At 39.5% G+C, this 60,948-nt stretch overlaps 1 protein-coding gene across 6 annotated transcripts; it reads right to left on the reverse strand.

Annotated features, from left to right (window-relative positions):
- Positions 1-33,627: 33,627 nt before the first annotated feature.
- On the reverse strand, positions 33,628-60,312 carry HSF2BP (heat shock transcription factor 2 binding protein). 6 transcript variants are annotated; one of them, XM_081951351.1, is made up of 8 exons: positions 60,022-60,312; positions 58,830-58,980; positions 56,621-56,724; positions 54,191-54,340; positions 51,863-52,001; positions 50,160-50,277; positions 40,451-40,554; positions 33,628-36,208 (listed from the first exon to the last, which is right to left on the reverse strand). In XM_081951351.1, the coding sequence occupies exons 2-8, from the start codon at positions 58,909-58,911 to the stop codon at positions 36,000-36,002; spliced, it is 906 nt and encodes a 301-aa protein (XP_081807477.1). In that variant the 5' UTR covers positions 58,912-58,980; positions 60,022-60,312; the 3' UTR covers positions 33,628-35,999. The 6 variants fall into 6 exon arrangements, with proteins under 6 accessions (XP_081807477.1, XP_081807473.1, XP_081807472.1 ...); XM_081951347.1 differs by having other exon boundaries at positions 56,621-56,718; positions 59,936-60,057; XM_081951346.1 differs by having other exon boundaries at positions 59,936-60,057.
- Positions 60,313-60,948: the final 636 nt, after the last annotated feature.

Genomic DNA, 60,948 nt, shown 5'->3' on the forward strand with positions numbered 1-60,948 from the left:
GCCAATTCGCTCTCACAGGGAGGGGCTTCTCCTGGTGCCGTCCACTAGGCAATGCCAACGGGCGACACCGAGGAGTAGGGCCTTCTCTGTGATGGGTCATTCCAACCCTCTGGAATGACCTCCCCCCGACATTAGAACCACTACTGACCTCCGCTCCTTCCGACAGAAATTGAAGACAGACCTGTTCCGACTGGCTGGTCTGGCATAATTTATAACGTCTACCTCCTGGCATACACATTTTTTACTGGTTTTTAGAGGGATAGTTTCTTTTAAATTTAATCTTACATGATATTGGGATTTTAAACTTTGTATATTCTGATTTATTTACTTAGCTGTACAGTTTTGCATATTTTTTATCCTCCTCTCATATACGTATTTATGTATCTATTTATTATGTTTTAATTTGTTGTTTTTTGATATGGACTGTACACCGCCCCGAGTCCCTTTCGGGAGAGGGGGCGGTCTATAAGCGCTAATAAATAATAAATAATAATAATAACCATAAAAATACCCCAAGATTATTTATCCTTATATTTATCCTTGCAGATGCTAAGGCTTTAACTAAACTGTGAAAGCTATGCAGTTGTTTTTCCTCTCTTTTTGGGGAGTGGTTGCTAGTACTAGACATGGAAACAGGCTGATTGTCCTGATCACTGGACAACATAAGCCCAAGGTATTCCACTGCTTGTATTTGCATGTTATTGATAGTATAAGGGGGGGAGGGGATTTTTTTTGCAAAGTAATTTCTTGTGTTTTGTGTCTAAATTATATAACCCACTGAACTATTACTCAGATATAAAAGAGGTAATCCTGGTATATAGAAGGAAATTCTAATTGTACATTGAAGGACATATGACTTAGAAAAGTAAATTTGCTTTAGATCTGTTTGGACACATTTCTGTAATTTCTTCAAAATAATGGTAATTTCTATCCTCTTTTACACAGACGCAAACACACACACACACACACACACACACACAGAGGCATGTAGCATTGGTTCTACCACCAAAAAGGCATCTTGAGGATTCAAAGGAGTTAGAAGCTTATTCTCAACTAGAAACTGCATCAAAGAGGAGTCATCCTCCACCATGGCCTGCCATTCATGTACTCTTCTTTAATTCTAGTACAGCTGAGCAGGCTACCATATGTTGAATCAAATAATTTGTTGAAGTCTTTTTCAGAGTAACAGACAGGGCACCCATGAAAAAAACAACTGTGAAATTCAAAAGCCGTGGGAGTTCCATTTATGACAGCAAAACCATCCAAAAAACAATGCAAAAAACTTGCTTTTCACCACCCTTCAGAGCATGCTGAACGTTGAGATTTTCAGTGTGCTCTATATTCAACAACCATTAAATTGCTGGAGTTGAATACCTTTTCTATGTCTTGTGACAACTGTCCAAAGGATCTAAAGCAATGGTATTGCTTTTCAAATACATGAACAGGTACTGTGCCATGCAGACAGATGCCAATATGATATATTGGAAGGAGTCAATGCATCGAATCTCCTCAACAATATCCCCGGACTCCACTGTGGCACTCACGCTCAGTCATTTTCATCACCTGATCCCTAAATCAAATGCAGGCCTCTCTTAATATATCTACATCCTGTCTGAAATAGTAAGACAGAGCTTTCTTTAGTTTAAACACAGTACGTCTATTAGCAGTGTGCCATTTCAGGAATTCTTCTCTCTCCCCGGGCATCATGGTTTCCGGGCTGTAATACTTGGTTTCAGGGAGTGGTCCCACATAGTCTTGATTGGCCATTGTATTGAACAAGTGGGGGAAATATCCTTTGCAGCCTTGAAACCCCATAGCTTTGGGTAATTTGCTTAATTTAAAGGGTAAAAATGAGAGGCTATCAATAAACCGAATCTTATAATCTAGAAGGGTAATACACATAAATCCCCCCCCCCCGACTTATAAGTTGAACCCTAACCTTTTCATGGATCAGCTGTCTCAGTACTAGGTACTCATCATAACCTTTGGCATTGTGAGTGATAAAAGTACCTCCTTTAAACTTATGATTTATACATTTCTTTACAAATTGCTCCAGGCATCTAATACCATAACAATCCCACCTCACAACATCATTATCATCCCCATCCTTCAACATATCCCTGGTGCATATATAATTAGGTATATGGGTCCCTGTCTCTTGGCAGCATTCAAAATCATAAATGATGTATCTTTCGCCAATTCACAGTCGGTCCAACAATTTTAGAAAGCATAAATGCCCTTTCAAGCTTTCAACCTTCTCAGAGCATTGCCCACACTTGACTTCCTTGCACTTTTTGTGGGGGGTAAAGACATAAACCCCCACACGTTTCACAATATTCTTTATTCTTACAGTCAACTTTTCCCTCCATAGCGAGTTGTGTGTGTGTGTTTCAACACATTCCTTAGACTGACAAGACACTTTGCACCTACAGCAGCGTGTCTTCTCCACCTCAACCTGCTGACATTATTGCTTGAGGCAGGCTCTGCAAATATATTGACAGCCACGACTAAATTTGTGGTGGTAGGGTGTGTGGCAGAATTTATAGAAATAGTGTTCACCCAGGAAGCCCTTGATATTTTTGATGCCACAGTAATGCTTGTCGCGTAACAATATAAACACTATTTTTTCTTGCTGTGGGTGACCTGGGACAAAAAAACGCCACCCATCTTGCATATAAAACAATATGTTTATAGTAAACATCCACACCAATCAGACAGAGCAAAAAGCTAGCAAAACGAAGAAATTCACCTTCCACATTGAAATCTACTAGGTGTTGCTTTTTTTCTCCAGTACTCTGGTGAGCAGCACAGTGTTTAAGTTACTAAGCCCTCCCCCCTCCTTGTTCTTCACAATGGTAAGCACTAATTGTAAATTACCCCTCCACAATATCTCTGCCTTACTTTGAAGCAGATTTTCAACACTGGTCAAAAAATTATCAGCATTTAAATCATTCACATGCTTCCTAAGAGAAAAGAGAGGGTGTTTAAAACCCTCTGCATCCAACCGGGGTTGAACAAAATCATTTGGGCCTATGTTCATAGCAATATTATTCAAAGGAATCTGTAACACATTATGAATAGCCTCTATAGCAACTACAAAAGACGGGATTCGGTCAAGATTAACAAATTTATATCGATGATAATATCCCACAGCTCTGAAATTTTGGATAGGCTTCTCCCACGCCTGCACCATATCCAGATAAACATCGTTCATATTCTGAGAGTTTGCAGAGCTAGGGGTTTGTAGCTGGGGCATAGAATGACATATATCTTCTTCTGGTTGAGATACAATCATAGAATCACAACTAACACTATCTGCTGGGGATGCAGGAAGTCCATCACCATGCATTTTTGCTTTTTTACAGGCCGGCTCTGGTTAAACAAACAAACAAACAAAAAGTTATCACCAACATTCCTAATAAAGTAATACCAACACACACACACACACACACACACACACACACACACACACCTTTAGTTTCTAAAAAATAATACTAATAGTTTTGTAGTTGGATAAAATGCTAGATATTATACCTCCTAACATCATTCGTGTTGTGTGGCTTGTGGAAGGCTGAAGGGTCATGTCATGCTGGACCCCTGGTGCTCTGTGGGAATAGTGAGATCCACAAATGGCTGATCTTCCTCCCATTCTGAAGGAAAAGAAAAAACCCCAATGCTCAGAATTGTTGCAGAAATGTTTATAAGAATCTAAATGTATGAAAGTATGAAAAACAAATATCTTCATATGCCCTCAAACAGTCTGAATCTGTCAATTCATTCTAGTGAAAAAAACAGACAGTCAAACAAACAAGCAAGCAAGCAAGAATGTTATAAACACATTTTACAGCTAAGAGGGGTCAGTGTTTCAAAAATTAGCCATAAAACTACTTACAATTGTAGCTCCCCTCAAACATTCTGAGTCTGTCAATTCATTCTAGTGAAAGGAAAAAAATCGATCAAGCAAACAAGCAAGCACGCAGACAAGAATGCTATAAAAACCATTTTGCATCTAAGTGTTTCAAAATTAGGCATAAAATTTACAATAGTAGCTTCCATTCTGAATAGGAGTATTCTTAGCAGATCAAATGGCTCCGGAGGTATGGATATGCCAGAAACCAGCAAACATGCCTGCACAAGTATGGTCCCTACTTTTTTACATGCTGGTGATGTTACAAATTAATCACATCAGAAAAGGGGAGTTCTTCACACCATTTGCAAACAGTGGCCAGGCCCCCCACCAGCATCAGGAAATCCCAAATGAATAATATCACATGAGCTTTGATTAAACTGCATCTCTGTGTTTAGCATTTGACAAGGTTAAACAGGAGGGGCAGCAAAAGAAAAAAAACATAATACATCTTTCATGTGATTTGTAAAGCAACATTTTATTATAAATTTCATACCTTTAACAGTTTCTTGTAATTAATTTCTTTTACATTCTGGCATATGAACCTCTTCAGAGACAATGGCAATTCATCTTCAATCTTTGACATTAATAACAGTGGTTTACTGCTCTTATCGATACACTGTATACATGTCTGGAGCTCACAAGGGAATCCCCGGTGAAATATAATTTATTCACTTTGTCAGAAATACTGATGATGATCCAGAGAACATGAGGCATAGAAAGTCTAATACATAAGCTGTTAATAAGCTCTGTTTCACTGTTATTATCCACATTATCTTCTGATTTTAAACAGCCCATTAAACAATGGTGTATTATTTTAATAACACACACTTTCAGAACCTGAGGCATGCTAACATTTTGAGGCTCCACCGCTTCTAAACAGGAAATAAAGTAGAATTAGATGGGCTGTTACAACTAAGCAAAATACTGTTTTCTTAATTTTTATATTTACTTACCATTTGATATTTTGCAGAACCTGCAATAACAAGGCTTTATAAGTTCATTCTCTTCAATGAAGGCATGTAGCTCAGGCCTTTTTCTAATTCTATGCCCACATTTGGGAGGTTTGGGGTCAAATTTACATCAAACAAATCTCCATCAGAGGTTGCCATTTTCAAGAGACTGCTGGAATTAAGGACTACCTGTACAAACTACCCAGCTCTTGTAATGACAAGTCCTTGAGCCTTGCGCATGCCCAGACTCATGGGGGATATGACATGCCCAGGCATGTCCCTGGCATGCCTCTTGCGCATGCCCAGAACCACAGGGGGTGGGTTGTTGGGTATGACATGCCTGATCTGGTGGCCTAATCAGCACATGGGTTTGTTTATTTGATGATGTCACTGATCAAAAGTACTAATAATTTTCATTTAAAAAGGTATACACTATATCTATCAGCTGAAAGCATACTGGTATACACCACATTTTGCACCAGTTGCAGCTCCCAAATGTTCTTGAAGGACAGCCCCTTGTAGTACACATTACAATATTTCAGTCTGCAGGTCACTATATATGAGGGACAATGGAATGGACAAATGGGAATGGGCAAACCTACAATCCCCATCAGAATGAAAGATGGCAAGTCCCTGTAACCAGGTGATCCCAAACCCCAAAGTCAATTAGTCTTGCTAGATTTCAGCTGAAGCTTGGTGTGTCCCATCCAAGACCTCTATCAAACCTTAAGGTAGACTAAACTAGGAAAGCAATGTAATATGTCAATGCTTTATTGAAAAGCTATAGTAACAGAATCTTGCAAGTCTGAATGGCAGCTCTATTGAGTAGTTTCTATGTACTGTATATACTATTGTACAAATATAGAGTTCTTCCAAGTCTATACTGGGACAATTAAAGCCCCTTCATATATGGAAGAATCTGTTATATATCTATGTCAGTCTATTGGTTTACCCAGCCACTGAATGTTACTTTCATAGGAATCATAGGAAGAATTCAGTTCTGCAATTGCTCCTTATCAATGCATGAATAAGGTTTTGTAAACCTCCAACTATGTATAAAATCAACCCATGCCCATGTGTATTTCTATGTATAAAAGTAAATCCTGAATGTTGAATTGAATCAAATATAATTTATACTTTTGCTTTAGAAGCTTTGGTAAAACATAATGCATAAAGAAAATAGACGTTACACTGATTGTCTATTTAATTCCTACAATTTCAATAGTTCATCAATACATAAGAGACAGTCTTTTTAAAAAATGAAAAAAAGTTGCTAAATTATGCTTGGTCATTCTGATTCAGGTCTCCATAGGATTTGGAGCATGGTGACATTTTATGCTTTGCTTCCACTGTTTTCCCCATGCAAATCATTGCAAACATGAGATAAACAAATGACCCCTGATCTAGACACTCTCACTGTTTTGGAATAAATGGTGGAAGAGTGCTTAGTTTTGTCTTACGGGATTGTACAGAAATATGCAATTCCCTCTTTCTGTTGATTAAATTACAGTTGGAAGAACAAATGAAACAGGATTCTTTATTCTCTGGCTATTGCCTATTATTTTGTCTTCACCATCAACTTTACCCCAGAATTTATGTTTTCATTGTATCTCTGATTTTTTTTTAAATCTGCAAATTCATTAGATAATTCTCAGCCAACCCTTCATTATAGATTAAGCAACGTAAGACGTATAAATCAGCAAAGATGCTTGCTTTCAGGGGTGATTCAGTAGCCCTTCTCAACTCCTTGATTCTTTAAATATAAGTACTAATAAACTGTAAGTCAACAGAAGAATGAAAGATTAGAATAATGAAAGTAATCACCTTGTTCTACTGTTGCATATGAATATAACCATGGATGCAAACAGCAGCAATTTAATAAGAGCAAGAATACACTTCTAAGAATCCATAACCACGCTTTTTTGTATACTGTATTCTCCAGCCTGATTACTTGGTACTGGAGGCAAGGGCAGATTGAAGATAACTCTTTGATACAATGTGATTTATGGCAATAATTAAATGTGCTGAGTATCTCTCTCTGATTTGTGTATCTTTCTAATGCCCTCTCTGTGAGATCCAGTTCTCTACCATTGAAAGTAACATATCAGCACTACACAGCCTATGCTGTAAATGTCATTCTGCAATTTGAATAGTGAGATCAGCACATTCTCTACTAGGACTACTTGAGCTCATAAAAAAGTGAAAAATGCCTCACTTAAATCCAAGGGAAACAATTTATCCACAGTTTTGAACACTTCTTTGTTCTCTGTGTATTCCCAGCAGAAAAATCTGGTCATAACACTTTGTGTTTCATTTGAAGTCCTTAATCACACTCCAAATGCTAAAGTTAAAGGCAACTACAACGCCACTCACAGGGTGGCCAGTGATATGAAAAAGAAACCCTGTGAACATTGGTGCATTTAGTCTGGAGACGACTACAAGCAGGGCCCATGATTTTATTTAACATGTTTCTTGTAAATTTAATAAGTTGCTTATCCATTCATTATTAGAGGAGAGCAAAGATATGCTCTTGTGAATTAGACCAAAAAATTAATGGGTTGGAAACTATTTGTGCTTGTTTTTATCATAACACATACAGGTGAAACTCAAAAAATTAGAATATCATGCAAAAGTTCATTTATTTCAGTAATGCAACTTAAAAGGTGAAACTAATATATGAGATAAGACTCATTACATGCAAAGCAAGATAGTTCAAGCCGTGATTTGTCATAATTGTGATGATTATGGCGTACAGCTCATGAAAACCCCAAATCCACCATCTCAGAAAATTAGAATATTACATGCAATCAATAAAACAAGGATTGTACATAGAACAATATCGGGCCTCTGAAAAGTATCAGCATGCATATGTATTCAGTACTTGGCTTGGGCCCCTTTTGCAGCAATTACTGTCTCAATGAGGCGCGGCATGGAAGCTATCAGCCTGTGGCACTGCTGAGGTGTTATGGAAGACCAGGATGCTTCAATAGCGGCCTTCATCTCTTCTGCATTGTTTGATCTCATGTCTCTCATCTTTCTCTTGGCAATGCCCCATAGATTCTCTATGGGGTTCAGGTCAGGCGAGTTTGGTGGCCAATCAGGCGCTGTAATCCCACGGTCATTGAATCAGGTTTTGGTGCTTTTGGCAGTGTGGGCAGCTGGAAAATGAAGTCAGCATCCCCATAAAGCTCACTTTTGGAAGGAAGCATGAAGTGCTCCAAAATCTCCTGGTAGACGGCTGTGGTCCAAAGTCCTCTTTTCTGATGAGAGCAACTTTTGCCAAAAAGTTCCTACCTTTTCTTGTAGCCGTGGCTAGGTGGGGGGGGGATGTGACGGAGTGGACATGGGCATGAGTGATGTCACATTAGCCATGCCAACTCAGTCACATGTCTGTCACCTAGCCACGCCCACAGAACCGGTAGCAAAGATTTTTGAATCCCACCACTGGCCTGTCTGATATATTTACCAGAACTATATTCAGTGCACAGATTAATGTATGTTGTTTTGTGTACCTGTATTCATTTTCCAACTTGTAGATTCAAGCCTTACTTGAATGCCTGGGGAATTCTGGAAGTTGAAGTCTGCATATATTTCAGGTGGATACGGCTGAGAAACACTGCTCTAGATAGCATCTATGGGATATGCCTAAATTTGAATTCTTGCACTTAGCAGAGAATTGTATTATATGGCCTCAAAGGCCACTTCCAGTGATCACATGATAGCAAAAACAAAATCTAAGACACTGTAATTTTGAAATGAAATTATAAAATTTAAAATATAGTTCCTTTGGTTTGCTTTTGCTTTGCTTTTCTTCTCCCCCTTCCCCCGCTACCACTTTTTCTTTTAGTTTGGCAGGAAACAAAAACCTTTGACTTCCTGTAAACTGCAAATGCCTTATTTTTTGTATTCCCCAAATAGGAAATATTGAAATCTTTCCACCATGTATATGGAAATATGTTTTTATTTTGTGCAGCATTAATGAATAGGAAATTATGCTATTGCTTCCAAATTGCTACTCAGACTCTTTTTAATTAACAATGTTGTTGAAGTTTTTAATAACCATAGATACTAATGTAAACTAAACTAGAAGAAAAAAGAAAGATAAAAGTTGAGAAATCCCAAAAAAGATCAAGACTAAAAAAGAAAAGAAAAGAAAAAAGAAAAGAAAAAGGCAACAATGACATTAATAAAAGAAATGGTTTTGGTCTTCATCATATTGAACATAAGCTAATATACTTATACTAACCAACTTTTAAAGTTACACATAAAAAAGCTCTTCTCCACAGTCTATCTTTTATCCATATGCAGTCCAGAAATCATAATCTTTTTAATCCTAATTCAATGAAAAGTTCATTAGGAATTCCCAGAAATATCGAACAGTCCAACATTATATTCTTTTTGCTTGGCTTGGCCTTTGAATCATTCTTACGGCATCACAGGATTTGATCTTTTATCATTCTCTGGCATTTAAAAGGAGTTTTCAAAGCTTTCACCAACCTACTTTGTAAATCCTATAAAGGATTTCATTCAGAATTTCTTGTTGCAGCTGTTCTATGTCCATTTTTCTAATCTGAATTTTATTGCCTTCAAACCAGTGGTGGGTTTCAAAAATTTTTAGAACCTCTTCTGTAGGTGTGGCCTGCTTTGTGGGAGTGGCTTGCTGGCCACGTGACCGGGTAGGAGTGGCTTGCCAGCCATGTGACTGGGTGGGTGTGGCCAACTTGTAAAATCTGGTGAAACTCACTTAACAACGCTCTTGCTTAGCAACCAAAATGTTGGCTCAGAAACTCTGGCATTTGAAGCCCGCAAGTCTTAAAGCTGTCAAGTTACAAGACCCTTGCACCCTTAACCCTTTAGGGAAAAAAAAACCAGGGGTGTTCAAACTTGACAGCTTTAAGACTTGTGGACTTCAACTCCCAGAATTCCTCCTCTCGCTCTTCATCTTGATGATGTGCGGACGGGTGGGGGGAGGGAGCTGGAACCGGTTCTATACAGCACTGTAGATTTGTGGAACCTCTTCTATAGAAGAGATTAGAACTGGCAGGAACCCACCCCTGCTTCAAACTCTATGTCTATGTCAGTTAAAATATTTTTAAAGTTTTTCACATCATCCTCTAACTGTTTATCAATTTAAATTTGTATTCTTTCTGAATCATTAGTCATTAATATTTCAGTCCATGTTTAGGTTCAAAAAGCTCCTTAAAATAGGAAAGCATAGCTTAGCCATTTAACTCTTTTCTGTCTGGTCCTTTAGTTCCCTCTAGTGTCCATTTGGAACCTTCCTCAAGTCTGAGTTGCTAATAGGGGTTTAATTCCGCTGCAGTCCTTTCCTATGAGTATATTCTTTGATTATATATTTGTTTTAAAATCTTTAGCAAAATTAACCAATATTCCAAATCTCTCTGGTCTCCCAATCTATTTAACACTCTCTTAAATCAAAAGCCCCCTTTTAATGCTTTTTGCCAATTATTTAAAATTAAGTCTGTTTACAATTTTTTTAACTCTGAAAAGCTAAAATTCACCAGTTGTCACACTGAGCTCACCATTTTGAAAATCTCTAACATCTATAAAGTGGAACATTTCCAAATGTGGTTAGAAAGTGAGTTTGACTGACTTGGTGTCCTTATGAATGATTCTGCCACTGCTGAGAGCAAAGATGTGATTTCCCTCACCTCTTTATGCTCAAATTCATCTTACATCACTGTATTGTGATCTTCTTGTGAACTGCTGCCATTCAGAGTACTGATGGGCGATCTCCCAATTGCCTCTCCTGTGGGAGGAATTGCCAGGCTGGAGCTCATCAGTCTGTTCTTCACAGCTGTTGTGATCTCTGCTTGTTCAAGGAAACATCTTCAATCAACCATGACTCAAGCTGGAAACTCTAAAATTCTGCTGACACTTATAACTGCTGCAAACACCAAGGAAGCTTTTTATTAACATATCTGCACCGCAGTCTCGTTTAACTTTCAGCTCCCTGTTGTTTTCTCTTTCTTCTCTTCTAGTTGTTTGGTCCTCACTTCACATACAGGAGTTTCTTCTTTGAAACAACAGCTAATAAACACAATCTAGGACACTAAACAGACCTGTAAGGATACTGATGAACAGATAGCAAATACTCTCAAAAGCATCATTTTATAGTCCCCAGAGAAACCACATGGAAATTGTTAGGTAAAATGTATGAAGAGCTGAATGACAGGAGGTGCACAGCTTCCCCATTTTTGTTTTCATGGTTTTTTCCAACATACCTTGTTCTCTCCCATGTTACACCATAGGACTGATTATATATATTCTAATTATACTAGAACACTTTTTTGTTTACCAGACCAGTGACCTATTTGATTCTGAAGCTTATACTTTACTGCTATTGAATATAATTCAATATACAAGACATGCATTTCCACTTTGTTAACTACTCATTTAGAAAGGATTGACTATTGATAAGCTGCTTCTTCTCATTGTCAGCTAATCATAAATTAGTTTTCTGTTCAGCTATTATTGAGCCACACTCCACTGAGAATAGGAATTGTGGAATCAGCACATATATCCAATTCACACCATTCATAAATATCTTTAAAAACTCAAGATTTTTACTTCTATTTCCATTAGCCATAACTAACAAACATATCTTATTTTATTAGGACCTGAGTTCATTAAATTAAATATTTTCAATAATATTTAGAATTGTGGACAATTATTGAATGAAGGGCCTGTGGCTTTGATTTCTTTGGTTTGAGGCTTAGTGATCAAAATATATTTGACAAACTATGGTTACTATGACTCATTGAAAGATAATCAAACAGTAGTTTCTGCTTCTGGAATGTTGTATAAAACAGCTTCCAGAACAGATAGAACAACAAACTATGTTGGGGCATGGACAGCAATCTGGGATAGACTAGGAACTAAGACAGAATGTTTGACTGAAAAGCAAGTAAGATTGAAGAAAAATGATGGGGTATAAATACCCAATGCCTTATCAAATTTTTATAACTGGGAGAAACATAAAGTTCAGTGGTGGGTTGTAGGCGGTACGCCCAGGTACAGATGTACCGGAGCCTGCCCGGAGCACCGGGTACCGTTCCAGTATAGTGCTCCGGGGGACCCAGTGCCTGCCCGAGCTCCTTCCCTTCCTTTAAGCCTTTGGCACTTCCGTGCACGCATATGGCGCATATGGTGCCTGCACGATGCTCTGCCGAGCAGCTGTCGCATCGCAGAGGCTTGCAAAGTGTCGCAGGCAAGTACGATGCATGCGCGCACCACGCATATGTGTGCGCGTGCCACGCACGTCCATGTGGGTGATGCCGGGGCCGTTCCAACCATACCGGTTGGAACGGAATCCGGAACCCACCACTGATAAAGTTCTATATGCTTCTTCCAGTTCAGGAAGTTCCAGTGGACAGTCTGCATGGGCAGAATAAATCCAGATAGTTCTTGCTGAGAAAGTTATCACTTGCAATTCTGTGTATTATTACATAGGACAACCACACAGATATGAATCAACCTATCGTTAGCTGAATTATCAAGCTGATATTTCCTGGAAGCCACAAGCAGAAGACTGGAAGACTGTGAACAAAATATATATATAGATGATATGCAGGACATTGATAAGAGTCGGTAAGAACCACAGGATTATTATGCCAAATACCCCCTACTCAAAAGGTATTGGTGGATGCTATTGTACAGCTGCAATTGGGTACTGGAATATTGGGGCTGAATCATCCTGATGACTTGCTTGGAAAAAAATACAGGAAATGCAATTCTATTGATTCTGCTTAATATCTAAGTAGTAATAATGTAGACAGTGATATTCTCCTGAACTGTTTCTGTCAGTTGGGATTTGGAAACATTGTGCTTGAGTTGTTCCACCACTTTGTAGGAAAAGTTTCATTAAGTACACTTGGGTGAGTGGCCTCTGCTCCTTGGTATTAATGTTATGGGTTGCCACAAACCATTATTTATTGTAATCCTCTGTATTAATTATCACCTACATGAAGATACTTGTGATGCTCAACTCTATTTCTCAATAATTTTAAGACTTAAAGGAGACTTTACAGAGTCCGGATGTAGCAATGGTGTGAAAAAGGACCAATAAATTGAGATTGAATCACATCCCTTATGGATAAGTGTTTTCTGAATGTGGAAATTGGATAGTCTCTCTGTTCTAAATGAAACTGTTGTCTCTCAGAAATAACAAATATATAGTCAGGGAATGCTCTGAGTATTATCACTAGCATTGAAACCTAAACAGCCTCTCTGCTTAGGATAGTTTGTTGCAGTGGTGGGATTCAAATAATTTAACAACCGGTTCTCTGCCCTAATGACCAGCTGGATAGGCAATGGTGGTGGTCATGTGACTGGGTGGATGTGGCCAACTCAATGTCACTCACGCTTCACTTTAGCTGTTACAATGTAATCAGGGTTAACCGGAGAGGCAGTTTCTGTAAGCAGGGCAATAAAGATGAGGCTAGAAACAACCCCAGAATGTTTCCTTCCTGCCTTCCTTACAGGATTACCCTGTAAAGTGGAAAAAAAACAAAAGGAGATTTCTTCCAACAGCTGGTTCTCTGAACTGCTTAGAAAGTTAACAACCGGTTCTCCCGAATAGGTGCAAACTGGCTGAATCCCACCACGGGTTTGTTGCCAGAAGAGTTGTCACATTAATGACAAGGTCAATCTAGCTATTGTGGTTCCCCATAGATTACAACTATTGCAATGTTCTTTATGTGAAATTAATCTTGCATTTGGTCTGGAAGCCGTAACTAGTGCAAGTAAGTGAGCAGCTTGCTAAAGGAGGCACATAACCATGTCACATACTAGCAGTTCACTCTTGGCTGCCAATTTATTGTCAAGATTGTTTTTTGTTTGTTTGTCTATTTTTGACATACACCCTTCCTATTATAGACCTGACTGATCACTAAGGTATCAGAGATTCTATTGCATTTGCCTTACAACCATATAATTTTGCGATTCCTCACATTTAAGTCTTCCCAGCTGTCTAGAATTCTCCATGAAATATCTCGGGTGTCCATGAATACATCTTATTAATATCTGAGAAGGGACACTCTCTTCATTCCCATTTTCCCTGTATAAGTGTTCTGGATGAGTTGCTTTACTTTATTTTTTTCATTTCTCACCCCACCATTTAAATTCCTCTATTTTATATTGTTTTGTCCTATTTTATTAAAGCAATATTCATTTTTACTACCCTGTTTCCCTGAAAATAATACCTCCCTGGATAATAAGCCCAATCGGGCTTTTGAGCGCACCGCTAAAATATTGCAACACAGCAGCAGTCATGAGGTGACCACGCTCACTGCCTCCTGTACCTCAAAAATGATAAGACCTCCCCAAAATAAGGCCAAGTGCTTATTTCGGGAATCAAAAGAAAATAAGACAGGGAAACACGGTAGTTTCACTGTAAACTGCCTCAAGATGCAAATGCATTGAAAGTGATATGCAAAGATCTTAAAGATTTAAATGCATGAGTGATCCTCATTCAAATCCTCTACAGTATTGGGGAAAGTATATCTGTAGAGCCAATTTCAATTGTGAAAGAGGCAAAAAGTTAAAGAATAAAGCTTTTTTCCTCAAGACCACAGACTCAATCTGGATTAGATCTCCTTACAGTGACGTACTATCAAACCACATCTGGACACAATATCAAATGTAGCATCTAGCTCTGCTGTTAGCTGTTGCAAATTAATATATTTCATAAGCATATTATGAAAAGTTTTCAATGTGCAAATAGTACTTTCCAATATGATTGTGTTTTGTTTTCAAATCATGTTGTGTAAGCATAATCTACAACAAATATTTCCATATTGTTGCCCTCTAGATATGTTGAATGTGCTTTTATCACCTCTCATCAAATGCTTTTAAAAAGCTGAGAAAGAAGAAAAATTAGCAAAAGAAAGTTACAGAAAGTTATAATCAGCAATGATAGCACACATTATTTTTAGCATATATTCCACTCCCATGTTCATAGAAGGCAAAACAAAATAATTAATTCAACAATGCCATTCTAACATGAAACAAATTAAAGCAGTATCAAAATCACAATTAAAACTAGAGATCATGTTGCAGCTTCTCTCTTTAAACAGTATGAAGCAATTGCAGTGCGATAGAAATTTAAAAACTCTCATGCTGTTCTTTAGCACATTGATTGATCTATGACTGAAGCCACAATAAGTGTCATCTGTCAGAAATGGCATAAGGTCTCCTACTGGAGGGGGGTTGAACTAGATGACCTACAAGGTCCCTTCCAACTCTGTTAATCTGTTAAAGTCATGTGGGAACTCTACATAGCAATTTAGCTCTCAACAGTATTCACAGTTCCTTACTCCGTCATGCCTTTTACACTTAATCCTCACATGACCATAATGGAACCAGGAATTTCTATCATTAAGTCATAGGTCAAGGCACTAATGTGACTGACCTGGTTTTACATATTTTTTTGGGTGGTTGCTATACCAATACTGTGGCCGTTAAGTGAACAAGGCATCATTAAACAAATATAGTGATCATTAAACAAATCCTTGTATTCCTATAGCTGCATTTTGCCAGAAACTAGCCCAAAAGGCTGGAAATTGGCAAAAAAGAGCCGTAAACTGGCAAACAGAAGTTGTAAATCATAGTGATATCAATGCAGAATGCTGCAACCAGCCTAAAGGTGATTTGTTTGCCAAGCACTCAAAATGCGGTCATGTGATTGGTTGAGGGGGGTGGTTATAGTCATCAGAACTCCGGAACTAGGTAATAAGTATCATTTGGGGAGTCTGTCGGGAGTTCTAACGTAACAAATGACTGGTCATTAAGCAAAGACTACCTGTAACATAAAGAAAAGTGATTCTAATATATTTGCTATAAACAAACAATAGAAGAATCATGTGCTAATACTATTAGTTAGACCTAAGGAAGTCAATTTAATCTTGATCTGAAATTATGCCAAACATCCTCATAGGATGTGCATATTTTTTAAAAAAATGAACTGGGAATTCAAATTGTCCAAACAGGACAATAAACTCTTTTGTGTTTAAAGTCATCTACTGCAACCTTCTCAACCTCAGCAAATTAAGGTGTGAGGACTTCTAATTCCCAGGAATCTCCAGCCAACATGGAAACACTGTTTCATTGGTGGGATGACCACTTACCTCTATTTTATCCTTTTTGAAGAGCTATATCTTCTATCTAAAGGGTTGTTCATTTTGACTGAAAGACCAAAAATCAAATAAAATAAAGAGAAGTTTAAAGCCATTTATCAACAGAGAAGGGACTAAGCAGCTTAAAGCAGATGCATGATTCATTTGTTCACAACTTTTCCCATTATAGTGACATCTAATTAAATAATACTAATTAGTTCCAAATTTGCCACTATTTGTGCATATAAACATGTCAACTTTATGCAAATCAGTATGTTATTTAGTCCTATTTTTGTGAAAATGCATACTAATGTTTTCATCAACCTAATTTGGTTTGATCCAGTTCATTTTCATTAACAATTCTTAATCTGAAAATTAATCATTCAAGTAATCTTAATCTCCAAACCATCCTCTTTTCAGCAAAAGTATTTTAAATTCAAACTTTACTTTTTTTTTCTTCAAGACTCAGTTTATTCAAAGATGCCAATTCATATGGATTCCAAATGGAAGTGGGCAACAAAAGCGATCCTAGCATCAAGATCTCAATAAAGATAATTTGGTAAAACCCTTCCCAAACTAGGTTTTATTTTTACATGCAATGCGCATCTTGAAAAAGAATTAAAAGAAATGAATTTGAGAAATATCTGCGTTTACAGTTCATGTAAAAAAAATGAACATTAATATATGGCTTTGAGGATGAACTCTCCTAATGGACAGCAACATTTGCAGAAAAAGACAAAAGTCTAAAAATAAATGTGCACTGCTCTTGTATACCCAGAAGTACCAAGGGGCAAAATTCCACTTTGCATATTTTGAAATAATGCGTTCACCCTTCCTTTCCCCCTTCCACATATTTAGCAGAATGATTCATTGTGATGGCTACTGGGTTACCAGCTGGCCTGGAAAGAAGGAGTTGAATAATGATGTAAAGGCCCAGAGATTTAGAAAGCACCAACTATATGGAGACTTATTACAAGCAGTATCAGTCAGTTCTCCCCTTAAATCCTTCAATGGCTTGGCAGGTAGCAGGGAAGATGTAGAAACCTGCTTTTTCTAGAACTGCACGGTTTGGAAAGTGGGGCAAAGCCAATGCAACTGCTTGCTTTTTTATTTATTTGGAATATTGCATATGATTAGCCCCTCCCCCCACAGCCTTTTACCTGTCTACAAATGAATTTATATTGAGGAGACTAATGTATCATTTTAATGTATTAATGAAGTTAAGTACCTGTGTTTCCCCAACCAGGTCTTATTTTCTTTTGGGCCTCAAAATAAGCACTAGAGCTTATTTCAGGGGGGATCTTATTTTTTTCCCCCAAGTACAGGCCTTGGGCTGTGAGCCACGTGATCATCGGAAGCTTTTTCCCCATTTTTTTAAAGCATTTTTTCCCTGCCTATTCATCCGAACTGGCAGCAAAAAAAATGCTTTAAAAAACAGGGGGGGGGGGGTGTTTTCCAATGATCGCACAGATCTGCTGTGAGCCACATGATCACCAGAAGGTTTTTTTTTTCACTTTTTAAAGCATTTTTTCCTGCCTATTTCCCCGAACTGTCAGGAAAAAATTCTTTAAAAAGTGGGAAAAAAGGTTCCATGATGATCAGCTGTGCCATGCGATTATGGGAACTTTTTTCCCCCACTTTTTAAAGAATTTTTAAACTACTTATTCTCTTGAACAGGTAGTAAAAAAAATGCTTTAAAAAGGGAGGGGAAGGTTCCCACGATTGCACGGCACAGTTGAACCTTTTTTTTCACTTCTTAAAGCAATTTTTACTACAGGTTCGGGCAAATAGGTAGTAAAAATGCTTTAAAAAAAGAACATATATGCAGAGTTAGGGCACTCTCTAGACTGCTATACTTAAATTAATTACACTCAGTTTCCTAAAGTCCATTTATAACAAACACCTGCAACTTCTTTGACACAGGAGTATGTTCCTCCTACTTTAAAAAAGAGGTCCAAAATTCTTAGTATAATTGAGCCTCGTGTTAGCCAGAAACACAAAGATCACTATTTGTAGATTAAAAAATAAGTCAGTTTCTGTAGCTGTTGTGTGAATAACCTATATTTCTTGATTTTTTTTCATGGTGTTGTGGTGAATGATTAGCACCATGTTGGTGTCAAAATAAGAATACAGTGTTTTCTACTTGAGCAGCTGTACGTTTCCATCTGTTTAGGATTCCTTCATTTGGGATATCTAGGGGCCACCAGTTTCTTTCTGGCAAGCTTCCTATGCTCTTAACAGCTGCATGGACAAACAGAAATTCAAGAGGTGGAACTTTCTTCCTGCTCAAAGTTTGGAAAACCTGTCTTATTAAATGCATAAGAGCAAAAATAAGGAAAAATTGAATGCCTTAAATTTTAGCATATAGCCCAATTTTGATTTTCCTGACTTTCAGGAAAGTGAAGTTTGCCATGAAGAAGTGGTTGGGTGAGGAATCTATCTTAGAGCTTAATTTCAGCTCATTCTTCAAATTATGCATAAAGTATATTCCCAGCCACTGAAATTCTTCCTCATTCAGGTTAATTGGAATGTGTGGTTACAAAATTACAAAATTTCAGTTAAACATTCTGCAAAGCTCAGCCATGCAGAAAACATGGTGTCCGGTCAACAAGTTCACATAGTCAAAAAGTAAAAGGGGTAAGCAAAGAAATGTTGAAGATAGATTGACTTAAAAGGTTAAATTAAAATATATAAATACCAAAGGAAAAGCAAGTTAAAGAATGTAGGTGAAAATGAGCCAAGAAAGTTGGTTTATAATATTCAAATTGATCATTGGGAATGTGGTTAAAAGGTCTGAAATTCAGTGTTTTATAATTTAAAAGTAAACTTTTAAAAAATGATGTACCATTGTTATGACATCAGAAAAACTGCCTAAGATGCGTAAAGGTACTTATAATCACCGTTGAAAATATTTAAAACATGAAGGGACATTTAATTATGCATTGTGGACTTGTGAAAAAGTGAAAATATACTGGATACAAATACATATGGTGATGCAGTGTGTTATAAAAATTAATATTCAGATGAAACTGGAACTTTTCTTACTAGGACATATGGAGACTCAACTAAAAATGCTCATGATTGATTGGTTTTATATATGGTAACAGCAGCAGAGCCGTTATATGCACAAAAAGAAAAACTACAGAAACATCAATAATGGAGGAAGGGCTGAATTTGCAGAAATGGCTAAGCTGAATTGTTTGATCAAGGAACATTTTTTAAAATAAAAGACTGGAAAGACTTTATAGACACTTTATGAAAATGGATTAACATCCTGATTTTGGATTTTATTGATTAAAAGATTTGTTTATGATACACAATAAGGGAGGGTAACTGCTGATTGAAACTGCTGCAAATAAGATTGGATGTAGTTTTTTAAAATACTTTTTTTCTTGCTTTTTATTATTCTTCATTTTATTCTTTTATATTTTTCTGTTTCTTCTGTTTCTGTATTTTTTAATAGTTATAAAATCTCCTTTTAATAAAAATATTTTTAAAAAAATATTATTACCCTCTCATATTGTCCCTGAATCTTCCAATGAATATATGGAACAAACTGATTTCTTAAAATAAGAAACTCTAATACTACACAAAGACTGAACCACAGGCTTGTCAGTATATTATTATTTAAACAGCCAAGGCAGCATGCTTTAAAATGCTAGCTTGTTTTAGCTGACATTTTTTATGTTACATAGATCTTGCAGGATATCATAAGGCTGTTGCAAAACCTCACAAATCTAGGATCATATTCTGAATTTTATTTCAGACTATTAGTTTCAACGCTTATTAATTTAGACAATTTCAACCCAACAAAGATATAGATAAAAACCAAAATGAATGCAACTGCAGCCAAAGCATAGGTTCACAGATTGCATTAAGACATGATTTCGTTAACTATAATTTGTCAACTGTCATGAATGGCCCAGTGTATTATTTGCACAAACCATAAAGCATTATGTCTTTTATTATTATGGCTTAATGTGATATTTATGGATTTACAATTTTCAGCCGATAATTTATACCAACCAAAACTAAATCTGTGATGTGTGAATCCAGTCTTAATCTTTCTATTTGATTTAATCTTTCTGGAACATGAACAAATGGGGAGCCCTAGGTTTGTTCATGTAACACTTTTGTTGCGTGATTTGCACTGGCTTCCCGTTTCTTTCCACGTGCAATTCAAGATGTTGGTCATCACCTTTAAAGCCTTAAAGCATAGGGCCAGGTTGTCTGCAGGGCCACATTTCCCTAAGGACATTTAACCATTATACCAGGTCAAATAGGGTAGACATGTTCCTAGTCCTTCTTTTGTGTTCCAAGCAAGGAAGTACAAGCAGGCTGCTGGACGTTAATCTTTATTTAAAAACAAGAGTAACTAACTAAAACCACGATACGCAATCCCCGGCTGACAGCAATTTATACAAACGCCGCCAGCCGGGGAACCAATAGGGTAACCAAGGTTCTCCCGCCAGATGTATGGGCCAATGAAAGAATGGTCACGCAGCGCCACCTACTGGTGGACCGGCTCGGTACACATCTTTCCCCTGGTTCGCGCAGACGTAGTTCCGTAAATACCTGGGACGCTGGCGCACGCGCAAAGATCTTCGCAAGGAAGGAGTGGCTGTGGTCGACGTAGAAGGATGGCTCGGTCCGGAGGGCAGGCGGAGCTGTTCCAGAGGCCCCACCCTGGAAGGTACACCAACGCCACAGGACGTTGCGAATCCAAGCGTGGTGGGGGAAACGGGTTCGGAGCCAGCTGCGTTGTTGTCGTTGGGCCGGCAGGCAGCGTCGCTAGGGGCTGGTCTACTCGGAATTGGTGGTCTATCCGGAGACCCATCGTCAGTTCGCCGCCACAGCTGATCTATATGGCGCCGGCACATTCGCCCGTCGCCAAGTAGGACCCTGTAAGAGCAGGGCCCTGTTATGTCCGCAATACTTCCGGGTACCCACTTCGGATCACCCGCGAAGTTCCATGCAAAAACCCTCTCACCCACCAGAAAAGCCCTAGGAGGGGGAGAGGTAGAAAGGGGGGAAGAAGAATACAGAGGGTGTAGACGGTCCAGGGTGATCCGGATTTTTCTGCCCAAGAGGAGTTCAGCAGGACTTTTGCCTGTGAGGGGGCACGGGGTGGAATGTTGGGATCGCAGGAAGGTGGTAATCCGGGAGGATAAGGGAAGGTTAGCCATGCGGGCAAGCGATTCCTTGGCGGAACGCACGGCGCGTTCAGCCAGGCCATTCCCCGCAGGGTGAAAGGGAGCGACTGGGACATGGCGAATGCCCAAACCAGCAAGGAATTGCTGGAATTCCTGGGAAGTGAACTGAGGGCCATTGTCCGAGACAATGACGTCCGGCAACCCATGGGTGTTGAACAGTGAATTAAGGATGCGGATAGTGGCCGCGGAGGTGGTGGAAGGCATAGGAAAAAGTTCCACCCACTTAGACCAGGCGTCTATAGCAAGGAGGAAGGAGGTGCCTGCAAGGGGACCCATGAAATCTATATGGAGGTGGCTCCATGGAGCCCTAGGATGTTCCCACTCGCGAGCAGGGGCGGAGGGAGGGGCGGGACGGACCTGTTGGCAAGGGGTGCAGCGCTGCACCCAAGCCGTAATGTCCGCATCCATGGAGGGCCACCATGTCACGATGTTAAAAAGTTTGCTAGGCCTGAACTGCCTAAACTGACATTCAAGAGTTAAACTAAGAAAGCTTTATTGCGCAGGTCATAAAACAAAATCTTATCTGAAAGTGATTTATTGCGCACGCGTTACACATTCCAAAATTCCTCTCTTCTTTGTTCGGCAGCCAACTTTGGCAAACGTAGCTTTCATTATCAAAATGTAACCAATTAGTTATTTTCTGTTTCATTTACTTTTATTATTTTATTATTAAAGTTTGTTTATTAATTAGAATATTTTAAAAGACTTATTTTTCTCAATATCTCAAAAGATATGCGGAAGGGAATCAGCCACGGTCCATTGATCTCAGATTTCCCAGGGCATTGTTTTTCCCCTGACAACTTGGTATGCAGAGTTTGGCTTTTTGATGATACCAGCTGAGATGGCTACAATTTATGGCTGTATTTTCTCTTCGCGCTATCTTAAGATAACCGACTAAGCCTAATTAGCAATGTCGGAGAAAAAGAAAAAAAAGAAAAAGAAAGACGGGGCGAGCACAGATGGATCAGCTTCCTCTGACAAGGAGGCTCCCTCGGACACAGAGAAGCAAGATCAAAACGTGCTTCAGGAACAACAAATTCCTTCAGGTGCCGAGCCAAATATGGGAGAAGGAGCTACAGGACGCGACATCCACGAAACGAGGTCAGTGGTTCCTCCTTCTAAAATATCTCCAGGAGATTATGAATTTTTGGGGGCCAAGCCAAAACTTCCCACTCTGCCAGAGCCACTCCATTCCCAGACCCTCGCAGATTATCAAACGATTGATGAATGGCAACTGCCGGCACAGGAAAAATCCTCCCACGCAGAAAGCAGATTTTATGAAATTCCCCCAGATGATGAGCAAGAAATGCAAAGCTATCTTGATCAAATAAAGCTGTTTGAAAAATATGCTAGGGAGGCGAGAGCGTGTTTTGAAGAGATAAGGCGAAGTAGGAGAAGCTCCCCCACTCCCAAAATGTCTGAGGACGCCATCTTGTCTTCAAAACAACAGCCTAAGACACACCCCACAGAGTTCATTGGTCAATTAGAACAAAGAGACATGTACACGTCACCGAGGTCACGTGGTCCCTTTGAGTCAACTGAACTTCCGCATACGTATAGAAAGGAGAGGCAGCCAAAAAGTGAAGCTGCACTGCCATCTGCTGGCGGAGAAAAATTATTACAACAAAAGATGAAGCAATTGGACCAGATCTTTAGAGATCTGTCTATGAGTTTTACAGAAGCCCAAACTTTGCCCCCAAAGGTTAAGTCTTCAACACCCCCTGGCGGTGCGGAATTCTCCCTAGATGGAAAAAGGCAAAGCCAAAGGCGAATTCGAGGAAGCCAATTTGATGTTGCCACGCAAAGGCCAATGATGCAACCCCAGCATCCCCTGGTTCAACAACCAGATTTGCAACCAGAGCAACAAATTGTTCCTCAGCAGGTATTCACAGTCACCCCCTTGACTGGTGAGTCCAAATTAAAGGAGTCAGGAGAGAATTATAAAGCCTGGGTCAGTGAAATTGCGCTCTTGCTTCGAAGAGAAGGCACATATTCCATGGTTTTTAATCCTCCCCGTCAACCCTGGACACCTGCGATAAGAGACCTCGAAAACAGAGCAATCACGACTTTACTCATGTCAATGGAAATTGAGATCCAAGGTATCTTTCCACCTGATGCAACTGCCCAAGAAATATGGGCTATTTTGGAAGATTGCTACAGGCCCGTTTCAATTGAATCTTCATGTTTGCTCATGTCTGAGTTCCATGGTTCGAAGTTGAAACCTGGTGAACGAATTGGTGGACATTTGACCAAACTGAAAAGAATGAGAAGTGAATTGAGACAAAATGGCCATGTAATCGATGATATCCAAATGATTAGCATCATCATTAACTCATTGAATTATGAATGGAAAGATGCTGTTGCAAAGATTAACTACGTGCCTATTGCTCAACGCACAGTTAACCACGTTTGCAGACTTTTAGTGGAAGACGAAGCTATCAGGTTAGCTACCCCACATCTGCAACGGCCTCCAGCACCAAAGGCTCCAGCCAGACGTCCCTTCCGAGGAAGAGGCTACGCTCCAAGGATGCCAAAATGCTACACCTGCAACCGTGTGGGACATGACACCCGGGATTGTCCCCAACAAGTTCCAGCTCCCGCCACGTACCAGCCCAGAGGAACAGATTCCAGAGGCAGAGGTAGAGGCGGAAGACAAGGTCGTCGTGGTCCAAGGCGTGATTCACAAGCTCCACTTGCGACACTGGCCATAACCAACGTTCCACAACCTGATCCAAAGTTCGACAGACGTCTTTTGTGGACTTTAGATAGTGGAGCAGCTGTGCACGTTACCCACAGAAGGGAACTTTTCACAGAGATGGGCGAACCAGAGCCCGAGTATCGAGAACTGTATTCCTTCACCAACCACACTTGCAAGGTTATGGGAAAAGGAACTGTTTACATTGAAGAGCTCGATACACACATCCCTGATGTTTATTACATACCTTCAGCAACCAGTAATTTGCTTAGTCAAAGTCACTTGTCTAGAGATTTAAAGTTCCAGGTTCACCACCTCGAAAAAGCAAGTTACTTAGTTAAAGATGGTGATATTGTTGCTGAAACCATGCTGATTGGTGGTGTTTATTACTTAAAGCCAAAGCCTAAAGGGCAAGCACAGGCAAGTATGCAAACTCCAAAAAGGCACAACGCAAACCCAGAGAGAGTTGTCCCAGAGAGAGAAAGCGTTACTGTGCCAAAGGCTCCTAAAGCCAACAAACAAAGAAAACAGAAACAGGTTGCTCAGAGCAAGCCTGAGGGTCCTTATGAAACTGTTAATGTTGAGAATTCACTAACTGGTAAACCTTTGCATTCCAGGTGTATTCACAAGTGGCACAGAAGATTGGGGCATGCCAGTTTCCGTGTTCTTAGAAAGATGCCGGAGTTCGCAAAAGGTTTGGATCTAAAGGGGTGTAAGGTGTTTTTGGATTGTGCGGTTTGCAAAAAGGCTAAATCCAAGGCGGCTGCAATTCCCAAACACGCTACACGCCGGTCAACACGCATTTTTGATTTGGTACACACTGACATAGTGGGTCCTTTCCCACCAACACTTGGTGGCAGAAAGTATTTTTTAACAATTGTAGATAATCATTCTAGATATGGATTTGTATATCCTATGAGAGAGAAATCTGAGACCTTTCAGATCTTTAAAGACTTTGCAGCGTTTGTTTCTACACAATACCAAGTTCGCATTGCCAGAATCCAGAGTGACCGTGGTGCAGAATTCATGTCTCAGCGTTTCCAGGACTGGATGCGTAAGAATGGAATTCTTCATCAGACATCTGCTCCATATACACCGGCTCATAACGGAGTCGTAGAAAGAAGACAAGGGGTTCTACAAACCATGATGCGTTGTCTTCTAGAAGATGCCAATCTCAGTAACGCATACTGGGGTGAAGCAATCAAGTATGCAAATTACATTGTCAACCGTACTTGGAGCAGTGTAATCAATCAAACTCCTTTCTACATGCTGTATGGCTACAAGCCTAATCTCAAGAACCTCCATATTTTTGGTTCATATGCTATGGTGAACACTCCTATAACTCAAGGACCAAAGGGACTAAGATTTATGGGTATTGATGATAATTCAAAATGGTACAAATTCATTGATACTAAACATGTGATTGTCATTTCACAATCTGCTAATTTTGAGGAAGACATTGACTGGTCCAGGATTCATTCCAATGATCCTGAAGTTTATTTTCCTAGAGATGGTGTTCCAGATGCCACGCAACCTGATGACAATTTGCAGGCAGATGTTCCTTCTACCAGTTCTTCACAACCTGATGTTCTGTCTTCGCAACCCGCGGATGCTGATGCTAGCGACGAACGTGAGGACGAGGATGATGATGATGAAGAAGAAGAAGACTGGACTGATGTTCCTAGACGCTCCAAGAGGGCCACAAAAGGAATCCCTCCACAACGTTATTCATGGCAACTGACAAAAACACCAGTACCTTTGATTTGCAACGTTACTCTTCCTCCAGAGACATTCACACAAATCAAACAGCTTCCTGATTCAGAACAAGACAAGTGGTATGATGCAATGCAGGATGAAATGGACAGTTTAAAGAAACTTAATGTATTCACACCTGCAAAACCTCCAGCAAATAAGAAAGTCATTGGCACCCGATGGGTCTACAGAATCAAGAAGAAACCAAATGGTGAGTCTTTATACAAAGCCAGACTGGTAGCTCAGGGTTTCGCTCAACGTTATCTTGAGGACTACACAAACACTTACTCACCAACAGTCAGAACTGAAAGTGTAAAAATTGCTTTAACCACTGCAACTATTCTTGGTTTAGAAGTTTTTCAATTTGATGTGGACACAGCTTATCTACATGCAGACCTAGATGAAGAGATCTACGTGAGAAGCCCTCCAGGATTCCGAAAGCAAGAAGGGGATACCTGGTTCCTGAACAAAAGTCTTTATGGTCTGAAACAGTCAGGTTTAATGTGGTATTTATGTCTTACTGACAAACTAAATTCAATGGGCTTTATTAAGTCCGAAACTGATGAATGCGTGTTCACAAAAAGATCTAACAATGCATATGAGATAATTCTTGTTTATGTTGATGATATTGTTTATAAGAAAACAAGAAAATGAGTGAGATTTTTGCCAAAAGTTTGCAGAGATACTTCACACTAAAATCTTTAGGACACATTAGCACTTATTTAGGTGTTCAAATTGAAAAGACACAGAAGGGGTTTAGTCTTTCACAAGAGGAGAAAATTGACCACATTCTACATCATTGCAACATGAAAGATGCTAGCACAACAAAGACACCCATGCAAACAGATTTTCACAACTTAACACATGAACCAAGTCCTGAGTTCGAGGATCAAACACTTTATCGTTCAGTCATTGGTTCACTATTATACATTAGTAGTTGGACCAGACCTGACATCGCACTTAGTGTTAATCTTTTATCACGACACGTAGGTAAGGCAACACAATTTCATTGGTCATGCATTAAGAAGTTGTTGAAATACCTGAAACACACTAAGCACATGAAGTTATTGCTAGAACCAACACACACTGATCAACCAAAGTTGATTTGTTTTGTTGATTCCGACTGGGCGAGCGACAAGAAGTCACGCAAAAGCACTTCTGGTTACATGATGTTCCTAAATGGTTGTCCTGTTTACTGGCAAGTGAGAAAACAGAGTTTTGTTTCATGTTCATCTACTGAAGCTGAATATGCTTGTGTTTCAGATGCTTGTAATTCTCTAACGTGGTTTGATGCTTTGATCACAGATATCTGGACACGTCCGATTCGACCAATCACCGTGATGGAAGATAATGTATCTGTTGTCTATATTTCTGAGTCACATTTTACAGGTTCTAGGTCCAGACACATTGACATTCGTTATCAAAACACAAAGCAATTAGTTAAGCAAGGTTTTGTTAAATTGCAATATGTTTCTACACATGATCAGATTGCAGACATGCTTAACAAACCACTTGCCGCAAATCAACACGAGTATCTGCGAAAGAAGATGTGCCTTAATTGATGATTTGATGACGTCAGCCCAGACTAGCAAAAGAAGGGGTGTCACGATGTTAAAAAGTTTGCTAGGCCTGAACTGCCTAAACTGACATTCAAGAGTTAAACTAAGAAAGCTTTATTGCGCAGGTCATAAAACAAAATCTTATCTGAAAGTGATTTATTGCGCACGCGTTACACATTCCAAAATTCCTCTCTTCTTTGTTCGGCAGCCAACTTTGGCAAACGTAGCTTTCATTATCAAAATGTAACCAATTAGTTATTTTCTGTTTCATTTACTTTTATTATTTTATTATTAAAGTTTGTTTATTAATTAGAATATTTTAAAAGACTTATTTTTCTCAATATCTCAAAAGATATGCGGAAGGGAATCAGCCACGGTCCATTGATCTCAGATTTCCCAGGGCATTGTTTTTCCCCTGACACACCAGACATACCCCCTGCCCAGGGATTTCATCCGGACTATGCCTGGGTGCCCCTCATGGAGGCGGGCAAGCACAGACTGGCGCAAACAGTCAGGGATGACCACGCGATGGCCCCATAGGAGGCAACCCTGGAGCGCGGAGAGCTCTGTGTGGCGCCGGTAAAAGGGAAGAAAACGGGGTTCGACAGAGGAGGGAGGCCATCCCCTGCGAACATAGTTAAGGACAGCAGAAATGGTAGAATCAGAGAGAGAAGACAGGGCTATGTCAGAGGCGGTAATGGGCAGGTGGAGTTCGTCCAGGAGGTGGATGGACTCGATGGGAGCTGGATCGGAAAGAGGCAGGGGAAGCGGGCAGCGGCTAAGGGCGTCCGCATGGCCCATGTGACGGCCGGGCTTATAGATGAGGGAGTAATTGTAAGCGGAGAGGAATTCTGCCCAGCGCGACATGCGCGGGGAGAGGATGGGTGGAGTAGGGCGATCCCCTGCGAGGATGCCCAAAAGAGAAAACCTAAAAATTCTACGGAGGGAATGGCCAGCTGGCACTTGGAGGGCTTAAGGCGGAATCCAGCCTCCCGAAAACGCTGCAGTACAGAGCGAAGGACCTTGGCGAGTTCCGATCGATCCTGGGCAGCGATCAGGACATCGTCAAAATAGGGAGTAACGCCTGGAATGCCATGGAGCAATCGCTCCATGAGACTTTGAAATATACCAGGGGCGACACTAATACCAAACTGGAGCCTTTTGCATTTAAAAGCACCGGGGTGGGTCACAATTGTTTGCGCAAGCGCCGTGGCGTCATCAACAGGAAGCTGCTGATACGCTTGCGCAAGGTCCAATTTGGCAAAAATCTTGCCCTGGCCGAGAGTGTGCAGAACATGTTGCACAACTGGGACAGGGTAGGGATAGGCTTGGAGGGCCTTATTCACGGTTGACTTAAAGTCCGCGCAGATCCTCACGGATCCGTCGGACTTTAAAGGGACTACAATAGGAGTCTCCCAAGAGGAGAAGTCCACAGGTTGAAGCACCCCCTGGGCAAGAAGCTTATCAATTTCAGCGTCTACCTTTGCCCTTAAGACAAAGGGCAGACGTCAGGCTTTGAGACGGATAGGAGCAACAGTAGGATCAAGGTTGAGGGAAATAGGAGAGCCTGTATAGCAACCCAAGGAAGGAGCGAAAAGATCAGAAAATTCAGAAAGGAGGAAAGAAAGGTCATCCCCAGGGGAAGAAGAACACCGGGTGGAGTGAATCCCCGACACAAATAGACCCAGAGCACGAAACTAGTCCATCCCTAGTAGAGAAGCCAGGGTTTTTTTTACAATTAGTAGTGGCAGACGCCCATTGAAAGAACCGTAGGTAACAGTAGGCGTCGCAAAACCCAGCAACGGGATTGGGTTGCCCTGGTAGTCTCGAAGACGGCAGCAGGCAGGAGTTAGGTCACATATTCGGAAGTTGGGCAGAAGAGAAGAGAAGGTGCTCCAGGACATAATAGAACGGGGAGATCCAGTGTCCAGCTCCATGGAACACGGACTGCCTTCGATCTGAAGCGAGAGATGGATCTTACCACGTTCTCCCTGGGAAGAGGAGGAAGCGTCGACGACCCATTCCGGACAGGAGTCGTCGATGTCACCCAGGGAGAGGAAATTTTGACGTCTGGCAGGGAGAGGCGGCGGGGCTGGCCGGTAGGTAGAAGGCACCGCAGCTGGTCGGGAGTCAGGAACGGTAGAACGGCAAACATTTGCTAAGTGGCCCCGTTTACCGCACTTTCGGCACACAGCAGTGAGGAAACGGCAGGCTGAACGCAAATGACGGCCACCGCAGCTGAGGCAATTCCGCGCATCTTTATGGCTCGAAGATTGCAGGCGGTCAATCGCCAAATCTAAGTCCATTTGAAGAGAGTTAGAGGCGGCAAGCTGGTTGGTGGCTAAAGAAGTAGCTGGGGGAAAACGCCTCTGATCCGGGGTGGATTGACCTGCCATTTCGTAAGCGCGAGCCTCATCGACAGCATTCTTCAACGTGAGGTCCGAGCGGGAGAGAATGCGCCGGTGGAGATTAACATCCTTTAAACCATAGATGAATTGCTCGAGGAGCGCTTCGTCTAGGTCGGCGAATTCACACGTGATAGCAGCAGCTCTAAGCGCGGCTATGTACTGACTAATAGATTGTCCATCTCGTTGAACGCAGTGACGGAAATCTTGGCGCCTGGCAAAACGTGAGGGCGCTGGCTCATAGTGCGTTTTAAGTTTTGCCATGAGGAGCTCCCATGGCATAGTATGAACAGGGGTGGGGGCAGATAATGCCCTTGCCGTGGCAAACATTTCTGGGCCACAGTAATTCAAGAAAATACCCCTCTTACGTTCAAGTGAGAGATTCAGCAAGTCATGGGCTTGAAGAAAACATTCAAACCGTTCTATGAACGCCTCCCAGGATTCGGCCTCAATGCGGAATGAAGCGAAGAAAGCTGTAGTAGCCATGGCTCTTGTGGTTTAAAGTTCAGATTCGCTCACCTTCGTCGCCAGTTTTGTGTTCCAAGCAAGGAAGTACAAGCAGGCTGCTGGACGTTAATCTTTATTTAAAAACAACAGTAACTAACTAAAACCATGATACGCAATCCCCGGCTGACAGCAATTTATACAAATGCCGCCAGCCGGGGAACCAATAGGGTAACCAAGGTTCTTCCGCCGGATGTATGGGCCAATGAAAGAATGGTCACGCAGCGCCACCTACTGGTGGACCGGCTCGGTACACAACACCTTCCTCCAAATATTGCCATCTGATGGGAGCTCGGAAGTGTGCCTTTTCCATGGCAGCCCTTGCTCTATGGAAGACTCTGCCTTTTCGGCAAGCCTCTACCCTTGTAGCCTTCTGTAAAGTTTTAAAGACTTGGCTTTTCCCCAAAGTGTTGGGATAAGATTGGATGACTGCACATTAGAAGTCTGACCTGAAGCCAGGTTTTTGTTGTTTTTAATATTTTACTGTGTATAGCTTTTAGATTTTAATTTAATTTTTTGTTTGTTTTTAAATTTTAATATGGCCTTATATATTGTTTTAACTTTTGATCGGAAGCAGCCCAGACTTGATTAGAAAATGAGCACTATATAAATGTTTTAAATAAAATAAAGTACCTGTTTTCTTACACAAAAAATGGTAAACATCAGTGATGCAAGTCAGGGGAGACAGGGGAGGCAGAGCCTCACCGCTCTCATCATGAAAAGAAAAAAATATATAAAAGGGAAAAGGCGAGTGCTGAGGTGAGGCTTTAAAAAGCCTCTAAAAAAGTGCCCTCTACTAGGAGGCAGGAGAACTGGATGCTTCCCCTACCTCGGGATTTTTTAGGCTTTTAACCCTCGCTTAACCAAATCTTAACAAGCGAGGGTTAAAAGCCTAAAAAATCCCGAGGTACGGGAGGCATGCAGTTCTCCTGCCTCCTAGTAGAGGGCGCTTGTTTGGGCGGGGCTTCTTCAGAGAAGCTCTGTGTGTGTGTGTGTGTGTGTGTGTGTGTGTGTGTGTGTGTGTGTTTGAGAGTGAGTTTGTTTAAGTGAGAGAGAGAAGAGGGTAGGAGAGGCAGCGAGGGCAGCCCGCCTTACCCAGCTGGAGGGGCATCGCCTCTGGCTCCAGTCCAGCTTGCGGTGCTTATAGCCCCCACCAGCTCCTCCAGGGACTCCCAGGCTCGGCACTGGAGAGCCGCCGCGAGAGAGGCCGGCCAGGTTTGTTTGTTTGCTTGTTTGTTTTATTGGATTTATATGCCGCCCTTCTCCCAAAGGACTCGGTGGCGTACAACATTAAAAAACACATATCACGAAAGTTAAAAAGAAATTAGATACATATCCACAAAACAAACCCAATTAATAGGACAATAACATTTTAAAAATGAGATAAAATTAACAGGCCAGGCTGGCTTGCTGGAAAAGCCAACTTTTTAGGGCGCGTCGGAAGGACCGGAAGTCAGGGATTATGCGAAGCTCCGGGGGCAGCTCATTCCAGAGGGAAGGCGCTCCCACAGAGAAGGCTCTCCCCCTGGGGGTCGCCAGCCGACACTGTCTGGCCGATGGCACCCTGAGGAGGCCAACTCTGTGGGATCGTACTGGACGGTGGGAGGCTACTGGTGGCAGTAGGTGGTCTCGCAAGTACCCTGGGCCTAAGCCATGGAGCGCTTTAAAGGTCATAATTAATACCGTGAATCGCACCTGGAAAACAACCGGCAACCAGTGCAGGCCACCTAAAGGGGTGTAACATGGGAGCACCTAGGTACCCCCATGATAACCCGCGCAGCCACATTCTGGACCAGCTGAAGCCTCTGGGTGCTCTTCAAGGGCAGCCCCATGTAGAGAGTGTTGCAGTAGTCCAGGCGAGAAAGGACGAGGGCATGAGTGACTTTGCACAGAGCATCCCGATCCAGGAAGGGGCGCAACTGACATACCAGGCGAACCTGGTAAAAGGCCCTCCTGGTCACGACCGTCAGGTATTCTTCTAAACTAAGCCGCGTATCCAGGAGGACTCCCAGATTGCGGGCTTTCTATGAGGGGGCTAAAATTTCTTCCCCTATCATCAAAGATGGAACAAGATGCACAAATCGGGATGACGGAAACCACAGCCACTCAGTCTTGGAGGGATTGAGCCTGAGCCTGTTCCTCCCCATCCAGATCCGCACAGCCTCCAGGCATCGGGACATCACGTTGAGGGCATCGTTTGGGTGGTTTGGGGTAGAGATGAAAAGTTGGGTATTATCAGCATATTGATGATACCGTACCCCAAAACCACGGATGATCTCGCCCAGCGGTTTCATATATATGTTGAACAGGAGGGGTGAGAGAACTGACCCCTGGGACACCCCACAAGTGACGCGCCTGGGGGTCGATCCCTGCCCTCCAGTCAACACGAACTGCGACCGATCCGACAGGTAGGAGAACCACCGTAAAACGGTGCCCCCCACTCCCAACCCCCTGAGTCGTCGCAGTAGGATACCATGGTCGATGGTATCGAGAGCCACCGAGAGGTCTAATAGGACCAGGACAGAGGAGCAGCCCCAGTCCCGGGCCCGCCAGAGATCATCGACCAACGCGACCAATGCCATCTCCGTGCTGTACCCGGGCCTGAAACCCGACTAAAACGGATCCAGGTAGACAGCTTCATCCAGGTATTGAGGAAGCTGATGTGCTACCACACTCTCAACAACCTTTGCTACAAAGCGAAGGTTGGAGACCGGACGATAGTTGGCTAAAGAAGCTGGGTCCAGGGAAGGCTTCTTAAGGAGGGGCCTCACCACCGCCTCCTTCAAGGCGGTGGGAAAGAACCCCTCTCTCAATGAAGCGTTGGTAATCACCTGGAGCCAGCCTCGTGTCACCTCCCGGGAAGCCGAAACTAGCCAAGAGGGACACGGGTCCAGCATACAAGTGGCAGCACTGAGTCTCCCCATAATCCTGTCCATGCCTTCGGGGGTCACAGGGTCAAACTCATCCCAGATTGTCTCCACAAGATTCATCCCCGTCGGCTCGCCCGAATCTACCCAGTCAGAGTCCAAGCCTGTCCAGATCTGAGCGATTTTATCCTGCAGATACTGAACAAATTCTTCAGCCCTACCCTGCAAGGGGTCTTCCCCAGTTCCTTGGTTAAGTAAGGAGCTGGTCACCCTAAACAGGGCGGCTGGGCAACTTGTCTGTGGACACGATAAGAGCGGAAAAATGTTGTTGTTTTGCCGCTTCTATCGCCACTAAGTAGGATTTAATATGAATTCTTACTAGTGTTCGATCAGATTCGGACCGGCTGGCCCTCCAGCCACTCTCTAGGCATCTTTTCTGGCGCTTCATCTCCCGGAGCTCCTCGGTAAACCAGGGAGCCACCCGGGATCGACACCAGGTCAGAGGCCGCAAAGGCACAACGCGATCCAAGGCCCCAGCGGCCGCCCTATCCCAGGCTTCCACTAGGGCTTCGGTCGACTTGTGAGCAAGGGATTCAGGAAAAGTCCCAAGCTCCATCAATGATGTGATGCCTTTTTAATGAAATGTGTGCTCTTTTTTAGTTTTCGGCATTCAAAGTTATAATATCAACTCCTTCCTTGCTTCAAAATAAGATTAATCTCTTGTTGGAAAGTAAAACTTCTGACTATTCTAAAATTATAAACTTTTATAGATTTTAGGTTAGCACAGTGAGTATTAAAATTTGAAACCAGAGTTCAGCACAACGTTGAATGGACATAGTTCAATACATCACTGAGACATAAGGCTAGCTTAAACATAATCAAATGCAATTTTATTCATTGTATTAAATCTTTGCTTTCTAACAATTTTAAGCCAAAATGGCAATACACTGTAATGGGGGGAAGTGGAAATGTTAACATATCAGGACTAAGAATATTCAAGCACTCAAAACTATTTTTATAATAAGAAGTATGCATATTACTTCTTTCAAAAAAGACACAATAATTCAATATTATTTTCACAATGCAACTGTATCTTCACTACATTTGTATCTTTCATAATTTCTGAACTTCAAAAGCCAAAATCCATCTCAGAAGAAAATTGGAATTCATAAAAACAAACAATTAAAACCAAAGTAGAACTTTTGTAAATAAGTTAAATTCTTAGGACGTGTTTCTTCAGTTATATTTCTTATATGTAACAAGTCAACAGCTTGAAAAAATAACATAGAGCTGAAATATCAATATCCATGTTTTGCTCTTACTCATTCTGGATGTCTCCTATCCACAATACAAGTGGGCTTTTGCTTAAAAGAGAACCCAGAGAAGTGTAGAACTATTTACCCAAGTTATTTATTTTATTTCCAGCAAAATTTCCAGTTTTCAGCTTTTTAATGTTCAGCCATTATACAATATTGGCATGTTTTCAATGTCTAAATTATAAAAATAAAATAGGGCAATACTTTTACATCATTCTAATATAAATAGCTTACAACTTCAGAAGATGGTATTCTCAGTGCAAAGTCAATTATGAGGGGAAGACAAGACATGGAAACTTATGAATAAAAATGCCCCCACTTCAAATTGAAGATTTTTTTATAGAAAGTTACACTGCATTTTAGACAATTTAAAAACAACATGAAAGACTATCTTAAGGAGACAAAATAAGTGATCCTTGTTCAATTTAGCATGGTACAGTTAAAAACTCTTATATCTTAATAAGTGACCATTGAAAAATTGTTACCAATATATTTGTATGTCCATGAATTATTTATTACCATACTAACAACCAGGCCTAGCAAAATGACCATTGTCCTAGTGGTTTAAAGCCCAAAGGAAGATTCTAGTGTCTATTTTTAAATTTGCTAGCACTATACAAAATCATAAATACAGGATAAAAAGTATCTTTTCAGTTTCCCTGACTGACCCTGGAAATAGAAGGAATGTGGCACAGAAGCAATGAAGAGCAAGAAATATGATAGTACCAAATTGAGTCAGCTAGGCTAATAATCAAAGAGAATGCTTGTGCCTAGACCACTATGGGTGAGGTTCTAGGCTAGGGCAAAATGAGCTGTGACTTATTGTTGGCTGTCTCCAATTATATTCTTTCCCTGTCCCTAGAATAATGTAAGAGGCAATTTGCAGGAGTCACCCACTATGCTGGTAGGTTCAAATTTGGAAAGCACAGAATGAAATGAAAGTCTACAGTCAGCAATGGAAAAAAGCTTTACAACTTATGTTACTCCATAGCTACTCCTTCTAAAAACCTTAGAACTCAGGAGAGTACCAGGAAAGGAGAAGGCAGCTTTTCTAATGGTAATGTTCTTTTTGTCCCTCTCCAATGCAGCAAGCTTATATAGTGTGAGGAAACCAGGGGGAAACAGACAGAGCCTTCTGCCCAGCAACCTTTCACCCAGACAATTCTGCTGTTAATATAACTTCCATAGTTTTGATATAAATATTTACAAAAAATGAAGTCACTTCACCCTTTACTAGATTTTTAAACTAAGGTCATTTCTGATGTTAAAAATCAAAATTTAAAGACTATTCTCACTGTCACTAAAATAAGAGGTAGTCAAATGAAGAATAAAATAGACCAAAGGTACTTGATTTCACCTTAACAAGTTACGATATGCAAAATATAAATTCTGAACTATATCCCTTAGCTATCAGGTAAGATTCTAATTAAGGGAGGGTTATTAGTAAACCCACCCACTGCTTACAAATATTCCAGATATTAAACTCAGTATTTCTAAGATACTTGATATATCACAAGCCTAGAAATTCTGAGATGCTATTTATGGTTGGAATTCATGTGCCGGAGTGCCAAGCATGTAAACTATTTAATTACAATGACTAAATATATTAGAAAGCAGGTATAAATATTTTACTAATTATTACAAAACCTAAAAGTATGCTTGAAAAAAATTAATGATATCCTCAGCAAGAGTCTTACATTTCACCATCTAATACTCTGAGGTCCTCAAGCAGTTCTTGGGCAAGAATTTTTAGATCTTTATTACAGCTCTTTGATAGCAAAAGGATACGTGGAAGTGGTAGGGAGTCACGTATTTCAAGATGTGATTTAGTTAATATCTCTGGCTCCATAATCATGGACTGGAGAAGTCGTAATACATGAAAACATACTTCTGGATCTGGATCTAGAAGAGAAAAAAGAAAATAGTATAGCTATATGGCTTTAAAGAATTGTCACCATATAAATACAATAAATGGCAATAATAATTAACATTGTTATAATTTAAAGAAGCAAAGTTCTGAATTATTCCAGTGAAGTCCTTCTAAAACTATTTTTTCAGCTGCTCATTTACAATGTTCTCTACATTAAATCCACAAAGTACAGAGATAGCAGTGCTACCTTTAATATCCAATGTTAAAATGCTCTCTGACTCAATATGTTTGGTAAAAACCCTAAATTGGAACACTATTCCAGACAACTAGAATTCTGATTGTGCCAATAGATGCAATCACAATAACGGTAAAGCCAATCAGCATGCTTAAGTTCCTTTTTCTCTTATTCTGTGATGCATGGAGAAACATTTTTTAAAAGGCTGGTTAGGATTCCGTACATCAGACAAAAAGTGAAAAAAAAATCCTGGCATTTTTTTTTTCTATATCTAGTATTTGTAACTCTGGGATCACATTTTCAGGTATCATATTCTACTCTGAATTAATGTCAAATAATTTAAAGGAAATGTTTCTATACTCCTACTTCAAAATTTCCTGTTTATTTAAGGTATTTATCAGAATTATAAAATGTCCAGTAAAATCTGATGTAACTAGCTTTTAAATATTAACAGGTGCAACTGATACGGCAAAATGAGATTGTAATCACGTGTGTCATTGGCACTATATTCCCAGATGAACTCTCTGAAATGACACTTATGTAATTGCACTACATCAATGCCAAACTGTTAATCATCAGATCCTGGAAGTATGTGAATTCAGTTAGCATATGACTAACATTCCTTGATAGAGGCAGAGCTTAGCATGTTACCAAGTAATGACTGCCAGAATCAAGCATCACTATATGTTTTCTATTTTTTCTCAGAAACTAGAAGATCACGAGTTCTTTCCTGCTAGCTGGATGACTTTGGACCAGTCATTTTCTGACAGCCCTAGGAAGAAAACAATGGCAAGTTACTTCTAAAATCTTGCCAAGGTATTTTCCAGGCAGTTGCCAGGAGTCACACTGACTTAAAGGTACAAAAAATAAAAATGACAAAAGTCCGCTATGGACAATCTAACAATAGATTCTTACACCTGTATTATGCAAACTTAGCTAAGATGGCTCATTAAATTCAGTAGAACTAATGAATGTAAGAAAACATATAAATATGGAATAAGAGATCATGGACAGAGAGAATAAAGTCAAAAGGGAAATCTCTTTGTAGGTAGTTTAAGAGCTTGAAAATGGGAGAAGTTTACCTACAGGTAGTCCTCAACTTACAACCACAATTTATGTTGCTAAGTGAGAAATTTGTTAAGTGAGTTTTGCCCCATTTTAGAACTTTTCTCACCACCTTTGTTAAGTGAATCACTGCAGTTTTTAAATTAGTAACACAGTTGTAAAGTGAATCTGATTTCCCCATTAACTTTGCTTGTCAAAAGGTCGCAAAAAGGGATGACTCTAGGACACTGCAACCGTCATAAATGTGAGTCGGTAGTCAAGCATCCAAATATAAATCATGTAACCATGGAGAAGCTGCAACGGTCATAAGTGTGAAAAATGGTCATAAGACTTTTTGGAGTGCAATTGTAACTTCAAACGGTCACTAAATGAACTGTGTCAGGGGAAGAATTTCACCCTGAACTAATGAGGTCTGGAATCGACAGCTTTTCCAAACAGCATATCCTCAAGAAGCGAAAAATAAAATAAAACCCGAGAACATGTTCTAATTAAAAACAAACTTTAATACAAAAATAACAAAATAGAAAATAAAACAAATCTATCTAATTGTTACATTTTGGAAAGAACAAATGTTGTCCGCCTTCTTGAAGACGAACAAAGATCAAAAGGGAAGAAGTCTCTGGAATGTGTGATGTATTATAAACATGTTAAGCATGCGCAGTAAATCATTGCTGATAAGAACCTATGACCTGCGCAATAACTCTTTCAGCTCGGCTAGCAAACCAATTAACGCAGTGACAAACTGAACCTTAAGAATTGTATGGATAGAGGTAATAATTTTACCAGGTATTATCTGTAAAAACAATGGAAAAGGTAAAGTAAAACAAGAATTAAACTGGAGATACATATTTTGAGATATTTCTGAATTATTTCCTCTTTTAATTCCCAGTATATCTTATGAGTGTTTAGCAGAGGTGGGTTTCTGCTGGTTCACTCCAGATTAAGCAAACCAGTAGTAGCAGCAGTGGGAGGCTCGGTCCACCTGCTCAGATATTTCTGCGCATGCTCGAGTGTGCACATGAGCAAACCGGTAGTAAAATAATTTGAAACCCACCACTAGTGTTTAGGTCAGATAGCTATGCATTTAAAACCTGGAGAGAGCCACAACGAGAGTAGAGAGGACTTCCAATGAATATGGCCAACTGACCAGGGAACTGAGTTCCCTAAGTTTATATGACTATCCTGTGCAGGGGAGTTATGTAGTTAGCAGTTTGAAAGCAGACAAATGCAAGTAGATAAATAGGTACCCTTTTGGTGGGAAAGGTATCTACTCTGTGATGTCACGCTATCCACATGACCACAGAAAGGTCTTCGGACAGCGCTGGCTCAATGGCCCTTGAAATGGAGATGAACACCCACCCACCCTATAGTTGGCAACAATTAGTGGAGTAAAATCCACATGGACTTCTTTACCTCTACCTGGGTTAGGGAGAGTCCCAGAATCACCTTCAAGTGGCAGCTTGCAAGAAGTCTCTGGAGTGGAACTTTGAAGTTCTCAGGTGAGTTGTCCAGCTGAGAGGTGGGGCTGCAATTACTTCATTGTTAAAAAAGAGCCATTTTGGGATTTATTTTTCAAACAGAAAATAAGTCGTACCTTTCACTTCTTAAACACTTTATTTGATTATTATCTTTACTAAACCAAAAAAGGCTCTTTTTGGTCACAGACTACTTCTTTTTGAAAATCTGTGCCATTTTGGACATTATTTTTTAGATCAGCCGGGAGCTACCAGCTGATCTAAAAAAGTTTTTTAAGAAAAATATTTATTCTTTGACCAGCAGAGAGAGCTAAAGTGATAAACCAATATTGAAAGTATCTAAGTCATCACTAGTTGAGACGGGCAGCAATAAAAATCAAATAACAAACTAAACTTTCAATGTCAGGGCTCTAGAACAGTATTATATATATAGTGCAGTCCTATGAATTGTTAGTTACAAATAAATCATATTGTACTGTGTTCAGTGATCTTCTCTACTTAAGATTGCAACCTCCATTCCTATGTACATTTAAAGGTAAAGGTTCCTCTCACGCATATGTGCTAGTTGTTCCCGACTCTAGGGGACAGTGCTCATCTCCATTTCAAACCCGAAGAGCCAGCACTGTCCGAAGACTCCTCAGTGGTCATGTGGGCAGCATGACCAAATGCCAAATGTGCATGGAACTCTGTTATCTTCCCACGAAAGTGGTCCCGATTTTCCTTCTTGCATTTTTACGTGCTTTCGAACTGCTAGGTTGGCAGAAGCTGGGACAAGTAATGGGAGCTCACTCCGTTATGCGGCGCTAGGGATTTGAACCGACGAACTGCCGACCTTTCTGATCAACAAGCTCAGCATCTTAGCCACTGAGCCACTGCGTCCCTTTTTATGTACGGTACATTTATTTGAGAATATATTCCGATGAAAATATTCACATATCTATATAAGCATGAATAATATTGTGATTTTAAATCAGAAATAATGCATGGAGAGCCAATGAGCATAATAGTAAAGACATTCAGTTGCAAATCAGGAAGGCCTCTGATTTCAATGTTGCTTCTGCTTCAACTCACTGATACAACTATGTGCTTTCTTAGCTTCATTCATTCCATGTGCAATATTAAAAATGGCAACACTGAAAATTATCAATGAAAATAAAAGCCTATTACAAGGATGACAAGATAATGTATCTGTGAATATTTGAAAGGGCAGTAACCATAAATATAATAAAATACTAATACATTATATTATTATTAGCATCATCCATCATTACATATCAGAATCTAAACCTTGGCTGTGCTCTGTATCACATGCTAATTACAACTCTGATGTGTTTTTCCTCCGAGCTCATCCTGTTTCTCTTTCTTTCTTTTATATAAACCTCCTATCTTTTACACTAATCCTAAAATACACAATTTCTTGACAACATTTTAGTAATGTCATTGAGCATTTTAAACTTCTATTTATTGTAGAATAAACAATGCACTTATAAAAAGCTTACCATTCAGGAGCCACCAGATTAATGGGAAGAATCCTGCATTTTCACTGATGTACTTCACACCTTTCATGTTGATACTAATATTATATAAGGACATCAGCATCAGCCTGCAATAAAAGTTTTAAAAGTGATTGAAATGCATAAATGTATTTTCTGGCAAAGTTTACATTGGACCTTTTGATTTGATGATCTTCAAGATACTGTAGTAGCATATATACACATAAAGGTAAAGGTTCCCCTTGCATGTGCTAGTCGTTCCTGACTCTTCGTTTGAAAGTCGAAGAGCCAGCGCTGTCCGAAGACGTCTCTGTGGTCATGTGGCTGACATTTGCATATGAGTAAAACTATAGCTTTGAAGTAAAGCTTAATCTTTAGACTGTACAACATAAGTCATATTATAGAAAGTATCATTAGAAAGAAAAAGTGACATCCATAAAAATAAATGTGTTTTTAAAGGAAGTTTCCAGTTGTATTATTGTTTCAATCAGTTGTAAGTATTTTTAAGTATAATTAACAGGTGATTTCTTTAAAATTCACTCAGGAATTGAGAATGAACAATGGTCTTGGTTTGAAAAGCCAATGCCTCTATAAATTAGAACTGGAGAAATCTTTTCAAAGAGGAGCTGCTTTGTAAGGCTATTACAGGATAAATATGCCATGGCCAGAAACAAGTCACAGTGCATCTTGTCTGTTATTGTCAGCAACCCTAAGAGTTTCATAAAAGTTGTACAATTTGTACAACTTAAACCTTTGTTGTGTGCAAAATTTATTAACAAATAAATCAATTGCTGCAGGAGAAGAACTTTTTAACTGTCAGATCCTTTTAGGATACCTTTCAAAATAACTATAGAATTGTCTCTGTTTGGAAGAAAATAATGTCTTGTTATTTCTGGATACTTTATATTGAAATAGTTCTACCAATTATTTTAAGATGTCAATGAAATCAATTACATAGATCTATATAAAACCATTGCTCCTTTCTCTTCTGGACAAACTACCTCTTTAGAAACTGATGAACTGATTATTTCTATTCTCCCAAAAGTTAATCAGAAGAAATCTAAGAAATGCTATGCAAGCAAATACTGTACATTTTACGGCAGAAACATACCATGGTGGGAAAAATCTAGAATATATGCCATTTAAAAAGAAATAAATACCAGATACCAAGCTGTCATACTACAAGTAGAGGGGTGAGTAACAGCCATAATATTCATGAAATGGGAATTGTTTTCCTATCTAACAGTTGTATTGGAGATAGACGCTATGAACACAGATAGGGAGACATATAAATCTTCTTCTCATTTAAAATTCTGATACTAACCACCATAATCAGGAATGAAGGTATTATTGCTCAAAATATCTGGAGCCAGAGGGGAGGGAGGAGAAAAAGTATTAGTTCTTTTATGCCTAAGTAACTTGCTTCTCATGGAATTGCTGTCCAAACTGACTCTTTACCTGAATAATTTCATCTGGAGAATGTGTATCTAAGGAAGAATGAAACACAGAGCTATTGTTCATTACTAATACAATGTACTTTGTATTAGTACCTGTTTGATCAGGACCTAGCTAAAATCTTATTCTTCCCTTAAAGGCAGGAAATAGAGTAGTAGCTTCTTTCTTCAGAATAAATCATCAGTTTTACTCCTACTTTATTTCATCCTAGATGACACAGTTGCATCAAAGTCTTCCATGTGATTCAGCTTTTATAGAAGAGCAGACTCACATGGGAGAGGCGTTTCTGACCACATTTTAAAGAAAAATAAGACGTGTCATCACATGGCTCATTTTGAAAGCTCCAGTCTTTTGATTCTTTTTTACTTAAGATTAGTTTGAAGGATCAAATACAGTAGTTCTTTACTATGACTATAATGGAGCCCAGAATTTTCGTATGTCATGAGGATCATAAGATACCCACATGACCAACATGATTTTACAACATTTTATGCAGTGGTTGTTACATGACTGCCAGACTTAAAGCGAATGCGGCAATTACTAAGTTAGTGCCATGGTTATTAAATGGATCCATTATCTGCAATGGGTGTTTTTCGCCAGAATCCAGAAGTAAACATTAGTTCCCACTAAAAAATGTTGCAAATTGTGATCATGTTATCACAGGACGCCACAAACTGCCATAAATGTGGGCAACTGGCTAAGCACCCAAAGTGCAATCACACAAGGGAGTCACTCATTTTAAAAGAGTGCTTCAACGAGTATGAAGTTACTCTGAGAAAACATTACGAACATGTACAGTGAGGAATTATTTTTAAACTGCTCCAAAAATAAAAAGTGGGCTTTACTTACAACAGCAATAACAGATACGCATTGGCAGTCTAGCCTCTCTAACTTGTAGCTTAGTATGCCTATATGAAGGAGTAGATTCAAAACATTCAGATTCACATCAGTAACAGTTAAGAAAAGGCTTCCTTACACAGAAATACAGTACCTGAATTATTTGAAACCTCTTTATTTCCTTACAGAACATCTGGTTAATTATCGGCTGTTCTTCTAATTATTGTTAATAATTCAATCTCTGAAGTGAAATCCCATCACATTTCACTGCCCATATTCCTCATCCTTTCCATATCACTTCCCTTTACTTCGCCATAGAAGTAGCACATCTCATACTTGTATAGCTTAAGAGGACTACTACTTTAATGTGCCATGTACTAACCAAATAGGTACTGGAAGAGCCAATAGCCCTGAATCTAACAATTGTTTGCCTCTTTCCCGTAAGTGCTCCTCTACCCAGAACAGCTAAAGATACAAAATAATGAGTGGGTGCCCCTTCAAGTTATTCTTGCCTAGAGGACAAGTTTCTGCAGTTTTCTTGGCAAGATTCTTGGAAGTGATTTGCTACTGCCTTCTTCCCAGGGCTCAGCCCAAAGTCACCCAGCTGGCTTTGTGCCTAAAGTGGAACTACAACTGATTGCCTTTCATTAAAGAAATGGCATATGTGGCAAAGTCATAGATAAAAGTGTTGTTGTCAACCAATCGCATCCAATAGTTTTTGTTTCGATGTTAACTTGACAGTTTGATGTGGTAGAGCATCAATGTTAATATATCTTCATCTGAAGTATAACTATATGCCATGCAAGAATGCAGTAATCTGTTTGTAAATCAGCAAACTCATAGAGGAACAGACAAATCACTCTGGGCACTTCTGCTAAAGGACCATGGAAGGATTTCTCATGACCTGCATGGTATGGTTTATGAATAAAAATAGAGAACAACAGTAAAGAGGTGAAGCACATTATGTAAACCTGGAGGTACAGCAGGTACTTGTAAAAAGAGAGGAAAAGAAGGAATGGGTTCTTTTGAGAGCTTTGTAATTCTCATGCCTTCTTCTCAATACAGAAAGGAGATAATAATGGTTCTAAGTGTTTTGTTCCTTCTTCCTTCATGGGTTATAACAAAAACCAGTGCCTGGAGGCTCTGCTCCATGCCAGATTTCATTTTGAATCTACTCTACTAAGGAGTCTTCCAAGTTTGCGAATTCGCATGGGATCGCCGCCGTTCGCAACGACTGCAAAAACTGGCTGATGGACTCAGTCTCCTTTTGCACACATTGGCAGAATGCGTAACGGCGGGCGATCTTGGAGGGTGCTGGGGCATAATGGTTCCTCAGCTTAGCCGTCAGATTATCCCATGTGAGGGTGTGAGCCGGCAGCAGAGCAGCAAGGGCTCTGGCTGAATTGAACATAGCCGGCCCACAGCAACTAAGAAAAAAACTAACTTTGCGGTCTGCGGGCAGGTCTTGGTTGCCATTAGCAATCAAAAAACATTCGAACCGCTCCATGAACCTGGCCCAAGTTTCGCTGTCAGTTCCGTATGGAGCAAAATGGGGCATGGAAGCCATAGTAGCGGTGCTGCGTCGATGAGGCGATAGCATGCAAAATAGGCTGCAGCCTGAGAGGCGGCTGAGGGAACTTCGCTCGCTCCCTTCGTAGAGCTGTTAGATGGTCTTCAGAGATCCCACCCTCGTCACCAGTGTAAAATGGTCGAGGATGAGGCAGGACTCACTCTGAGGGAACTTTAACAGCGTTTATTTCAAATAGAAGCAAACAACAAGCAACAGGCGAAGTTCAGCATCTTCCCTGCTTGACAGCTATTTATACGGAGCTGTCAAGCAGGGCAGCCAATGGGAACAGCCTGAACAGCCCACGCTCAGCCAAGCCACGTCCTAGCCAATCAGGCGTGACTTGGCTGTTGCTAGCTGTCAGGCAGGGCAGACCGGTCGTAGGTCGAGGATAGAACACTGGGGACGGAGAAAACGGATCCATCATGCGCCAAAAGCAGGGGAAGGCTTGGGGATCGCGCAGATAGAATTATCTGCACGCCCACGCACGACCCCCCTGCGCTCTCCCTGCTTTTGGCATACAATGAGAAAAGGCTAGCCACCACTGGTTTAGCCTCTACTGGTGCAATCCATAACAGAAAATACAAGACAATACAATTCCCAATTTATACAAGTACCGTATTTTTCAAACTATAAGACACATCTGTATATAAGATGCACGAAGATTTCAAAGAGGTAAGTAAGAAAAAAAGTTTTTGCCTTGCCTCAGCCCCCAGCAGCACTCTGCAGGCTTCAGCAGGGCTGGGGTAAGACATAAAAGCCTCAATTTTTGCGAAAAATGGGCTGTTTTTTGCAAAAACTGGGATATTTTTGCCTTGCCCCAGCCCTGCTGAAGCCTGTAGAATGCTACTGGGGGCTGAGGGAAGGCAAAAAACCCTCTATTTTTGTGAAAAATGGCCCATCTTTCACAAAAATGGGATGCGGGGGCGGGGCTTTGGAAGGCCAAAAATGGCTATATTAGATGTATAAGATGCACCAACATTTCCATGCTCTTTTAGGGGGGGGGGAAGGTGCGTCTTATACTCTGAAAAACACGGTAATTGGGAAAAGAAAAAAAAACTAGTCATACATTTCCATATGTACATAGAGTGATTGTGATTGTGTTTAGGTGTCTGACAGCCCATGAGTAGAAGCTGTTTTTAAACCTGTTTGTCCAGCTGGCTATACTTCAATGTCTTCTGCCCGATGGTAAGAATGAAAAGAGACACTGGCCAGGGTGTGAATCATTCCTAAGTATTCTCCTTACTCTGCTGAAACAGCGAGACCTGGCGATATCATCCAGTGGTGTTAAGAGGGCAACCAATGGTTTCTTGTGCCAAATTGATCACTCTCTGCAGTGCCTTCTTGTCCACAGCTGTTAAACCAGTGTAGCATACTGTTATACAGTATGTGAAGACACTTTCTATCGTGGACTGATAGAAGTCATCAGCTGTTGTTCCAACTGATTTTTCAGCAGGACTCTAAGGAAATGAAGTTTCTGTTGAGCCTTACTAACCAGGGATGTGTTGCTTTTCCAGTTGAGATCTTGACTAATGAAACCCTCTCCACATGGTCCCCCCTTGATATACGATGGGGCATGTTCTTCTCTGTGCTTCCAGAAATCCAACATCATCTCCTTTGTCTTGCTAGTATTTAGATGTTGCTTGTTTTCTGAACACCATGTAGATACCTTCTGGACTTCTTCCCTGTATGTTGATGAGTCACCTCCATTTATAAGACCCAGCACCGTTGTGTCATCTGCAAACTTTATTATGATGTTGGATGGATTCAAGGATATGCAGTCGTATCTACAGCAAGCACAGATAGGGGCTGAGCATGCAGCCCTGAGGGGAGCCTGTGCTGAGCTTCAGGGTGGAAGATGTCAAGGACCCAACCTTTACTGTTTGTGTACTGTCTGTCAGAAAGTATTTGACCCAGTCACAAATGAGGGGAGGGAAATTCAAGCCAGACAGCTTTTCAGTGAGAATGCCTGGTAAGATGGTATTAAAGGCGCAGCCATAATTCCCAGATTTCTCAAGGTGTCTCAGTGAAGTATGTAGAACAGTGGCAATGGCATCTTCTGTCAATCTATTGCTTCTATAAACAAACTGATGTTGATAGAAATTTGGTGGAAGACAGGACCTGAGAGGTTGTAGGATCAGTCTCTCAAAGCACTTCATCACTATAGACATCAGTACAACGGGTTTATAGTCATTCAGGCTGTTTATGGCTGCTTTCTTTAGAACTGGGATGATTGTGACTGCTTTCAAGCACGTTGGGACTCTAGCCAATTTCAGGGAGATGTTAGAAATCCTTGTCAGGACCCGTTAATTGGTCAGCACAGGTTTTTACCACTTTCCCCAGCATCCCATTTGACCTGCAGCTTTGTTGTGATTTACGGCCTTCAGCACAACTCTCACTTGATGTTCATGCAAGGTGAGTGTCTGGAGATTCGAGGGCCTTTGAGCTAGAGCCACAAAGACAGGTCTTTTAACTTCAAAGTGGGCGAAGAAGCTAAATAGAAGCTCCTCCACCAGCAGGGCATCAGCATTGGCTATTTTCATATTATTTTTCTTATAATTGGTTAGATGTTGTACCCTGTGCCACACCTGTCTTGGGTTATTATCTGCCAGATGCTTCTCTACATTTTGTTTTTTATTTCTGTTTAGCTGCCTCAATGCCTCTCCTCAAGTTTGACCTGGCCTCGTGGTATTCATCTTTGTTTCCTGCCTTGAAGGTGGAGTTTCGGGCTCTCAGAAGTGATTGTAACTCTACTGACATCCAGGGTTTACGATTACTGTAAACTCTAATACACTTATTCACAAAAAAAGTCTTTCTCCAGATCTTGGTGACTATTCTTCCAATTATAATAGAACTTTGCACATAGACTGGAAAATTTATGGGTTAGGTATTTTTCTGGGTATGTTTTGTTAACACACATGATTTTTCATAAATACAATGAAAAAATGCATATTAGCAGCAAGCAGATCTAGAATATATGACTGTGCATTATATCTTGCATTATTTACTTTTAAGGGAGGCCATTGTATATTTATTTACCGTAAATTACAAGAAGTAATCTGCCATTACTTTTGCAGTGACATAACTCTTGTCAAACTACTTGTTGCTGTTTAGTTTCAAAAGCCTCAGAAGTCTATTTCACAATGAATTCTTACACGAACTTGTAGACTTGGTAACCCTCAAACATATTTTTTAAACTTTTATTTGATCAATTGAAAGTTATTTCTATTGCAACATTTTTTCCTAACATAAAGATTGTAATAATTTCTTGTTACTTAATAATATATCACTTATGGGTCTTAATCTGCTTTATATTTTCTCTTACATCTCAATCTTTTTAAGATTTTTTTTTTAAAAAATGTGAGAGATCCTGAATTCAGAAGAATTTCGATCAAACTAGACAACCTGAGTCCTTGGGTCATTACTTCAGAGATATTTCCTTACCAGATTTCTCAATGCTTCAACATGTCAGGACTTCTAATATGCTTTAAAAGATCTTAAAAATTCAGGGAGATGTTCAGAGATGTAGCTGCCTTGAAAATATGCAAATGAACAGTATGCAGTCAAATATCCGGGGTGGATCACAGGAAATGTTTAACAACATTTTGTATTATGCAACAAAAAGTTTTATAAAATTTGCCAAGTCATGGATTCTGGATTTTGGACACATTCTCATTTGAGATATCTAGATTGAAAAATTATTGCCCTATGAGTGTCAGCCATCAAGTAGATTAGAGAGTTTTATGAGGAAGTAAAAATGCTAGACCGCTTTGAATAAGAAATACATCAGAAATTACAACTGCATTGTATTTGCAACCATTTTTTCGATATATCAACAAAATAAAGCAGAAAATTAAAAACTTGGTTTACAGAAACTTCTTAGAGAAAAAACTACAATAATTATCACAGGGCTAGAGTTCTTATTGAAAAGAGAAGCCAAGCCTGTCTGTCTGCTGAAGAAGAATAGCAACATTTGGGACAAAAAGCATTTTTTTGCCCTGTCAGTATCTGCTACTTTGTTTCATCATTCATACTCTCCTCAATCCTAAATCATATTTGTAATTCAGATTTTAAACTGAGAGAAATCTTGGTGTAATTAGGAGGTTGAACTTCAAGTAAAATCTCAAACATTGATGTGACAGCCATCTTGCTCCCCTTCTTGATAGTCTTTCAGTATTTGATAGAACAGGATCTGTTCTATATATGTTTCTGTTATATTTTGCCTAGATAGCTCAGATAATGCTGGTATATGCCCTTCTTCCTTCTTGAGGGTAAAGTCAAATAAGCTCTTATCCATGACCATCAAGGATAGAACACATTCTAAAACAGCTTGGAGAAAAATATAGAAAAGAATAAATATTTTTTTCCAATGAAGAATAGAAATGAGGGGAACAATAAGAAAAATGTTCCAGTTTGTTCCTATTTATCAACTTCCAGAGAAGGCCATATACTAATTCAAAGATCTTCTTGCTTTCCCAAATCATTAAACAAAGAAAAATCATATTAACTTTCATATAACAGAAAGGATTAACACTTTGCAATACATTTTTACCATCTGTTTATCAGCAGACACAGCAAACCAGATTAAAAAGAGTTATAGAAAAGCATGTCTGTGCTTGTGTTTTTCAGCTGTTATTTTTCTAGGTAATTGAGAAAGCTGTGCAATGAGGAAATGTTAAACTACAGAAGTTATAGTGTTTATTTTATATATGTGTGTGTGTGTGTGTATATACACACATACTATTAAATTGTACAAAGGGCAAAGCTCACTATTTAGAATTGAGGGCCACATCAGGACTGTGGTTGACCTCGGGGGGGGGGGTGGAACGTGGCCGACTGGGTGGGTGTGGCATGTTTCCTCTTTGCATTGGGTAGACCAGGCTGAAGTCATGCTGGCCCAATCTTTCCTCTTTGCATTAGGTAGACCAGGATGGTCCCATAGGCCGGATCCGATCACATCGGATCCGGCTCACAGGCCTTGTTTGATACCCCTGATTTAAAACATTAGCCTAGGAAATGCTTAATTCTTTAGAACTTCATCCTATCATCACTACTCTAGCAACTTTTATATTATAAAGTTATATTTATACTTGCTTAAGTATTTTCATTAGGTATCACTTTTTAAAATATAGTCTCTTAGCCACAAAAATATAGTTCTATGATCCACAATGTCTGAAAATGTTAATTTTTAATTAAGCCTATAACACCCTCTGCTGTCCATTCTTTATAATAACATATAAGACACTAAAATCTGCATAGTGTAATTTTGTTAACTAGAAAATGAACATTAAATAAATTACTTGTAATTAAAAAGAAAGGAATTTTTTTCCAGGCTAAGTTATGTCAAACAATTTATTGTAGAAACCTTTTGTTAATATATGCATAAGTAACAGTATTCATGAGCGGGAACTTGTTGCTTTATCAGTCCATCCCTTATATCTGATAGTCTTTACACAAAGAACAGTATTTCTGGAATTTCCTAGAGTTTTGAACATGGCTTACACGTTTCATAGAGTTGTCTTTTCAAAAAGAAACAACTTAGAAATTCCAATGTATGTGTGGATAGGTTTAGTATTATTCCATTTTTATTTCTGCAATTCTACCCAGCTGTATAAAAAAGAAATTGCTATTCTAATTGGGTTGATTAAATTGAGAGTTTTGGATTGACTGGTACTTTTTTTCCTTTGGAGAATTTGCTATTTAGAGCATGCATTTTTAACTGTTTTGCCAGAACATTTTAGCAGTGGCATATTAAGATAAATTTGTTTAATATACGATTAATATTGTTATTTAATGTAATATTAATATAAGATATTAAGGATAACACTTTAATTCAAAAATAACCAATTATCATACACTTTCAGTTTGGTGCAACATCCTGGCTTCATATCTCTCAGCAGCTGAATCATTGTGTCCAGCAGTACCTGATTTGAACCAACAAGGAATTCACGACCAATTGCTAAAGCAGCAACATCTAAGAAAGGACAAAATAAAACAATAAAACTTTAAATAAGTTGTGTTCTTATTTAAGAGCACTATTGAAAAAGTAACTTTCAGAAAGGCTAATTAGTTGTTGAACACAAGCACACGAAAATCATTCATTTATAATATTTTTGTTACTTAAATTTACTTAAGATTTCTATCCTACCTTTCCTCCACTAGATAATTATTAAATAATTAATTAAATGTATATGCCACTCATTTCACCTATAACACAAATTTCTTACTAATATCTAGATAGAAGGGAAAGGGATGAGATTGATAAAAGTAGTGTCACAGCACAAGCTCCACCTCTTTCTATACGTATCAAGCAACATCAAAAATATTGTACATTCCAAAGAGACGGAACTTTGTGGTTTAATGCTGTGAATGCTGCTGCATCCCCTATATTTTTTCACACAAACGCCTTGTGCAGTTGGGTAGGTTGGACTCAGAGACAATTAGTCCAGATTATTGTTTTATTTGTTAAATTTATATCATGCCCCTTGTCCAAGAGCTCAAGGTAACTGACAGAGATTGCCTTTTATTTTATTCCCACAAAATCCTGTGGTGTAGGTTGATTTGAGAGATATAGTCTAGACCAGTGATGGCGAACCTATGGCACGCGTGCCACAGGTGGCACGCGGAGCCATTTGTCAGGGCACGCAAGGTGCTGCCCTGGCAGCTGGCCAGTGGGCATGCGCACACTGGCCAGCTGAGTTCACCTTTTTAAAAGCCATTTTTCGCCCTCCCCAGGCTCCAGAGGATTTATAGGAGCCTGGGGAGGGCGAAAAGAGCCTCTCCCGCCCTCCCACAGGGCCTCCGGAGGCTTCAGGGACCGTCTGGAGGCTTCCCTGAAGCCTTCGGAGCGCTCAAAAGGATCCTCCGAGAAAACAGGAAGTGACTTCCGGTTTGCTCGGAGGGTGGTTTTAAGCGTTCCGAAGGCTTCAGGGACCATCCGGAGGCTTCCCTGACACCTTCAGAGCGCTTAAAACGACCCTCCGAGCAACCCGGAAGTCACTTCCGGTATGCTCGGAGGATCCTTTTGAGCGCTCCGAAGGCTTCAGGGAAGCCTCCGGACGGTCCCTGAAGCCTCCGGAGGGCCTCCAGGGGGGCGGGGGATGCTCTTTTCGCCCTCCCCAGGCTCCTATAAAGCCTCTGGAGCCTGGGAAAGGTGAAAAAAGCATGCAAAAATGGGGGGGTGTCGCGCGTTGTGCGTGCATGCGCACTGGGGGGTTGCGCATTGCATTATGGGTGTGGCACACCCACACATGGCCCCCCTGTGCTCCCCCCACTTGTGGCACGCGAGCCAAAAAAGGTTCGCCATCGCTGGTCTAGACCAAAGTGGGAAGAAGTCTGATAGCAACTTTTCCACAATGAAAAAAAAAATGCTAAGCATTAAGCACGGTAGATGCGTTAGTACTAAAGATATTCTCAAGGAAAAAGACATTGTAGGGAATGATCAGTTTTAATAAATAACATAGTTATACTAAAATAAGCTAAATTAAAAAACAAACTTGAAGCTATACATCAACTTAAGTGATTTCTTATTATTCTATAAAATATTAGAAGTTACTTACTTGTAACAATTCCAGCCAAACCTAACACAAACTGACTTTCATCAGAATCCATATCCTGTTGTTTGCTATCTTCATTTAAAGAGTGGACAAAGCTCTCCATTGTTTGTCCAGCAATATTAAAAAACTTTACAGCTTGAGCCTGAAATTTCACAGGGTAAATTAACTATTTAATAAGCCAACAAGTTTATAAAAATGAGCATTTCAAACAATGAAATGTAAAAGGAAACATAGTTACATATTATTGATTTTATAAGGTACTTCCTACCCTAGGACAAAGGTTTTTTTAATTATATAATATAGCAAATCTAGTAGGATAAATAATTTTTCCATAACTAGACAATTGGTGTTTATATTTTTAAACTAATAACCAAGTCTACAGCAATAGCCAACATAATTCTTCAGTTCATATATCATAAATAATTTATATTCAACACATATGAACGGTTGCAGGATTTGGGTTTGGCTAGTCTAGAGAAAAGGTTTAGGGGACACACAATAGCAGTATTCCAATATTTGAGAGGCTGCCACAAAGAGGAGAGGGTCAACGTATTTCCCAAAGCAGCAGAAAGCAAGACAAGAAACAATGGATGCAAATTAATCAAGGAGAGAAGGAGAGAAAGAGAGAGAGAGAACAATGACCACACAAAGAAGACAAAATTCAAGTACCCAATAAAGGATAAGACAGGTCCTGAAGAGTTTGTTCCATGGGAAGAACAAGATCCATGCTATCAACATTTTTGCCCCACCAATCATCAACTGCTTGCTTGAGAGACAGCAGCAGACATGGAAGTTCAAGCAGAGGAAGTGTCATGGTAAGAGAAGACCCTCCATGAGATGAACCATCATCAGATAGCTGAGTTGGCTGACAGTGAGAAATCCTATCAGTGGTTGGAAAGGGCTGCAATAAAAGACAGCATCAAAGCCCTGAGCACAGCTGCACAAGTACAGGCCCTAAGCACCAGATCCATAGAAGCAGGGTCTACCATACTAAACATGAACCAAAGTGCAGACCTCAGAAATAGTCCGATACATAGTGGCAGAGAATAAGATGCAAACAGGAGGACACAGTTAATGGTACAAGCGACTAGCTGACATTGTGTACAGGAATATTTGCATGGTGTATGGAATAGACCCTCCCAAATCTAGATGGGAGATTCCACAGGTCGTGGAGAACAATAGTGTTAAGATCCTATGGGACTTCCAGCTCAAGACAAACAGGCAAATTAACCAAACAGTATGATACCAGACAACTACCAGACAACAGCAGTGGTGATAGATGTAGTGCTGCTAAGCAGCAGCAACATCAGGAAGGAGTATGAGAAGCTGGAGAAATACCAGGGTCTAAAGGAGAAACAAGAGAGGAAATGGACTGTAATGGCCAAAGTGACTCCGCCACTGATAAGATCTTTATCTAGTCTTGGTACATCTGCTCAACAGAAATTAGAGGCTCTTGCAACAGTAACTCATAACCTCACCAAATGTCTGGACTATAATGAACTCTACATAGAGCTCTTTTTGAGAACTACTCAGAAACTGCAATTGATACAAATTATGAGTCTACCAACCAGATGTTACCAGGAACACATTACACCTATGCTGTAGGCCTTGCATTGGTTGTCCATGATTTTCTGGGTGCAGTTCAAAATTCTGTTTTACTTATAAAGCTTTATATAGTGTGGGAACTAGCCACCTGCATGATCATCTTCTCCAAACAGAATTGATCTGTCTTAGAAGTTTATTGTTTCTTATTTTCATAAAAGTGAGAGAGTGGCAGTTTCAGGCCAAATTTTTATTATAGCATCAAGCTTATGGACCAGCCTTCTCTTAGAAGCTAATATGCCCCATTCAAAGAAGCATTCCTGAAGATGGTAAAGACAGACTTTTTCTAAATATCATTTAGAAGTAGTTAACGTATTATTAGTTATTTATTATTTAATGTGGTTCCATCTGTATCTGCTTAACAACATATCCAATTTCTGCTTATTTCTTTTGCATCTGAGTATTCAACTGAAAACGTATATACAAAAATACAAATTTAATTCCTAAATATGTCTTCTAAATTTCTCCATTTACTTTAACATTATAAAGGGACAGCTTAAATTCTACCAATCTTGTTGACTTAGTTTGGACCAATATTTGGCTTCAAATGGGATAGATTTACCATAATGTAGGCTCCAAAAAGTATTGAGCAAATATCTCACATTTGACTAGTGTTAATTCCAACTACATTGAGAAAAAGAGTAAGGTCGTTTAAAAAGGATTTTAATAAGGCTTATAATGGTATAATATTCAAAAAGTGACTAAATGATTTAATATCCCCAAACTTACACTTCCTAGAATATTTTTAACTGCTTCTTCATTATTAGAAACACTCCATAGTAATGTGCATACTGCAGCACCCATTTCTGTACAATATTCAGCTTGTTGTAATAATTGTTGCTTTGCATCATTCAGCTGTTGTCGAATATTTAATTTTTCCTGAAAATAATCAAAATATGAAGAGGTGATCAGTAATACAAATTATAGTATTCAGATAGTTCTAATGTTTCCCAAGAAATGCCAAAAATCTCCTAGCAAATTTTAAATAACAATTATTTAAGCATGGCCACTGAGAAACCTAAATGCTTCCATACTGCATGTTAGAAAGAGAGTATAAGAAGCAAGCTACTGACCATAGTAACCAAGTTTATTTTATTATATTTAAAACAGAAAATATAATTTTCTCAACTAAAAATGGGGCATGGGTGAAGGAACTAAATGCTCTTTTCTACTTTTTTGTGTTACCCAACATTTTGTTTTCTTCAAATTATCAGATCTGGATTGTAAAACTTCAGACACCTACTAAACAGGAGCAAATTGTTATCTTCACTACTATCTCATAGTCATTTAGACTTTTGCAGCCCAAATTTAGAAACCCTAATTTATCCAATCTAAATCTCTCTGAAAAGGAAGCTAGGCAAGAAAATAAAAATCTTGGGTGACAAAAGAGGAAAAAAAACAGTTTCTCTTCATCTGTAAGTACAGGTAGTTATCAACTTATGACCACAAACAGGACGTCATGAGTGACATGGTCATTAAGTGAATTGTTCCCGATTTTACAATCTTTTTTGCCATACTTGGTAAGCAAATCAAGGCAAAACCCACCCACCCCCATTGACTCTTGTTTGTTGGAAGCCTCCTGAGAAGATTGCAAACGGCAATCACATGACCCAAAGACACTGCAATTGTTATAAATACATGCTGGTTGCCAAATACCCAGATTTTGATCATGTGAGTGCAGAGGGACTGTGACAGTTGTACATGTGAGGGCCAATTGTAACTAGCTTTTTATAACATTGTCATAACTTTGAACAGTTGTTAAATGAATGTTGTAAATTGAGGGTTACCTGTACTTTTAAATAATAAAAATAGATTTCCACCTCCATATATAAACAGAGGAGGCATTTGGCTAAATCAACCATCATATTCAGTTTGGATACAATATAATAAAACAAAGGCAATAAACTAAAATAAGACTTAAAATTCAGATCTTTTATGATCTTTAAAGAAAGGCAATGTAAACCTGAAATTCATTATATTGTTTGTGATCACTTCAAATGTATATACCTATACTATGTCTGATGTTGCTTAACTTATGGAGAAGACTTCAATATGTTCATCAGCAATTCTTTCCATAGTTTTATACATCACTACTTCAAAGAGTTAACAGAAAAAAGAACAAGTTTTTGCAGTCTTCCATAAGTGACTTAAACCAAAGATATGTTTTCTGCTCATCAGTGCATATCTTCCTAGAGAAATGGCCAGTCTTGTATCTGATATCACAATGGATTTTTGGCTGATTCATTAAAGAATTGTTAAAAACTTTCTATTTGATTCACATGCAAAGGGTAAGTATGAAAGAACATGTGAGAACATCTGACATTTTAAACAGTTTTCTTATTGCCATGCACCTGGAAATAAGGAAAGTTGTATACCAACATGTGCAAAAACATTTGATTGGTGAAAACTGTTTAACTATAGGCAGCAATATCTTGTGGAAATAATGCAAGTGGAAATAACATAACAGTGAAATTCTGAAGATGTCATCACTTTGAGTCCAGCTGCACTTAAGTTAGATATACCTATACATAGGATTTGCATCTTAAATCTACAAACTCTCTAGGAGAAAATAGAACAATCATGCTAGAAAAAAACTAGTTCGAGAACTTATTTAGTAGAGTTACTTTTGTATACTAGTGTCCCCACATACAAAAAATATGTGGTTATTTGATTGTCAACGTAATCTGACAATAACCATGTTTCACCTTATTAAAAGAGCAATCCTATGAACAAAGTATTAGCACACATTGTCTCACATAACTTCAGCCTGTTTGTATATATTAAGATATATATTCCACTGATTTTGAAAAGGTAGTATTCTCAGGAAAAGAAATACAGAATTGCAAAGTAAAAGTCTAGTTAAGACTGAATTTTTAACCTTATTTGCCAAAGCCAGTGTGTAGCAATTGTCTCTATGACAAAGCAGATCTAAGATCCAGTCCATCATCAGCCATGAAAATTCACTGGCTGAGTTTGGGCCAGTCATTCTAAAGACCACAAACCTTTTCCTTTATGGATAAAAAGAAAAGCACATTAAGCTTCTGTAGGAGAGGTAAGATGTAATTTTAATAAATAATAATTATTTCTAATAAGTCCCAGCTAATTTAACAGAGTTTTTAAAATATATAAACTGGGTAATGAATAGGAATCCTCCTTTACCTTTCTTTCTCTTACACAGTCTGCCTGGGCTGCTTCCAAGCGAACTTTATAATGTTCACAATCCATTCTCAATTGTTCCAGTTCATTAGCTTTCTTTTCTACAACTAAAAATGGAGGATCACAAGCAAAACAATGCAAAACAAATCAAGTCATTCAAATACTACCACTTAAACTGCAACTATCAGCAAATCACACTAAGTAACAGATATGGTGAAAAGCTTGAAAACCAACTCCTTCAAGGACAGTTGAAGTACTGTGTATATTTAACCTTTAGTGGCAAAAGATAATATGTTAGTCATCTTCAAATATTTGAAGATTAGTCATATATAGGACAAAGCAGTTTCATTTTCTTGTGTGTACTACTTAAACTAATATGTTAAACTTATAAAAACAGATCTTTTTCTTAAACTTTATTAAGAACTCAATTTGTATAAGCTGTTTGACTGAAAAACAGGCTACCTGATAAACTAATGGATCATTCTTAGAAAAGTTCAAATAGTGGGTCACTTATTCAGTATGCCTTAGCAGGACTCTGTAAGTATATACATTTGGTAAACAAACAGAAGCTAGACCACTGATTCTGTGGTTTACAACCTTTCATTATCTTCAAATCACATGGAGGAGGGGGAGGAGAACAAAAAGGGTTTTTTAAAAAATATGCTCTCAAATATTAACAAGTAACATCAGGAAAATAATGTTGACAGGTCCTGCAAGAACAGGATAATCATAGACCAGCACATGTTCTAGACCAGGGGTTTCAAACTTAATTTCATTGAGGACCGCATCAGGTTTGTGTTTGACCTGGGGGGAAGAGGGGAGGTAGGTATGGCTGGGGGGGGGGGTGTCACCTCAACATCACTTGTGTCGGAGCCCCAGTGGTGGCTAAGTGCTAAGGCAGGACTTCCCTCAGACCCTTCCTCTCTCTCATAATCTCCTTCCTTTTCTTTTTCCTTCCCTCTTTATTCTTCTTCCTTTTTCTTTCCCCTCTTTCCTTATTTTTCCTTCCTTGCTCTCTTCCCATCTTTTCTTTTTTTGGTCTTTCCCCTTTCTCCTTTTCTGTCCCTTCTTACATGCTCAAATGCAAAAGGGGAAACATTTCTTCTTTTTAGTTTTAGTTTTGGTAGCCCTCTGCCAGTGAAAATAGAACTCGAGTGGAGGAATGCACAAACCCCCCTCCCCTGGGCTCTGTTTTTAGCCAGGATGATCTCCAAAACCCTCTTCAAGTGAAAATGGAGCTCCATTTTGCTGGCAGAGGCACTACAAGCCAGTCATTTGCTAATTCCAGAGCAACCCCCCAGGCCGGATCTAGCCCCCAGCTCTTGAGTTTGACACCGTTCTAGACTGTTATCAGTCTCAATCCATAATGTCATGGATTCAGAGCCATTGTGGCACAGTGGTTAGAATGCAGTATTGCAGGCTGATTCTGCCCATTGCTGGGAGCGACTCAATGTTTACTCAAGGAAGTCTTCCTTCCTTCTAATGTTGATAAGTAAAAATATATACCTCTTAGAGAGTGCTGTAAAGCACTCTTAATTGGTATATAAGTCTAAGTGCGATTGCTATTGCTATTGCTATTATATTTGGCTCAAATAAGCAATTATGTCTCCTCTTTTTCGCTCAGAAACTGCAAGAATATTAAAAACAGTAGTACTGTGCCTGAAGTAACTAAACCATGATCTAGTTATGATCAAGAATAAGGAAGGAAAAGCAACTGTACAGTTCCTCTTTAATTTGAACTTTTAACTGCTTACCACTATGTATCGTGTATTGCTTCCACAAATTCCCAGTGGAAAGCATAATGCAGTACAAGTTGTAAAGTTAGAATTTTAGTTTCTATCATAAAAAAGATCATTTGGTAGGGAACAAAGCGGGAGGAGGAATGTTTTAATACGCTTCGTATCAGCCTTTTTTCCATTTTTCAACTCGATATGAAGGAGATTATTAGGCAAGGAAAGTGTCATTCCAATATTTCATATTACTTAACATTCTTCACTCTTGCACCTTAATTTCTTTTGAAAAAAGTAGGGCCTTTTGTAAATTACAATTTTTTGTATTGTATTTAAATATTTTTACTATATCTTGTCTTGCATACAAAATATTTTAAAAAAACAGAAAGCAGGATACAACCAAACAATATTAACAATTGTCTTGTTTTCACAGATTCAATACTATTCTATGAATTAATTGTGGTTAATATAGGAGAACTTACTTGTTTCAAGGGCATCCAGTGTCTGAAAGCTTTCTAAGATATCACTATTCAATATCTTAGGTAGAATGTCATGCAACTGCATTACTTCAGTTGTCAACCTCTCCAAAGCTCTCTTTTTGACCTTAACAAATTCAACTTCTACCTCAGTTTTCTGCAACAGAACAAACAATTTCCCCCTCTTTTTTCTACCTGCTATTCAACAAATGTCTTTAACAAAAAAAAAAACTTCATTTTTTTGGTTACACTTTGGGCTATATTAAACCATAGTTTTCATATATTGCTTGGATTTATATATTTCAGAAATATTAAATTATGGTATATAAAGGAACATATAGAGAGTATTTAAGTGAAAAAGAACACTGAGAAATGAACGTATCTTTGCATGAATTCTGTATAGCCAAGTTAACCGTAGCAGTGTTTATTTTAGCTGGGAAAAAACATTCATCTTATAAGAAATTGACATATACCACACACAATGCTGAAAAAGCAGTTAGTTTTTCATACAAGGCTTGTTTCCCCTTCTACTTCAAGAAGATTGAAAATCACATTAAGTGCTCATCTTCCATGTGAGGAATGTAGAGAATTATGAAACAATTGAAATATACAAGAATGTGTTTGTTCATTTCCGTTTTATTTCAGAAAACTGTATACTATTAGTATTAAAATGCTGCAATAAGTTATTTTACATACCAGACTAGGTATTTATATTTGCTCCTCTTTAAAATGTATTTCTAAGCAAACACGCTTAAGACTATATTCGTAAAACACACATCACTTAATACAAAATCCTTCTTAAGCGCCTCAGGAGTCAACGATTACGTCGGCTCACTAAATTAACCTATTTATACAACGCACGGTGCTTTGAATCCTTGTTCACCCTTGAGTGTAGTGAAAATTCAGCCACCCTGTATCCATATTCCTGTAGGATGCCGCCTATGGATGCACCGAAATTGAAAAAGGGGGGGGGCGCCTCACGGTCGGTTTCTGGAGGCTACAAGCCAATTTTTATCACCACCAAATTGTGGCTGATAGGGCGGTGTGTGTGTGCGCTACGGTAATTAGGATCGTGAATCTCGCGGGAGAGTAAATCCAGCACCTTACGCTACCTGTTGTCCACCTCCTGAGCAGGCCGGGCTGGCTAAGCTACCGCGCTCCATCTCAACACACGATAAAAAAAAAGAACGCCCCCCACCTTTCAGTCTCGCTGCGCACCACGTGACAGTCATCTTGTGGCGGGACAACTCTCCAAAGTCGCCAGGCGTCAGAACTCTCTTGCCGCTCTATATTGTCATCTTGGTGGTTAAAAAGTCAGTCTCTTGCGTTGGAATTGTATTCGAATTGGTAACCCTATTAATAAATCTTTGCTCGTTGTCTCCTTGTTTGATTCGGCTGGGATCTCCTAATTTTGGAGAGGTGATATCTGGGTATAACTCTTGAGAGAACGTGTTAAATTCAATGTATAACAAGATTTTTGTTTGTTAAAACCACCATCCTTTAAGATAATATAGACCTTTCTAATTGGGCATATTTAATTTATGGTAAATCGTAATTCCACACCCACCCACCCACAAATGAAGCTAAAGAGTAATGCTTGCTTTGAAGGCAACATAGTAATCCCCTACTAAAAAAGAACTTTGTTTAGTGTCCTGCTTTTATGAATTTTACAAATTACTCAAGGTGGCGAACATATCCAACACATCTTCCTTTTCCTTCTTTCCCACAACACCCCTGTAAAGTGGGTTGGGCTGAGAGAGAATGACTGACCCAAAATTAACCAATTGGCTTTCATCACTCTTCTGCAATGTTACATCTTAGCTTAAAGACTGAGTTTGCACAACACAGCATAAAGTAACCACCTTGATGAGGGGATCATATTAACCACATTCATAGCATCCCCACAATATGCCTGGAACTCAATTGTGCTGCTATTCTGCCCAGCTACATGTGTGGCACTGTAAAATATTTGGCAGTTTTCCTGGTTGAAATTCCCATCTGATCCAACAGCATAAATTGCAGGAAAAGTTGTCACCTGTCACCAAAAAGAATATAGTGCTTGTATAAATCAACTGCTCTGTCCATTTTTTTGCCAAAGGATTATTTATCAATTAACCACTAGACA

The sequence above is a fragment of the Natrix helvetica genome (genome assembly GCF_964273705.1).
Source record: "Natrix helvetica genome assembly, chromosome: 4".
NCBI classification, from domain to species: Eukaryota; Metazoa; Chordata; class Lepidosauria; order Squamata; family Natricidae; genus Natrix; species Natrix helvetica.

Coding starts and splice junctions, on each gene's coding strand:
- HSF2BP (XM_081951346.1), bottom strand. CDS start 60,055: ATGACTGTCACGTGGTGCGCAGCGAGACTGAAAGGTGGGGGGCGTTCT. Junction 54,341..56,620: donor ACTGTGTAAGAGAAAGAAAG/GTAAAGGAGGAT, acceptor GATTATTTTCAG/GAAAAATTAAATATTCGACA. Junction 52,002..54,190: donor TTAAAAATATTCTAGGAAGT/GTAAGTTTGGGG, acceptor GTGAAATTTCAG/GCTCAAGCTGTAAAGTTTTT.